Raw genomic sequence first — 72,089 nt, forward strand, 5'->3', positions numbered from 1 at the left:
GATATGTGTTTGTGGAAGCTTAGTATGAGATTATTATGCGTAACTAATGAATATAGCATCCACAAGGGTCGTGCACTTTTCGGAATTGAATTTGAGTTAGAAACGAAGAAAAACGATATTTTACAAAGTGGCAAAACTGACATTTGTCCACTCTTTTGATCATAACTTGATTTCTACAGATCGGATTGAAGTGATTCAAGTTGAATTGGAAACTAGACTTGAAGAGCTTTAAATTGATAGGTCACACGCCCCAAGAAGCCATCTAGAACAGAAGTTACGGCCGTTTCAATCCAAGCGTGTAGCTTGCGAGCATACCCCGCGCCCAATCGAGGCTCCGTAGCTACTGCCAGGGCGCGGGCTGACCTGCGGCCGCAGGTTTTGGCGAGTGAACAGCAGCCACGAGGCTTTGTCGCTGTCACGTCTTCACTCGTCCCTCTTGCATCGATCGTCTTCGTGCCACGTCATCGTCTATGGTCCAATAGTAATGCAACTTATGTATTTATTATTTTCTTATTTCTTTTCTATAATTATTTTTAGATTAGTTTTAGGATATTATAAATACTCAAGGGATATTATTTTTTCCGGAGGGCCTTTTATATCTTTTTATTATTTTTACGTTCTTTTGAGTTTTCTCTTGAACCCTAGTTTCTCATGGCATCTCCATGGATTCTTCCATGGATGATTCTTGGGTTTATAATTTCAATTTATTGAGGTATTTTATTTCTATTTTCTTGCTTTTAATTATGCTTTCTTCATTAGATTTAGTTTTTATCATTTATTTCATGCTAGAGTAGTTTATTTCTAGGGTTTGGGAATCCATGTTTATACAATGAATCTTGATTGATGTTTTTAATATTTTGATTATTAATTTCTCTAATTGATAGTGTTTTATTGTTAATCTTGCAACCTGATCAATTGTTTGATTAATTTATGTTAATAAGAGTTTGAATCGAAAGATCTTACTTTTAGAGGCTTCCTTACAATTAGCAATTCTAATTATGTTAGCGACCGAACTACATATGTTGAATTGAGAGCGTTAAGACCCGACCGTAGGCTTAGCAATTGCTCTAGATTATTGATTGATTGAATTGTTATTGATATTTGATAGATTAAGAACTATAAACATGGTGAACCATAACCCTAGGTCTTTTTATTAATTATTTTATCCCTCTTTTAATTTAGACTATTTTTCTATCCCAATTTCGTGACATAGTTTAGTTTCTCCATACCTTAGAAGTTAGATTGAATAACCATCTCTCTGTGGATTCGACCCTACTTACCCTACTACATTGTTAGTTGGTTTTGTTAGGAATTTATTTTTGACAGGTGTACGACAACCTATCAAATTTTGGCGCCGTTGCCGGGGAGACGGCTTAATTTGATTCGACTTTTATTTTTGGTTGAACTAAACTTGTATATATTTTTATTATTTATTTTGTATATACTTCTTTTTTTGTTTTACTCTGATTTTGTCATCATGGCGTGGTATGATTATAATTCGTATGGGATGAATGATTTTAATTACCAGGGGCAATATGATTATAATTTCGGAAATTGTAATGCTAATGTTTCTATGTTTGATGCATCATATGATTATCAGAATTCACAAAATATGTGCATGAATTCCTGTGAAATTTCTTATTGCCCTAGTGAGTCTTATATGCCTAATTTTAATTCCTCTTACCAACCCCAAGTGGATAATTATACTCAATCCAATTCATCGGAGTGTAGGGAACTTTTCAATACGATGAATGAGTTTATTGTTAATCAACATGAAGAACTTAATGAATTGATGCATGATTGTCAACGTATTTCAAAATCTATTGAATTACTTGCTGTGCAACAATATACTAACCAACAGGCGATACATGATGATAATGATATTGGTTTTGAGAATTGTATTTCAGTGGAGGAAAGCATTAATTTGACTCATGATATTTACTCCCCGTCAAATGAAAGTATAATAGAGGAGAATAATCTTTCATCTCTTTATGATTCTGATGGTGAAAATTATTGGAATGAAGATATAGAGGTAGTGGAAAAGAAAGAACAACCAATTATTGTTAAGTCTTTGGTTGAGAAACCATTGGTTTTGGATCTTTTGGTAGTTGAAGATTTTACTGACAAGTTTACTCATGAGGGTGAAGTTGAAGGTAAATGCATTGATGTTGAGCTTAACCGACTAACCCTTTATATCCCGTTTTCCCAGAGGTTTAATCTAGTTCCTTCATTCACTATGTTGAATCATCCTTACTTTCTTAAAATGTCCCCATGCCATGATACATTTGGCCATGTAGACCTTGATGTTTATTATAAAAGGTATACATTGCTTAAGGAGCAAGCAAAGGTAAGTTGTATATACTCTCCTTTTTCTTATTACTTTAACTTTTCTTCTTTCGATTATTTTTCTTTTATTTTTTCTAACCCCCTGTATTTCAAGTTTTGTGTGCTTGTAGTCAAGCCATATGTGGTGCTCAATGATATGTTTGCAGGGGCGTATGATAAGTTACTCAAGGCATTGGATTCTTCCGATTGACGAATTGAGTAAGGTCGTGCGGGATCTTAAAAACCAGCGCTAATTGGGAGGCAACCCAATTTTCTTTGTTTTTTTTTATTTCAAATTTTTTTTCGTTTTTTAAATAATAATGCTAATGTGTGTTCTAGTGATGACGTCTTTTGCTAGGTACAAACATAGCTAAGTTCCTTGGCTACGTCGGCTACCCAACTACAACTACCAATTGTGGTGGAGGTTTCTATACCTTTTGACGCTCCCTTTGCTTACCCACCCCTTTGTGAGTTGTGTCTCTCCGTTATTTATGCTTTAGTTCCTCTTTGTTCACATTGAGGACAATGTGATGTTTAGCTTGGGGGAGGATGATTATAATCATCACTTTGTACATGTTAGTTGTGTTTAGTTTATTATTTTTTTTTATAACTTTTTAGGTGTTGTATGGTTTGTACCATTCATTAGGAGTGGGAGTTTACATACAACGAAAAACAATGTATTGCTTTCTTAGTTTTTTTTAGTTGTTTTGATAGTGCATACTTGTGTCTATTTTTCATATTTTTGACTTCGAACCGTGTGCGGATTTGATTTGACTCTCTTGAGCTTCTTTTGATCTTAGTTATAATTCTAAAATTCATTCGGTTTGCGCTATACATTGCTAACTGCTTGACATTGTGTGAATCAATTGAATGGTTTGTGGAAAGATTAGTTGTCCCATATCAAGTATAGCTAGCCAATTCTCTTGTTAGGTCACCTTACTTTGTGTTTGTGTGATTGATGCAATTTGTTATTTCAATGACTTTGGCTTGAGATTTATTAGTAATTTGATTATGATTCACGCATGCTGCACATGATAAAGGCCATGTTCTTTAGGTAACCTTCAAATGATATTTAGATACATTTGTTCCCTTTGCTCACCCATGTTGTTGCCTTGTCCATTCATTGATATATAGCTACATTACAAGCCTCTTTAGCCCCATTGGTTACTATTCCCAAGTCTAGCTAGCTTGGGGAGCTTATTGATGCGGTGTCGTTTGTGTGTCAAGATTCAATTTATGCAAAACATGGTGGAATAAAGATTGAAAAAAAAATATATATGACTCAACCCCAAGCAACACTAGACTCAAGACGGAGAAACAAGACAAATATGACTTCAGGGAACCAGAATAAGACCCGACTGACTCTCGAGCAAACAATCAAACCAAAGTTATTAAGACCAAAATTTAGCTCGGATACAAATTAAATAGAACCACTTAACATCACGATCCACAATTGAAACCAAACTTGGCCACAAACGATTTCCCAATCAAGCTAGTCGTCGCCGCACACCTTGTAGTATATGAATATTTGATGCAATAAAGGGTAACTTGACGATAGCAAGAAATAACGTTCACTCAATCACAAAACACACATGCCGATCAAAAGGACTTTATAAGCTTGTAATGGGGCAAAGGTGAAGGGGTAGGATAATATTTAGGAAAAATGTGAGCGAAAAAGCCAACTTGGGAAGCAAAAACATAAACGCGATCAAATAATGATCTAACTTCAATTGACATCACCAACTTTCTCCAAACATAATAAAGAACCAAGATTGAAATCAACTATACATCGTCATGAATAATTTTTTTCTTTCTTTTTCCTTTCTCTTTGCCTTTTTTTTTTTTTTTTTTTAATTCTTTGGCTTTTTCAATGAAGTACATATAAACAAGCTTTTTATTCTTTTTTTTTTCTTCACATCTTCAAGTAACACTTCTCAACTTTTTTTTTTCAATCTTTATTCCACCATGTTTTGCATAAATTGAATCTTGACACACAAACGACACCGCATCAATAAGCTCCCCAAGCTAGCTAGACTTGGGAATAGTAACCAATGGGGCTAAAGAGGCTTGTAATGTAGCTATATATCAATGAATGGACAAGGCAACAACATGGGTGAGCAAAGGGAACAAATGTATCTAAATATCATCTGAAGGTTACCTAAAGAACATGGCCTTTATCATGTGCAGCATGCGTGAATCATAATCAAATTACTAATAAATCTCAAGCCAAAGTCATTGAAATAACAAATTGCATCAATCACACAAACACAAAGTAAGGTGACCTAACAAGAGAATTGGCTAGCTATACTTGATATGGGACAACTAATCTTTCCACAAACCATTCAATTGATTCACACAATGTCAAGCAGTTAGCAATGTATAGCGCAAACCGAATGAATTTTAGAATTATAACTAAGATCAAAAGAAGCTCAAGAGAGTCAAATCAAATCCGCACACGGTTCGAAGTCAAAAATATGAAAAATAGACACAATAGTATGCACTATCAAAACAACTAAAAAAAACTAAGAAAGCAATACATTGTTTTTCGTTGTATGTAAACTCTCACTCCTAATGAATGGTACAAACCATACAACACCTAAAAAGTTATAAAAAAAAATAAACTAAACACAACTAACATGCACAAAGTGATGATTATAATCAGGCTTCCATCTATCAATCAATATTCAATACTATATATTAAAGTAAGAAATATTCTAAAATTACATGTGTCACGTTTACATTTAAAAAATTCTCGCCAAAAACATTTTTTATTATTATTTTCTTAGTAAATAAAAAGATAATTGATGAAAATAAAAGATATATAGCCTTATTTCAAATATATATATATATATATATATATATATATATATATATATATATATATATATATATATATATATATATATATATATATATATATATATATATATATATAGCCTAAATAATAGAACAATAACAACATATTTAAATAAATAAAATATTAAAAATATGCACAATCTATAAACAAATACAAACGTATAATACTATATAAATATTGTATAATTTTTTTCCTGTGAATATCCGAGCGTTGCTCGGGCAAAGAACTAGTATTATACTAAAGTAATCACCAGGAATATTATTAGATTACACATGCCAACACCACATAAAAAATTTTCCCGCCAAAAACATTGGTTTTTTTTGCATTTAAAAAATAAATAATTTCAAGTTAGTTAAAGCTTGAAATTTAGAAGCAATCTATAACTTATAGTTAATTTTATTGGGGTAAAAGATAAGCTAGAAAATTTCAATTTTGACATACATAATCCTATGTTCAATTTGACCGAATAAAAAAAAAAAAAAAAAAAAAAAAAAAAAAAAAAAAAAAAAGAACTAAGTAAATCAACATACAAAATGTATTTACCATGTTATGCATAAAAATAATCCAACTATGTATTTTGAAAAATCCTAGAAAGGCTCGAGCATTAACTAGTTCATAATAAACTAGATGTAAGCCCGTGCGATGCACGTTTCTAGTAAATTATTTTATTTAATATAAGATTTTGTACATTTATGAAGATCATTCATGAAATATTTGGATAAAATTCCTAATATCATAAGATATTTTTTGTTAATTTAACACTAAAGATATATATTTCGTTATTTTATTTATTTTACGTGGTGCTTGAATTTAAAATCCCAAATATGTAATTAAATATACATTAAATAATAAATTTATTGTACATGCCATTAATATTGCTTTAGGTGACAATTTAAATTTTTCATTAAAAAATAAGGGTCTGTTCATATTTACTGAACTGAACTTAGTAGAGCTGAAATGAATAATGTATGAGAGATGGAAATTAAGAGCTGAACTGAATTGAACTGATTGAAGACGAACTAAACTGAACTGAAATTAAGCTGAAGTGAACAGGCCCTAAATGACATCTTTTTTTATTGATTAAAATAAGCCCTTTGCTTATGCGTTTTTTTTATATACTCGTTTTGTTTCAAAATGTTAGTCTCGTTTAGAATCTTTTAATTATTAAAAATTAGAGAGAATTTTCTAAATTTCTCCCTCTAAATAAGGACAAACATAGTCCTATGAGATTTAGTTTTATTCGTCTCGATGACTACATTATTAATATCTAATTTTTGTAATATTTGCTAGGGAGCGATTAAATATATTTGCGATCAAAGATTTGCATTGATATATGTAAAAAAAGATAATTATTAGTTTTTTTTAATAGTTTAAATTTTAATTATTTACTATTCGTTGTTTTTGCATATGTAGCAAAATTTTAAAATCTTATTCGTCACTTTTTCTTAGATGGCAAGTGAATTTTTTAATTCTAAAATAAATTATTAATCTAATTTTTCATTGGTCAAAATAATACCCTTTCTTATGTGGCGTGCCGAATTCTCTCCAAAAATGCCTACTTTATTTATATATATTAGATTTATGTTGTTACCATACCTTTTAATAACGTTTAAAATTTGAATTCAGAACAATTTCAATGCACAATAGTCAATGATTTAGAGATTGGATAAATGAGAATTGTTTAATATAATACATTCCCGTGTTTAAATAAAAGAGTGTAAACTGTTATATCTATATTAAATGTCTCAGATAATACAAAAGAGATAAAGAAAAGAAAAGAAACCGAATCACCATCTTTCACAAACGGAAATTCATTCTCATGGAATTTAACATCACAGGAAACAAAAATATCAGCGGTTTCCAAATCACACAACTTCCAACCCTTCTTGCCATGAGGATAACCCACAAACACACACTTCCTACTCCTAGGTGCAAATTTGTCACCCTTAGCTTTTTGGTTATGAGCAAAACAAAGACAACCAAACACCCTCAAAGCATCAAAATCGGGTTCTTTGTCAAAGAGAATTTCATATGGGGTTTTATTGGCTAGCAAAGTAGAAGGAGTACGATTAATCAAATAAACCGCCCCAAGGACACACTCACCCCAAAAAGTAATTGGAAAATTACCTTGAAACATCAAAGCACGACTCACATTCAATATATGTTGGTGTTTACGCTCTACCCGACCATTTTGTTGAGGTGTGCCAACACAAGAGGTTTGGAAAAGAATGCCATTTTCAGTAAAATATGGGATCATGGGTTTAAATTCTGTGTCATTGTCACTCCGAACACACTTAACATTGACATCAAATTGACACTTAACCATAGCAAAGAAAGAGCAAAAAGAAGAATAAACTTCGGTTTTGTCATTCAATAAATAAACCCAAACACCACGTGAAAAATCATCAACAATCGTCAAGAAATAATGAGCACCACAAGTAGAAGTCGTGTTATATGGTCCCCACAAATCACAATGTATCATTTCAAGAATACGACTAGCACGACTATCACTATCAGGAAAACTGGCTCAGGTCTGTTTAGCAAGAGGACAAATTTCACAAGCTTTGTGTAAACACTTAGGACCAGTAGTACCTCGAATAGCAGGAAGCAATTTGACAATTTTTTCTGATGGGTGCCCCAAACATCGATGCCACAACTCAAATGTAGAAATCTCCGGATCCGGGAGTGCACATACTTTTGGGAGACGCCGGAAATAATATAGTCCATCTATCCGTTCATCGCCTCCAATTAAGCTCCCCGAGGATTGATCCTGTATAGCACAAAGAGAATTAGTGAATCGGACAAAGCTATTAGAATCATCAATCAACTTAGACACCGAAATCAAATTGCAATTTAATTTAGGGACAAATAAGACGTGTTCAAGAATGATTCCATCCGCCAAGAAAACACGGCCCTCCTTTGTTGCAAAAGCTTGAGCCCCATCGGGAAGACCAACGGGGCATGGTAAATTTGATTGAGTATCAAATAAAGAAGACTCGTCATCCGTTGCATGATGTGAGGCTCCCGTGTCAATAATCCATGAGAATGAAAAAGGAATATCACTGGTAATACGATCGGTAGGAACATCAAACACCCCACCTAAAATAGGAGTATTGGTGGGAAAGTGAGTAGTAGAAGTAGGAGAAGTAGAATCAGTAACCGTAGATGAAGAACGACCATATTTGTTAAGCCACCATTCGGGTAGCCCATGAACAAGAAAACAAGTCTCATAATCGTGACCCTTACGATTACAATGAGAACAATGTAGCGTCGACTTATGACGAGGCTTAGATAGAGAAGTACTATTGATCATAGTACCATGTTGATTGAAAACAATAGAGGAAGATACAATAGAGTCGTTCGTCATTGATAATCAAGCAGCAAGAGTAATAGAAAGGCAAAAATAATGCACCAACCAAAGAGCTCACAACACACCAAATAGAAACAGAATACGCAACAGTAGACAAAGCACCACACAGCACCCAACCAAGGCAGTACACGCACAATCAATAACAGAAGAATTAGAATTAGGAATTAACCCTAAAAAAATTGTAATCGGTGTCAGGGAGTATAGAAGAAATAAAATTAGAATTAGGAATTAGGGATCTAGAAATGCAGAATTTAGTAATTGATTTCAAGGATTAGGGAAAAAAAAATTTAAAGGTTTAGAGAGTAGAATTTTAGAAGCTCCGATACCATGTCACGAAAATATTTTCCGTAGTTTCATTAGAGTGTAGAGTAGAGTATTTATACAAGTGATTAGGGCTCAAGAAATAGGCCCGTTAACTATACAATATAAACACTAATTATAGGCCCTAACAATATGAAAGGTATAGAAATAGTGGTTTCAATTATCTTAAGGGAAGGATAAAAGTCACCAGTTACAAAATTTAAACACAAATGAGCAACAATAATTTAGTGTACATTTGCACCATTGCATTGGGTATAGTTAATGGATATCATGAATGATCATGTGATAGTGTATCTTTAATAGATATCATGGTTTTCTCCTAAACGCATGGAATGTAATTAATGATGTTTGTAAGACCTTTTAAATTGAGATTTTTCTTGTTCAGGAATCCATGATAGATTAAAGACCAAAAAGTCATTTATAAAATAACTACACAATAAAAACTATTAATGGTACACGTGCGCATGGTACACCCGGATTAAAGAGGAAATAATATAGCAAATAATTATAAATTACATCATGAATTTATAAAAGAGCATATCACTGGAATATAAAGAACATAGTATATTATGAGATACTCATTATCAAAAAGGTAAAACATAATTATGAATTGAGTTTTACCAATAATAATGTCAAATCATTTCAAAATATTACATTTGAATCAGAAAATATTCTCTGTCTAAAATTAATTTTACACAAATATAATTCAAATTTTCTTTCTTAAATTTCAAAAATTTGAAATTCAAAACATAAGATTATATTATATAAGTAAAAAGAACATAATTTGTATTATAATACCCAAAGAACATAATTTGTATTATTATAACCAAAGAACATAATTAATATATATTACCTTAATGAACGTTGTTTGTATTGTAAAGAACATATAGTTTAGACTCAAAGAACACATTGATTAGACTTTAAAACCGCATTTTATTGCAATTATAAAATGATAAAATAACATTCATTAAAATAGGAAGAACAACATCTTCAACTAACCTTAGAAAATAAAACCAAAACATAAAAATTGATAACAAAAAAATATTTGAAAATACCTTTTTTGTCGACAACGAATTTGTCAATTACATCGATCTTTCAATTATATGATTCATCAAAACGATAAATCAACTTCGAAATAACATTAAATCACTTTGAAATTCAAAATTTACCATAGTTTCTCTCTCTATAAAACCAATTTCTTTATCTTAACAAAAAAAAAATGAATTTTTGTTTATCAAAAGTAATATGGAATGTAAATAATGAATCAAGGAATAAAAATAACAAATCAATATCTTTTTAATCAAGAGGAGAATCGCTTTTGATTTTTTTTTTGCTCGTGTACTTTGTAGTAGTATACAATGTTTTTTTGTCGCTTTTATAACTCATGTATATTGACCGGGTGTACCATGCTTATGGTACATGGTACACCCCGATGGTACACTCGGGTGTATGATGAAATTTTCAATGTTGGTATGTAGAACCAAATCATAATGAGGAAAAGACGTGACACATAGGATGTCACATCACACTCATGTTGTCGACTAGACGTACACCCGGGTGTCGTCTAGTCAAGTTGAGAGAAGGATGACACATGGCGATATCATCTTGTCCTCTTGAATTTTAACAACACTAGATGTAAACCCGTGCAATGCACAAATTTTTATCAAATATTTTTCTATATTTCAGTTGATTTATTAAAATTTTCCTTTTCTATATCTTATAAATAGCTACCTTTAATTTAAAAATTATGATAAAAAATCATATCTTTTTAAGATAAATTTTATCATTCTTTTTTAATTTAATCTCATTTTCTTAAACAAAAAAAACATTATATATAATGATTATGTTTTTCTAATTGTGACTTAGGGCCTGTTCTCATACGATTATTTTCAGTTCAGTTCAGTTCAGTTTAGCTCTAATAAGTTCAGTTCAGTTCAGTTCAGTTTAGCTCTAATAAGTTCAGTTCAGTTCAGTTCAGTTCAGCTCTTAATTTTCTTCTCTTATAAAATATTTATTTTAGTTCAGTTAAGTTCAGTTCAATTTAGCTTAGTTCAGTCAATGAGAACAGGTCCTTAATGAACTTTAGATATTATAAATGATAACAATTACAATAGATAATCTAAAAGGACTATTTTTTTAATTGTGATTTTCTTTTAAATCATTATAATTTGATTATGATTATTTTTTCAATTTAAATTTGTATTCAATAATACATTTTTAAATTTTCGAAAGGATAACATGTTTTAATAATATTTTATTTACTTAAGATACAATATATTCATAAGATTAATTAATGATTTGAATTCTCAACTACTATTTTTTAATTTCATAAATCTCATTATTCAATCAATTCTGGACGAAAGTGTTGAACATAGTTGGATATAATTGAGGCATAAATGTAATCACCCTGTAATTAAAAATAAGAAATAAAGTTAATTATATATATTCATAAAATTAATTAATTAAAAACCAAAGAGGCTTATAAAAAAAATTAATAAATGTAAACAATTTATAAAAATAACTCCTTGTTAAATAACTTTTTAAATTATCTTATTTGCGGAAGTTTAGTATGACAAGCAGGTAAGAAATCCGTACTTTAATTTTCCAATCATTTTTGTTTAGATCTACATGTAAAAACAAGATTCAGTAAACAAAACATAAGCATATAATTGTTAAGTATCCCCAAAAAATAAAATTTAAAGAATGACGATTACAGACATAAATTTCAAAGGATTTTTAAAATTTAAAAAATAATCACCGAGCCATTGATTATCTAAAACGACACAAAATTACTTATACAAAATTCTCTTGTGGTTTTGAATTGATATGAAATTTTGTTGGTGTCGTATGATGCGTCAATTTATAATGGTAGGCATGACTAATTTTAATTTAATTATGATTAATGAACAATTTTTAGTTCTTATCATAAATTCTATCAAAATTTATCTTTAATGGTAATTTATCATTTAAATTTAATACTATTATTTATGATATAATAATATATTTTTTTATATAAATTATCATATAAGCTATTTTTCCTAAATTATCATGTTTTAAATTTATAATATTTTTTAAAAATTATCATATACGTTTTTTAAGTTGTCATATAGTTTTTATTTATTTATTTATTTATTTTCGTAAATTTTAATATTCAAATTTGAATATATATCTAAAGATAATATTTAATTCTTAAAAAAAGATAATTTTTATTTTTTAAAAATAATTTAGATCCTAATAATCACTATTTGATGTTTTTATCTACATGTCAAAATTATTAAATCCCATTCGCCACTTTTTCTTAGATGGCGTATGAATTTTTTAATTCTAAAATAAAATACAAATCTAATTTTTAATTGGTACAAATCTGTTATATATATATATATATATATATATATATATATATATATATTGGGGAGTTTTTTTTTTCCGAGTTTTTAGAGAGCCACGTAGGATTTGATTTTTTCAGCGCGCCATGCAGGATAATCAATTTTAGTGATATATATATATATATACATATATATATATATATATGTATATATATATGTATATATATAAACATATATATATATATATATATATATATATATATATATATATATATGTTTATATATATATATATATATATATATATATATATATATATATGTTTATATATATGTATATATATATATAAATTAAAAAAATTATTTTAAAAAATTCAAACAAACCGTGCATCGCACTGGCTTCATCAGTTCATCTAGTAATACCTATACTTATGTGGCGCTCCAAAATATTCCTAAAAAATGGCTACTCTATTTATATATATTAGATTAGATTATAGATATTGGGGTTTGTGTTTTTTTGTAAACAAGATTTTTTTTTTGTTAGATAGGATGATAAGAATTGTGGAGTAAAGTCTTGTGCACTTTATTATTAGTTTTTTATTTGAAATGTCTGTTCACTTTATTTTATTTTTACTGAACTTAAATTATTTTTATTGAATTGAAATTTATTTTACTATAATAGAAATAATTTTACTGAACTGATTTTATTTTTAATAAAATGAAATTATTTTTTATTGAGCTGTAATTATTTTTAAAACTGTAATTATATTGTCTAAACTGAAATTTATTTTACTTAATAAGTTAATATTTTTTAAAACAAGTTAATACAGAGTATTATTTTTATAAGGTGAATTAAACATGAACTAATTCAAAGTTGGTTTTATACAAAATATTGGTTTAATTACTACTCCATTTCTACTTAAATTACTTTTTTTTAATAGACCATTTATATTTACTTGGCCTATAGTATTTGGAAAAATGTTTAAATAGGAGAGATACAAAGTATTTGGAGATACTTTTGAGTGGCCACAATTAAAATTGTGGCCATTGTACCGAAACAAATCACAATCGTCAATAGTTCATTTTTATTTACCATTGTGAATCGTTGATATGGTTTACCTTTTATTTTATTTTTAAAACAATCTAACAAAAAATAGCATCCATCTACATCATACAATCAATTATATCATAGATCGTTTATGGGATTATATAAGACAAAAATCAATCGAATCAGATTAAATACAATCTAATTAGATTCAAATTAATGAGCTTCAGTTTATTTAGGTTCGGTTAGATTATTATCAACTCTAAAAAATTGGCATCTCTGTGATCTAAACCAACTAGCCACCATTAAGTCCTTTGAATAAGACTATCTACAAATCGACCTAGGCTTTTTTTTTAGTACTTTTTTTTTACAAGCATATCATTTACCTTATTTATACTTACTATAATCACCAGAGGGACACTTGACATGATTTTATGAAAAATTTTCCTTCAAAATGCTTTTTTTTTTTCTAAAAAAATCTATTAAAAAAATTTTAAAGGATAGACATTATTAAATTCAAATTGAAAAATCGAAAAAAAAAAGTGTTACATAAGTCATTTAATTTCAATTAACTTTTTTTCAATTGACTATTATTATATCATACTTCATAAATCCGTGCATTGCACGGGGACAAATCTAGTAACCCTTAAAAGTAGTGCCTACATGCACTTATAAGTTTTTTTTTAGAGAATTTATCTGACAAAAGTTTATTACTAAATATAATATGGGTCACGTAATTCTTCAAAAAAAAAAAAAAAAAAGGTTCACATAATAGTTTTATGACATTTATATTTTAGAAGTGTTAGTCAAGTAAATATAAATGGAGGAAGTATAAAGTATTTTTCTTTGGAAAAATTGATAGGAATATTATGACCTTTGCTCCGTCCGCTCAAAATAAAACGACCTTTTGAAATTCCCCCAATAAAACAACCTTTTACCCTTATCTTCTTAAAATAGAACATTTTACTGGTTACCGGCTACAACTTGTTATACTGGTCCACGCTAAGGGTTGACCCTTCTTTTCCCTCGTAATTTAGCCTACGTGGCATTAATTACCCAACTACCCTTTTTTTCCCTGTCTTTAATTCAATTTATCTCCCTGTCCTTCTTTCGTCCTCTCTGCAAACTCCATTAAAGACGCGAAAAAGGATTGAAGTGGGTTGTTTGCGAGAAGGAGCAAGGCTCGAATTGTGTGATTGGAAAATTTGGAATTGGTTCGAAGGTATGTAATTGAGCTTACATTTTGCCTTATTTTGTCTGATTTGTGAATGTGTTATTTAGATAATTGTAGTTATTTGCGTCCAATTTTGCTGTGTTATGGTGTGATTATGCTAATTAGATGCTAAATTTAGTAGCTTTAGTTGAATTGGATGACTTGTTAATTGTGCAATTATGCGATTTGATGTTAGGGTTGGTTTTTGCGATTGTTTTAGGGGTTGATTATTTCGAATATCTGATTTGTTTTTGTTGATTAGATTGATAAATGTAATAGTTGTGGTTGATATGTAGGTAAAATGTCTACCTTTTGTGATAAACTTACCATTCGATTCTGGCATGGTGGAAAATTCAAAAATGTTGGAAATGGAGAGTTGATTTACTCTTGTGGTATGGGTAGGGATTTTGTTGTGGACCCTGATATATTGTGTTATTGGGAGTTACTTGAATTAATAGAGAAGTGTGGGTATGCTTGTGTGGCTGGGATGTTGTATCTCATCCTAGGAATGAGTCTGCAAGATGGTCTAAGGAGAATTGAGGGTGATAATGAAGTGTTGGAGTTGATACAGTTAAGTAAAAAATACAGGGAACTTGAAATTTACTTAATGCATCATGAGGAGGGCCCTATTTTGGCTTGTGAATATGTTGATGATGATAGTGTAGGGAGGGAAGAAGTAGTGGGTGATAAAGGAGTTGAAAATCCACCTCAGACTGACCTTGAACCTGTTGACAACACATCACAAATTGAAGATCTCACACTTTCAGAAACTGAACCAGTCATTAAAGCAAAAAGCAATGTAAGAAAAAAAAAACCCAAGAAAGGGCCCACCCACAAAAATAGTGCAACCCATTAGGACAAGTCCTAGAATAAAACAAAAAACCTCAACCTCAAGTGGAAAAGATTCTTCCACATCAGCACAACTTGCTTTATGTGCCCCAACTACCACATCTACCAAGGACCAAACAAGCTCTTATAGGATTCCCTTATCCTCTTTGACAGATTCAATTAGCACACTTAAACCCTTAAAACTAGATCAGACAGTCACACCAAGTGAGCTCCCCATTGAAACACAAACATTCCTGCAAGAGAAAACCACTTCTTCACTTAACATACAATCTGTGGTAAATGAGGAATATGACTGGGAGGATAATAGGGGAGACAGTCCTTTGAGATGGGATGAGGTTATAGGTTTTAACAGTGATTGTAGTGATGATAGTGATCCTGAATATGTGCCAGAGATTGAAGGAGATGAGGGGGTGAAACAAAGGGGGAGAATGATGGCAGAATAAGTGATTTAGATGTTGAAACTGAAGCAAATGAGTTGAGTGAACAAGCTGAATGGACTGATTTCATTGTTGATGAGTCTGATGATAGTGATGAGGAGCTTAGGGAAGCTAGAGAGAGGGTGAAGACAGTGAACCACAAGTGTTTTGAGATAGCTCAGCAACTTCAAAAGGAAGCAAGTGAAGGGAGGTTAGGGAAGCAAACAAAACAAATCCCACCTGCCACTGTTGTTTCCACAGCTACAGAAGAAGGTCAGGAAACTGACTATGAGGACAGTGAGGAGGAGGCTCACTCACCAATTCAGAGTGAAGATAAAACAGAAGGAGGTCATAGAGTGTAGAAGGGTGTGTTAATCAGAGGTGATACTGACTTTTCTTCATTTGTTTGGAAAGTAGGGCAGAGGTTTGCCAACAAATCTGAGTTTAAGGAAGCTGTTAGCAAATATGCAGTGATGCAAGGTAGAGATGTGAGGTATGTGATAAGCAACAAGAAGAAAGATCAGTTGGGTGTGAAGTGTGTTGCAGAGTGCCCTTTCTATCTTTATTGCTCAATGCACACAAGAGACAAAACTTGGTTGGTGAAGACAGGGGTGGACTCTCACACATGCCATAGAAGTATGAATAGAAATAGGCAATTGAAAAGCACATGACTTGCTAAGGAGCTGCTGAAGGTCTTCAAAGCAAGGCCACATTGGCCGGCAAAGGAAATCATAGAAACAGTAAGAAGAGCATATAGAGTAATCATCAAGAGAGACTTTGCATATAAGGTTAAATATCATGCACATAGGTTGTTGCATGGAAGTATGAAGGACCATTACATGAAGATTGAGAGATATGTACAAGCTCTGAAGATTGCAAGTCCTAACACAACATTGGAGTTGGTGGTTGATACAAGTCCAAAGTACTCAGTTCCTGTTTTCAAGAGAATGTTTGTGTGCTTTGATGGAGTGAAAGAGGGATGGATGGAAGGTTGTAGAAAAGTAATTTGTGTTGATGCAACCTTCTTGAAGACATTTCTTGGGGGGAAAATAATGACAGCAGTGGGTAGAGATCCTAATGATCAAATGTACCCTATATCATGGGCTGCAGTTGAAGGAGAGAACAACCTATCCTGGGTTTGGTTCTTCACCCATCTGCAATCTTGTTTGGCATTAGAAGATGGAACTGATGTAGTTATACTTTTTGATGAACATCAGGTGAATAATTCTTCCAAAATCTGTTGTCATATTATTGTTGTGCCCATAAATTCAACTTATTTAAAAATGTGTTACTGTTTGTTTATGATTCTCAGGCAATACTTCATGCAGTGGCTGCTGTGCTCCCAAAAGCAGAGCATAGACACTGTGCAAGGCATATCTTTGCCCTTTGGAACAGAACATACAAGGGTGATGAGATGAAGCTTCAGTTCTGGAAGATTGCCAAGGCCTACAATGAGGCTGCCTATAATGAAGCTTTGGAAGAATTGACTGAATTAAACCCTGAGGCAGCACTTGCTTTCAAGAGGTATAACCCTAACTGCTTTTGTAGAGCTTTCATGTCCACCTCTGTGAAAACTGATGCCATAACTAATAACATGGCTGAAACCTTCAATGCATAGATAATTAATGCTAGAACAAAGCACTTAATTTATATGCTAGAAGATATTAGGGTTTCCCTTATGCAGAGATTGGTGAACAAAAAAAAAAATGGAAAAGTGTAAGTCTGTTCTATGCCCTAGAATCTAAGCAAAGTTAGAGAAAGAAAAAGCAAAGGTTGCATATTGTGATGTCCTCCCTTCTTCTGAAATTCTATTCAATGTTAGACATAACTTAGACCAACTGATTGTTAACTTAGAAACTAGGTCTTGTTCCTGTAGGAAATGGATTATGGTAGGGGTGCCTTGTTGTCATGCCATAGCCTGTATATTTTATCTGAACAGAGTGCCAGAAGCTTATGTTGATCAGTGCTACAAAGTTGAGACCTATTTCCTAGCATATGGTGGTTCTATTCCACCTTGTGAAGGTGAAAGGTACTGGCCAAAGGTACCCTGTAACCTAGATCCACCCCCAATCAAGATTGGTCCTGGGAGACCAAGAAAGAACAGGATAAAACACCCTGAGGAAAACCCAAAAAAACCTGGTTCTTTACAGAGAAGTGGGATTGAAATGACATGCTCAGTTTGTCATGTGAAAGGACATAACAAAAGGAGTTGTCCAGATAAAGGGTCTTATGTGCCTCCAGAACCTGTTCCAAAAAGGGGGAGGGGAAGGCCAAGAAATGATGCAACTACTTCTCAGACCATGGCAGGATCATAGATGGCTTCCTCATCCACTCCTGGCCACCCAGTTACAAGTGCACAACCATCAACACACCATCACACAACCACAGCACAGCCTTCTCAGCTTGGAAGAGGTGGGAGGATCATTTTAGGTGGCCAGGGTGCAAGAGTTGTTAGCCAGGTTAATGTCAGAGCATCTATCTCAACTACTACTACAGCAAGTAGTGGAAGAGGGAGGGGTGCAATTGCCTTAGGGACAGGTTAATGTTCAGGGAGGGGTAGATCAGCTGCAGGGAGAGGGGCAGGGGCAAGCAGGGGTGCAACTTCTGCTGCTAGAGCCTAGAGGAAGAGGGAGGGGCAGAGGCAGGACTAAGGTATATCTCCCATGCTCATTGTCTATTTTTGTTTGGATGTGTTTTATTTGAAAGATATAACCATTTACTTTTATGTACAGGTTCCTGTTGGAGTTGGAGTGGTTTTCAGCTCAGATGGAACTCCAGTGCTGCAGGGTCCTACAAGCCTCTGCATTGGAACTCAGTCAAGCCAAACTTCTACTATTGATATTCATCAGGCCTGATTTGTTATGCCGTGACCTGTTTTAATTTAATTCCACGCCCCCCCCCCCCTTTTTTTTTGAATGCTTGCAGCATCTGTCTGTATTTAATAACTTTTGTTTAGGCAATGCTTGTGTTTATGTGTTGGGTAAGACAATTTATGGGTGGACATGTCTTTTGAATCACTATCTAATCATGTCTAATCATGTGTACCTAGTCCAAACAATTGGAACTCACTGAACAATGTTTATATATGACATGTACTTGCACTTGCTATAATTGCTTAATTATCTTGTTTGATATTTAGCTAATAAAATAACACATGTCATTATTTAGACAATGTATTCTTCAAATACTGCCCATAATTACTACATTAATGACAAGTTAAAGCTTGTTAATTACACCAAGTACTTGACAGACAAGATTGTTGCAACAAAGGAGATCCATGAAAATACAAGCACTATAACCAAATTTTTTTTTCACTTCTACAAGCCTTCATTAGCTCAACTCGGATACATGATATTTCACTCTTCATCTCTTGTACATCTTCCTCCAAATTCTCCTTTTTCAATTGTAGTTTCTTAATTTTATCATCTCTTAATTTTTGCTCATACTCCAATTTCAATATAATTGTGTCTTTTTCCAACATCTTCATTTGGAAATCTTCAACCTCATTGTTGTCATTGACCCACTTGAACGTATCGCAATGGGTGTCCTACAAACAACAACAAATTCATTAGATAAATACAATACGTACAAATTAGATTCAAATACAAAATACAAACACACTTACTGGCCACAAGGGACATCCATAGAATTTGCACCCCAAATTAGGCCCTTGTCTCACTGTTCTAACCACAACATCTCTCCCGCAATTGCACCGAATTTTTGGACGAGTATCCCTTCTTGAGTTAGAAGATGACATAGATGCATTAGATGATTGCCTTCTTAAAGACATGACACCATTTATACAATGGGAGACCACAAAATTAAAATTAAAAAAAAAAAGAGGGAGGAAAATGAAAGAAAAGAGTGGAACAGGGGAGAAGAAAAGAGTGGAACAGGGGAGCTGGGTTAAATAAAAGGAGGAGTATTTAAAAACCCCAACGGTCATTGCCACGTAGCCATTCTACCTACAAAATCCGGTTACCACTTGAAGATGTTTTATTTTAAGAAGATAAGGGTAAAAGGTCGTTTTATTGGGGGAATTTTAAAAGGTCGTTTTATTTTGAGCGGACGGAGCAAAGGTCATAATATTCCTGTCAATTTTTCCTTTTTCTTTTTATGACTTCCAATCTTCCATAAAATTAATTCCCTAAGAGCATAAATATCAAAGAGGATATATATCCTTTTGTATGGGGGTGTTTGTTGAGTTGAACCCATCCTCTTTGATGTTGGGATATATTGAGGATTAAGGGGAAGAGGATGCTCAACAATCCTCATCTGGTAAATGATTGAGCTCCTCGTCTTTTGTGACAATAGGATATAACTAAACAACAAAGACTCAACGTTTCCAGTAATTAACAAGAAAAAATGACAACATTTTGTTAAAAAAAAAAACACAAAACAAAACAAAAAACACCTAACAACACAATCACAAACATTAGGATGACAACACAGTCACAAGCATCAAAATGAAGAGGATGGAAGAGAAGAAAGAGATGGTGGGAAATGAGGGGGGAAAAGGAGAGTATAAGGTGTCAAAATGGGTAAGGAGAAAGAATTATGAGAGGACTATGCCATCCTCCACAATTTATTAAAATTCTAGACAATATTGTCCACGCCAGCATATATATATATATATATATATATATATATATATATATATATATATATATATATATATATATATATATATATATATATATATATTCAATTTCCATTATTTTTTTTTGGTATTTAGAGAGTCACAAGGGCGGGGTGAGAATCGATCCCATGATCTCGTGGAACCGGGGGGGGGGGAAGCTCTAACCATAGATAAATGCAGTAAAAGAGAACAAAATTCCCTAAATACGTCAGAAATTTTAATTAATCGTAGCGTATTTAGGGAATTTTAGTCTCTTCTAACATTAACTATGGAATATCACAAAATTAATTAATGGCAAAAGCTACCCCGAGAGCGTTGAATAAGGTCGCTAAAAGTAGAAAGATTAAATTAAAATGAACATTAATTTCATCAATCGACGCGTGATTTCGTCAGATAATATTTTAAAGGATCTTGCTAACCTAACGAACGCCCCCGGGGCGTTGGATAAGCATTAAAATTCTTACCTAAAGTAGTATTAATTTGGAAAAGTATGACAAAATCACGTGTCGATAAGTGTAATTATTGTTAGTTTTAACGAAAATTTCACCAAATGTCCCTGAGTTATTTTTTTATTCACCAAATACCCATCAAAACTTTTAAATTCACCAAATACTCCTGAGTTTTAAAAAAATGTCACCAAGTACCCATCAAAACTTTTAAATTCACCAAATACTCCCGAGTTTAAAAAAAATGTCACCAAATGCCCTTAATGACTAATATGTCACGTGGCAACCTCTAATTTGTTGTTGTAATATTACTTAATTAATTATTAAAAAAAACTTTAAAAAATAAAAAAAATAAAAAAAAAAACCCACCACCCAAGACCCACCCACCCCAACGCCCCACCACCAGCCCCTGTCAGACCGCGGTGGCGGCTGCTAGATCCCACCCCCCCTACGCCGGTGGTCCCTATTCGCCGGCGAGGCCCAGCCCCCCCACCCTCGACACCCCTACCCCTTCTCCCTCCGTTTCCCCTCCTTTTAAACCCCCTCCCCATCCCTCGAAAACCCCCGCTCCTTTGCGGCCGGCGTCCAAACCCTCTCCTTGGCGCCGACGAACCTTTTTCGCCCCACCCCCCAACATCCCCACCCCTTTCCCCCCTAAACCACCACAAAAAAAAAAAAGCCGAAAAACCCCCAAATCGAAACCCTAGATTTCGATTTGGGGTTTTTTCGATTAAGGGGTTTTTCGGTTTTTTGAGTGGTCGTTTAGGGGGGAAAGGGGGTGGGGATGGCGGGGAGTGGGGCAAAAAAGGTTCGCTGGCGCTGGGGAGGGGGTTTGGACGCTGGTCGCGAAGGAGGGCGTGTTTTTGGAGGGTTGGGGAGGGGGTTTAAGGGGAGGGGGAAACGGAGGGAGAGGGGGCTGGGGGTAGGGGAGGGGGTGTCGAGGGTGGGGGGGGCTTGCCTCGCCGGCGAATAGGGACCACCAGCGTCGATTTCGACTAGGGGCAGGGGAACCACCGACGCCAGCGGCCGCTGGCAGGGGGTTGCTTTGGTAGGGGAGGGGGTGGTTGGGGGTGGGTTTAATTTAATTTATTTTATTTTTTATATTAATTAAATAATTAATTAAATTAATTGATTAATTATTTAAAAGAAAACCAATTGCAGCATGCCACGTGGCATAATTAACCTTAATGACTAACGGAATTAACCGCCGTTAGTCATTAAGGGCATTTGGTGACATTTTTGTGAAACTCAAGTGTTTACGGTGAATTTGAAAATTTGCATGGGTATATGGTGAAAAAAAAATAACTCAGGGGGCATTTGGTGAAATTTCCGTAGTTTTAATTTAATCATTTTACTTTTAACTAGCTTATCCAACACCCCCGATGTGTTTGTTAACATTTTTGTATTCCTAAATGGTTATTTAACGCCTGGAAGCTTTCATTTAGGAAAAAAAAAAAAAAAAAAAAAGTAAATTGTAACGGAATTGTGCTCACTTATCGTCACCGTTCACTGAGCCAAGCTATTCCCCGGTGACATACACATACTACGCCGCTTCTCTATATCAACGGTAGTTTTCTCTCTCTCTTCTCCATTATACTCTTTTGTATTTCTTGATAAATTTAGCATCTTTAGTTTTTTTTTTTTTTTTGATCATCTTGACTGAGATTAGAAACTACTGTTACATTTTTTGAATTTCCTCTCCTCTTTTCTTGCAATTGGGTTTTTGAAATTGTTATACATTGAATTTTTTGTGCAATTACTTAAATTTGACATGGGTTTTGTTTGTAAAGTAAAGTTATATATGTTTTTTTTTTTCCTTTTTTTTTCCTACTCTTGTTGTCTCCTTGATTTTCTATATGTATATGATATTATGATGAGTTATTGATGATGGGTTTTAGCTATTAGTCAGAATTATGTAATGAGGGAATGTAACTAATATGTAATTTATTGCTACGAATTTCCTTGAATTGGATAATAAATATAGTGGCTTTCTTATCTTACTAGATTCCAAACCACATTTGAGCATTGTTGTTTGTCTGGATTTTGTGTTTACAAGGCGAATCGTTTGTGTAAATGAAGATGATTATCTCAGCCTTTTCTTTGTTTGCTCATGATTTTTGTTTGAGGCTGAACTTTAGACTTTGCATTATTGTTGTTTGAAGATCTGGTTTGGTACAAAAATTCAGATTTTAACTCTATGAATTTAGTACTTCATATAGCACTGGTACTCCTTAAAGCTACTGCTATTTTTGGACCCGTGTGATGAAAAGTGAGTTTAATGACGTGTTTTGGTTTCCCAAAGATCATTGGTGAGTTGAGATAATAGTCTTTGTAATTTGATGGTGTTTATATCTTTTTTTTGAAATTGATAGATGGACAATCTTGTTCAATTATTGGACTTACTAACCCAAGAAGCACGACATTATTCACTTGTGAGAGACAAAGGCTCATACTTGAAGATAGATATTTGTCCATAACACAAGCTATATATGATGATGCTCTTGATTGTTAATACATGCACAATCAAGCCTATTTTTCGATTCAATAGAAGCCTAAAGAGATCAATAGGGTCCAAAATAATGAGAGATGGAAAAAGCAGGTCCGATTTCGCCTATTCCCAATCTTATATGGAATGGAACGACGCGGGGATCCATATGGAAACATAGTATCTATTTAGATACGCTCGAATGACCCCTTCTCATAATGAGCATGTATATAACCCTATTCTGGTCCGGTATGGAATGAACTTATATAATGTATACTATCTCCAATCCTTTAAGTTGTTAGGGGCTACTGTAACAACAGGAACCAGGGAGTATTTTAGCAGCTGGGGCATGTTTCAGAAAAAATGGAAGTAATGGTATTAGGAAAGAGATTGCTGTAAGTGGAGTTTGTGTAAGAAGAAATAGGATAGATATTGTTGTAAGTTGGGTGTGTACAAAAAAAAAAAACATTGCCGTGAATGGGCAAGAGAGGAGGTCTATCTGTGGACCGGATTGGAATTGAAAGTTTAACCAACTTAATAGAACAATAATAGACTGGTATAACACCCCCCCCCCCCCCCCCTTCCCTTTTTTTCTCCCCCTGAAGCAAGTTATTATATGAAATTTGAAGAGGGGAGCCCTGGCTAACTCATTGATTCTCCAATCTTCAATATGTGCTATTTATTTGAAGTTTCATACTTTCATTCAGTGTTTGATATATGAAGTACTATAGTGGACTGACTCTTCAGCGGCTCTTGTCTAATCAAAAGGCTGAAGCTGCCATAGTCTCTATTAAATTTCTTTTGTATGTTCCAAGACATTTAACGTTCTTCTCTTTAATTTTCTTTTGTGGCTAACTGTCAATTACATTGCTCTAGGGATCCATATGTTCGCTGTTTATTATCATTATTATTATTTTTTTCTGAACTGATTGATGAATTTTACAGTTTGAAGAATAATTTGAGGGAATAAGTTTGGCCTATCAAAAGGCACCATGAACTTTATCTATCTTCTTTCATGCTTCCAAAAATTAGAAGCATTCTTTGTTTTGGTGAGATTTTTTTATTACACATTTATCTATCATGTAATAACAGTGGCTTGAATGTCGAGTGCCTTTAACTACTGATGTGCAATGTTTTAGGTGTGCTGTTTAGGTAGAAAGGGAGGTTTCCAGAAGATTTTGGACGGGAGATTGCCTGACTGTTGCTTCTTTACTTGTCCAGAAGTTAAATTGACAATGGCTGCACATTTTCAATCATTGGAATGGTATTTACTTACTCTGTTCTTGCTGCTTTTTTTTTTTTTTTCTCTAAATCATCATATATCATTATGTGATGCCTCTATACCTAACCAATCGTTTATTATAGTTAATTGTTAATTCGGGTGCTAAGGTCCACTCTCAATCTATAGGGAAACCCTGTGATAGGTTTACACCAGTTAGGTAGCCACCATCTTACAAGCCAAAATATAGATGGCATGGTTTATAATGCATGCCATTATTGCCACACTGTCTAGTACGAATGATAATTTTCTGTTAGGGAGAGGATGGGATTGTACTATCCGTGTTTTTATTCTAACCATTTGGAATGTACATTTTTTTTATAGCTCATAGCAAGATTTACCCCAATTCATTCTATTTGCTTTTTATAACATCTTCCTTATAGTAGTTTATGTATAGCAAGACTTGCTGTCTTGCCCATATTCATTCTAACAGTTACCTGAGTATTGTGTCGACGTGTCATCATTTCGGCATGACATGTTCTGACACAGAGTAAACAAGAGAATTACTTTTCCTTACGTGGTGAACAGAATGACAAAGATAATACAATCAGAAATTCAATATTTGTGGATAATTATTTCCTGTCAAGTGTCAAACTGATAAAATGGGAGAATCTATACAAAAATACAATTTAGACTATAGACAGAAACCCTATCTGAGAAATTCTCCAATGATAACTGTCTGAAATGTTAGCCTTCTAGGTGGAACAGATTTAAATTTTATCTTATTCTCTACCCTCTTCATTATTCATTTCCTTTTTAATTTGAGCATGGAAAACAGTTTATAACTCCACTTTAGGACTCGAAAGTAAGTGATCCAATGAAGCTTTTGTGTCTAAATAATAAAAATATAATACTTTCTCCGTTCTTCTTTTATTGCACCATAGGAGTTTAGCGCAAGATTTTTGGTAGTGGAAAAAAGGATGAGAGAGAAATGTAAAAATACAAGATTGTCCATGTGATGGTATACATAAACTAAAAAATTAAGTGTGAAAAAGTAAGGGTATATTTGGTATTTGTAGTGTGAACACAAATATTTCTTTTCCTAAAATAGAAATGGTGCAATATTTGTGATATTTTCTAAAAAGGTAAGTGGTGCAATATTAAAAAAACGGAGGAAGTATATCGATATTCATCTAATTCATTTACTTTAGTGATTACTCCCTTCGTTCCACAATGATGTTTTTGTTTGGAATCTTTGATTTAAAAAAAAAAAAAGAATCTTCTAAATTTCTCATTATCTATAAGAACAAATATAGTCACGTGGGATCTAGTTTGATTCGTCTTGGTGAGTAGATTATTAATATCTAACTTTTATAATTTTTGCTAGTGTGAGATTAAAGTATTTACGGTAAAAAATGGATAAAAATTTGCATCGATTTACGAAACAGGAACATCATTCTGAAACGGAGGGAGTATTTATTTAGCTTTTTTTTTTGGGTGGGGAATGCTTAAGGCACATGTATCTTGGAAAATCTTTTAAAAAGGAAATGAGATTATTTCCTCATGAAGGTATGATTATTTTCCAAATGTGATTATTTTGTATAATTTTATTATGTGGACACGATTTCATTAAAACATCTCTTATAATGTCTATTGATTAGCCTATAAATTTTCATCTCTCTCTAGCATAGTTCTTGACACAAATTAGCCTCTAAACTTTCATCCTTCTCTGGCATAATTATCGACACAAATTAGCCTATAAACTTTCATCTCTGTCAAGCGTACTTCTTATTGAAGAATAACCTTTTTAACATTCATCTCTCTCGGGCGTACTTGACGCAGTTTTTGGTGGTGGTAGTACTGACAAATACGTCACTTGGTATATCTCTGTCATGATATAATTCCCTTACTTTTGTTGAATCTTTTTTCTTAACGTATTTGATTGCGGATTCTTGTATGATTTGTTATTTATGTATGTGTTGGTGCATTTTTTTTATTAACACCTAATAAAATGTAAAATAATGATACTCAGAAAGTCATATATATTTTTTTCTTCTTCTGATAGTACCTGTTTTTAGTCTATAATCTTTCTTTCACTAGTTAAAATGTTCAAAATAATCTTTTTTCTGTGTTATAGTTTTGAATTGGGGTTTGGTCTGATTTAAACATTTTGTTACATGAACACAAAGGTTGCGAATCTGACTAATAGTCTAATATTGTCCTTTTTTTTTTTTTTTTTTAAAGATTTCCCCTTTTTTCTTTGTGACTTGGATTCTGATTATTTAATTTGCTGAATGTATTTTTTTTTCTCTGGTTATGATTATGAGATACGAACATGTGAGTTATTTTGGACTCGGATCTTATACTAAAGAAATATTTTTTGTAATAATCTACCTTGTTATGCTTCTTATTTGCAAATACTGTAGGCATACGTAATGTGTATCACAGATATGAATGTTCGGATTTCTAAGTTAGATTTTGCTTCTTTTTTACATCTGGTTATGTTTTGGGTTTTCATTTGTCGTGTTAGTCTCTTAAGTAATTAAGCAATCACTATTGACCATCAACAGATGCTCTTCTTTTACAATTTAGACTTCCAGGCTGAGCTCTTCAAATAGGGTTAAAATATGATATTAGCTCTAATTAAGTTTTCCTCGAGATCTAGATTGCTGTTAAGGAGAATTTCTGTCCCATTTCTTCTGGGTGCAGGAATGTGGAGCCAGGGGTTTAGGAGTAGCCGAGTAGGAAGGTCAAAGGGAATATTTGTGGTCAAAAGAACACTCATGGGTTTATTTTGTGGGGACATGAGTGTCACTGCATGCGTCAAGGCCCAAAAGCAAAGGAAAGTAGTTTGGAACTTGACACCTCTGTGTCAATTGGTGCCAAGTGCCATGCTTCTCTATGCTACTTGTACACCGAGTAGTCGAGTACCATGTGGGCTGTTCTTAGGGGCCATGCAGGTTGCGTCTTTGATCTCACTTCCTTGTCAGTCAGGGTTTCTCCCATTAAGTGTGCTAACCAACCTAGTAGTCGTTACCTCTTACAGTCTTACCTGATTAAAGTCTGGTAGATCTAAGCTTTATAGGATGTTATTCCGATTCTAGTTTGAGAGAAGAGGAGAAATTCATAGACCATTGATAATCACTCTTGAGAGATAATAAAAGTTCTGTGAGCTTTGTAATCACCAGCTACTCATCATCAAAGTCCTAGTGTAACATTGTTGTAATTTTCTCCTTGTTCTTGGTTTCTATGTAAATCTGTTGCCTCTTTTGTTATTTCTATGTTATTATTGCTTGTTAGTTTGCATAATCAGTGTAGCACTGACATCCTGGTCCTGGTAACCTTCCTCTTTAGATTGACAGAAGTCATATTAAAGCTCTCTGGTCCCAAAGGTTCTGCATCATTGAATATCTCGGAATGAATTCAATAGGTTCCTAAAGATTGTCCTTTCCCTTTTTTGTTTACTTGGAAACTATTTTTTAACAGCTTACTCTGAGTATTTCTTTGTGATCAAACTATTTCCTTTTCTATGATTAACCTTCTCATTTAGAGTTTACTAAAATTCAATTTGTTGCATTGATTCATCTTTTCGGTTTACTTATTCATTACCCTTTGATTATTGGAACAGTATTATGATTATATATTGCTGACTAATATAGAAGATTGACATTTTTTTTGTTGCCTGAATTAATGAATACAGTGAGCAAGAACATGGAAGACGTGAGTTATCAATCAGGTTTAGGGGAGCAGAATATGTCTGAGGTGACTGTGGATAGGATAAGTACTCTTCCGTGGAATGTCCTAGACATAATTCTTGGGAAATTGTCACTAAAGGATGCTATTAGAACTAGTGTTTTGGCTACGGATTGGCGATACAAATGGCTTTCCTTATCCAAATTTTCCCTTGATTCTAGTTATATTGCTGGTATGTTTAGTTTTAAAATTCTTCAATGGGATGCTGTTTCGAATATCATCAACAGATATTTGCTTCACCATCGCTTTCACCATGATGGTGAAATTAGGACATTTGTCTTGAGAACATACTGTAGTGCACATTATCCTGAGTTATATCAGTGGATACAATATCTTTCCAAACTAGATGTCGAGATTCTGTCACTTGAAGAGGTTGGCTATCAAATCTTTGTGGTGCCTTCGTATCTTTTTCTGTTCGAGAAGCTACAGAGTTTGAATCTCCAAATGTGTTCCATAAAGATTCCATCTTCTTTTAGAAGATTTAGCTTTCTTCGTGAACTCTCTTTCACAAATGTTTCAATTAGTGATGATGATCTTCACCACTTGATTCTTGCCTGCCCTCTCCTCGAGAAATTAGCTTTGTTCCGTATAAATGAGTTAAAGCATTTGAACATCGATTCTCCAAGACTGTTTGAGTTACAAATAGACTTGGGAATGGAGGATATTGTTATTGGCAATCCAACACGTTTGGATTCAGTTCATATAATTGAGTATTCTGTGCCTCATATTATTTATTACAACTGGCGGAGTGTTATTAGTTGCTTTTCTAGTATGGTTGTCCTGCGAAAATTGGAGTTATGTGGAGCTTTTATCGAGGTAATTTCATGTTGATGTATTGAATTTTTTTGCACTTACTGAATTTTGTTGATGTATAAAAGGTGTTCACTTTTTATAGTATGTGTAGTGTAAGTGACTAGCTGTCTTTTCTCTCTCTACTCTAACAGATCATTTCTAAGCTCTTGGCTGCTGATTACGCATTTAATTATTATTTTTTTCTTAGATATTGGCTGCTGATTGTGCATTTGAAAATTTCCCATGGAGGAACAATACTCTATCGCGTCTATACCTTACCTGTCTAAACTGTAAGATTCTTGGAACGTTCAGGGTTTGTCTATCTCTGCTAAGATCCTGCCCAAACATTAAAAAGTTAAAATTTTTAGTAAGTAACTTTCCTTTTCACTTTCCATCCTTTTACTAGTGTCTTTGGAGGTATATCTGGTGTAACTTTTTATCTTCAATGCTACAGTTTGGTCCAGCCGAAGGTCCGGGGCTGATCACAAAATTCTTGAAGGAAAATGAAGGACGAGTCTCCTTTCCTGCACTTGATTCTATTGTAGTTATGTGTCCTACTTCTGCTGGCATGGGATGTAATGTGAACTTCATTGAATTTCTTTGCGCTCACTCCCCAAACCTCAGGTCTTTAAGGATTCTAGGATGGCCTGTGATGAAAAAGGCCCAGATTCCCAAATTGCTCAAGCGGTTCAAGAAAGTTTGTCCTAGTGCACAGATTCTCTTTTCATGTGCCCGATTCTAGTGCAGTGACATTTCCTTCTGACTGTGGTGTATTGTACAATTGTGAACTTCATTGTGCACTCACTCCCCATCCTCTGGTCTTTAAGCATTAAAGGAGCCTTTCGGGAAGTCTGTTCTCGCACTTTATTTCTATTCACCTGTGATAGGGATTTGCCCTTTATGGGACCTCCATCTTATCAGTATCAAAAAGGAGATTAGTTCATGTTTATGAGCTGTTTCTTTTGTTGCTGCTTGGTAGTAAGAAAAAGTTTTATTTTCAATAACTTCCTTTTGGGTGAACTTTTATTAGTTATTTCTTTTTGTATTTTTAGTGAAAACGAGACTGAATTAAGTGTTTTATATTTCAGTAATTTAATTATTTGTGATTTCTTCTCATATATTCATTTTTTTTTCCCATTTTATGGTTGTTGGCAAGGGTCTGAGTTTTTGAGTGGAGAGTATTCCTAATTCTTTTTTGTTCTACTCACTAGCTTTTTCATAGTCTCGTAGTTAATATTAATGAAAATTATGAAAAGTTGATAGTATAACCTAAGCCATTGAGATAAATCATATGTATTTTTATTTTTTTTTACAAAACTCTCAAACATGGTCAAAATTCTGTTATTTGTCTGACTGCCTCACAGGTGACTTAATTTTTTTTAAGGAGTATCTTTTGTTCTTCAAAAGACATGATTCCCCCCCCCCCCCTTTTCTTTTTTTTTTAAAAAAAATAAATTTATCTGATGAATTGCTGTGAATTTGTTTCATTAGTGAAAATTCATTTTGATTGGAAAAAAAAATAATAATTTGTTGAATACAGTCAGATGGATCAGACAATCCTTACAGCTACAATAAATTGTTAAATTGTCTTTCCAATGCGATGTAGAGTAAAGATGTTTCACTTGATAAAATAACGTAAAACTTCTACAAATCTCACAAAATACGTTGAGTTGTGAGCCTTTCATTTTTTATTTGCATCACTTTCCTTTTAAATAACAATTTTTTCTTTCTCTTTTATCACATGAGCCCTTGTTTTTTCTCTCTACCTCTCTTTACTCTAAAAATTGCTTAGGAGTTTGTGAAAACTAAAGTGATGCAACTAAAAAACGGAGAAAGTAACAAATAACAACACAGGACATTAGTGTTGCCATGGAAAGGTGGGGTGCTGTTCTGGTGTTGTACTTGTGTTCACCTTCACTTATTGTCACCACTCACCGAGGCAAGCTATTCTCCGGTTACATACTACGCCAGTTTTCAATTTAAACGGTAGCATTTCTGTCTCTGTTCTTCATTATAATTATTTATATACTTGATATAATCAGCAACTTTAGGTTATTTTTGTTTATCCCCACTGAAATTAGAAATCACTGTTGTAATTATTCTATGATTGTATTCCCTTTTATTGCAATTGGGTTTTTAAATTATTATAGATTTAATTTTTTGTATTATTACTTAACTTTGACATGGGTTTTGTTTGTAGATTAGAGTTTTTTTGTTTGTTTTTTTTTTTCTCTCTTTTCTTTTCTTCTTGTTTTTTTGAATCTCTATTTATATATGATGAATAATTATTTCAGCTAGTAATAAGAATTGTGTAATGAGTGTGATTAGAATGTGATTATTGCTACTGTACTAATTTCATTGAATTGGAGAATAAATGTAGTGGCTTTTCTTATCTTACTAGATTCTAGACCACATTTGAGATTTCGAGCATTATTGTTTGTTTGGATTTTATGCGATTCTTTGGTGTAAATGAGGAATGATTAAATAAGCCTTTTCTTTAATTTGTTTGCTCATGTTATTGTTTGAGGCAGAACTTAGACTTTGCATTATTGTACTTGCGAATAGATATCATAACATAAGCTATATATGATGATGGTCTTGATTGCGAATACTGGAATACATGCTAGTATTTTTCTTATAATGTACACTGCCTCCAATCTTAAAGTTGTTAGGGGTAACTGTAACAACCAAAACCGAGGAATGTAGGAGAGATAGTGTAGCAAGTGGGGCTTGTAATTTAAATCAGTGTTTGATATATACTACAGAAAACTGATACTTAAGTGGCTCTTCTCTAATAAAGGGACTGAAGCGGCTATAATTTCTATTAATTATCTTTTGATTTGACTTTGTTCTCTTTAATTTCCTTTTGTTGCTAATTGTCAATTGTGTTGTCCTAAGAATCCATATGTTTGTTGTTTATTTTTGTACCAAATAATGCTGTAGCTGATTATTGAATTTTACAGTTTTGAAGAATTATTTACAGGGATAAATTTGGCATTTCAAAGGCACCATGAGTTTTTTCTATCTTCTTTTAAGCTTCCAAAAATTAGAAGCATTCTTTGTGCTGGTAAGTTTTTCTTATTACACATTTATTATGTAATAATATTGGCTTGACTGTCCAATGCCTCTAACTATTGATGTGCAATATTTTAGGTTTGCTGTTTTAGGTAGAAGTGGACGTTTCCAGGAGATTTTGGACGGAAGATTGCCTGACTGTTGCTTCTTTGCTTGTTCAGAAGTTAAATTGACGATAATGGTACATTTTCAATCACTGGAATGGTATTTACTTACCCTGTTCTTGCTGCTTTTTTGTTATTATTATTATTATTATTATTATTATTTTTTTATGATCATACACGATCTAGTCTTAATCTACTAGTAACCCTGTGATAGATTTACACCAGTCAGGTAGCCACCATGGCATTATTCCTATCAACTAAAACAAAATGTTAATAAAAACTTGATATTTCAAGTTTATACACTTAAATAAATCTAACGACTTAGTTATTAACATTTTGTTTTATATAATATGGTAATAAAAAGATGGTCAAAGTTAAAGTCAAATGTGTTGATTATTTAGAAACAAAAGGAGCAAGTATCTTAAGTTGTGTTGTAGTAAAAATAAAAATAAATATTTTTTTTTTTTGATATTATGAAAGTATATTTCTAGGCGAATCTAATAAAATCGTACATGACTATTAAATTTAAGGGGAGTCCTGACTTGGATACTAATTGGTGTTGTCGAATAGTGGAATGCATGCCAGTGAATTAAGTCAGCATATGATAAAATTAAGAATGATTGTATGAGTAAAAAAATATGTAAAAAAAAAGGTAATATTATGAAACTTTATAATAATTCCTATTTAGACATATTATGTTAAATGCTAATATTTAAATTTATTTTTTAAATACGTTATTAATAAACTATGGTCAAAGTTAATACTTACCTCCGTTTTTTATTTTTATTTTTATTTTTTACACGTATTTTTTTTTAGGAAGTTTATATTTAGTTGACATGTTTCCTTTTAGATAAGTTTTATGCTTTTATCATTCTCTCTCCTCTCTTTAATATGTGTGCCTAAATTGAACCATCAACTAAATAGAAACGGAGGAAGTATATGAATTGTGAAGAAGTCCAACGTGACATTGTTCTAGGACAGAGGGAATATTTTTTACACTCTTCATTCTTCATTTCCCTCCCAATAGAGTGTGAAGTACAGTTTATAGCTCCAGTTTAGAACTCAAAAGTGAGTGGTCCAATAAAGCATTTGTGTCAAATACAAACAAGATTATATACCGTTTTTCATCTAATTATTTTACTTTGGTGATTACATTATTGGGCAGAATGCTTAATGGCATGTGTTATCCTAGAAAATCTTTTGAAAAGGAAATGAGATGATATTTTCCTTCATATGAAGATGCTACTCTGATTATTTCCCAAGTTTGGTTATTTTATTATGATATTATTATGTGGGCACAGTCTCATGAAAACATCTCTAATCATTAGTCTACAAATTTTCATCTCTCTAGCATACTTTTTGACACAAATTAGCCTGTAAACTTTCATCCTTCTCTGGCATAACTATTAAATTAGCTTATAATTTTTCATCTCTCTTTAGCATACTTCTTAATGAAGATTTACCTGTAAACATTCATCCCTCTCGGGCATAGGCATACTTGACGCTGGTGGTGATAGTATTAACAAAGATTGTTACTTGGTACTCTTTCATGATATAATTTTCTTTCTCTTGTTGAATTTACATATTTACTGTGGATTCTTGTATGATTTGTTATATATGTATGTGTTGATGCATTTTTATTTTCCACCACCTAATAACACGTATAAATGATGCTTAAGAAGTCATCGATTTTTATTATTATTATTTTTTAAAAAATTTATATAATGCCTGTTTTTAACTAGTTAAAATATTTCCCTTTGTTTGTTTTTTTGTTGTTTTTGGTGGTGTTGTTATTGTTGTTGTTGTTGGTGGTGGTGTTAGTGTGTGTGTTATAGTTTTGAATTGGTATTTGGCCTGAATATAACAATTTGTTACAGCAACACAAAGGTTGGTATCAGACTAATACTGTCCTATTTTCAAAGCTTCCTCCTTTTTGAGTATTTCCCTGTGACTTGAATTCTGATTATTAAATTTGCTGAATCTATTTTTATTTCTCTGGTTATGATTATGAGATATGAACACTTGAAGTTATTTTGACCTCAGATCTTATTCTGAACAAAGGTTCTTTGTAATAATCTACCGCGTTATGCTTCTTATTTGCAAATGTGTAGGTGTATGTAATGTGTATTACAGATATGCATGTTCTGATTTCTAAGTTAGATTTTGCGTCTTTTTTACATATGGATTCTATAATTTTGTGAAAGATAGGATAAGTGCTGTGTTTTCTTGCACCATGTTAATCTCTTTAGTATTTAGACGATTACTGTTGACTGTCAACAGCTGCTCTTGTTTTACAAATTAAAATTCCAGTATGAGCTCTTCAAATAGGGTTAAATATGATATTAGCTTTAAATAAGTATTAAAAATACTCCTCAAGATCTAGATTGCTGTTAAGGAGAATATAGGTGCCATTTCTGTTGGCTCCTGGACTATGGAGCCAGTGGTTCAGGATCTAGGAAGGTCAAAGGGAATGTTTGTGGCCAAAAGATGGCTCATGGGTGTATTTTGTGGGGAACATGAGTCACATGGCACTGTCATGCGTCAAGGCCAGAAAGCAAAGAAAAGTATGGAGCTTGACACCTCAGTGCTAAATGGTGGCATGTATTCCCATGCTGCTTGTCCGCCGAGTCCCATGTGGGCTGCTCTGAGGATGCAGGTTGCGTCTTTATGATCTCATTTCCTTGTCAGCTAGGGTTTCTCCCATTAAGTGTGCTAACCAATCTAGCAGCCATTACTTGATTATAGTCCTGTAGACCTAGGCTTTATATGATGTTATTTCTGATTCTAGTTTAAGTGAGAGAAGAGGAGAAAGTCATAGACCATTGATAATCACTCTTGAGAGATTTAAAAGTTCTGTGAGCTATGTAATCACCATCTACTCATCATCAATGTCCTAGTGCACATTGTAGTGATTTTCTCCTGGTTCTTGGTTTCCATGTAAATATGTTGGCCTTTGTGTTTATTACTATGTTATAATTACTTCTTGGTTTGCATAACCTGTGCAGCTCTGTCATCCTGGTAACTTGCCTCTTTAAATTGACACAAGTCATATTAGAGTTTAATAGGTTCCTAAAAATTGTCCTTTTACTTTCTGCATCATTAATGTAAATAAATCTCGGAATGAATTTAATAGGTTCCTAAAAATTGTCTTTTACTTTTTTTTTTTTTTTTTTTATCTAAATAGGAACTACTGTGTAACATCATAATCGCCTTTATGATCAGACTTTTTTCTTTTCTATGCTTCACCTTCACATTTAGAGTCTTTACAAAAAATCATTCTGTAGTATTGAATCATCTTTTCAGTTTAGTAATTCATTTTCCTGTGATTATAGAAAGAGAATTATGATTATATATTGCTGACTAATATAGAAGATTGACTAATTTTTGTTGCCTGAATTAATGAATACAGTGAGCAAGAACATGGAAGACACGAATCATCTATTGGGTTTAGGGGAACAGAATATGTCTGAGGAGAATGTGGATAGGATAAGTAGTCTTCCGTGGGAAGTCCTAGACATTATTCTTGGGAAATTGTCACTAAAGGATGCTGCCAGAACATGTGTTCTGGCTAGTGAATGGCGATACAAATGGCTTTCCTTATCCAAATTTGTCCTTGATGCTGATTATCTTCCTACTGTGTTTAGTATGACATATCTTCGATGGGATAAGGTTGCGAATATTGTCAACAGATATTTGCTTAACCACGATGGTGCAATTAAGACATTTGTCTTGAAAACAAACTGTCGTGCACATTATCCTGATTTATATCAGTGGATACTATATCTTTCTAGACAAGATGTTGAGATAATGTCACTTGAAGAGCGTGACTATAATATGTTTGTGGTACCTTCATATCTTTTTTTGTTTGACAAGCTTCAGAGTTTGAACCTGCAAATGTGTGCATTAAAGATTCCATCTTCTTTTAGAAGATTTAGCTTTCTTCATGAACTCTCTCTCAGAAACGTTTCAATTAGTGATGATGATCTGCACCACTTAATTCTTGCTTGCCCTCTCCTGGAGAAATTGGTGGTGTTGGAAATAAGTGTGTCAATGCATTTGAAAATTTATTCTCCAAGACTGTTGGAGTTACAAATAGATATAGGAATGGAGGACATTGTTATTGGAGATCCTGCACATTTGGATTCAGTTTGTATATTGGATAATCCTGTACGTCGAGGTATGAATTACAACTGGCGGAGTGTTATTCGTTGCTTTTCTAGACTGGTTGTCCTGCAAAATTTGGTTTTATGTGGAGCTTTTATCGAGGTACTTCTATGTTTGTTCTCTTATTGAATTGTTTTGAAGTATAAAAGGTGTTCACTTTTTATAGTATGTGTTGGTTCTTTAGCTGTCTTTTCTCTCTACTTTAACGGATCCTTTATTAGCTCTTGGCTGCTGATTATTTTTATTTTTTTCCCGCTAGATCTTGGCTGCTGATAGTGCATTTGAAAATTTCCCGTTGAGGAACAATACTCTATCGTTTTTGTCCCTTTCTGATGTAAACTGTGAGAACATTGGAGTGTTCAGGGTTTGTCTTTCTCTGCTAAGATCCTGCCCAAACATCAAAAAGTTCGAATTTGTCGTAAGTCACTTTCCTTTTCAATTTCCATCCTATTACAGTACTAGTTTCTTTTAATAGTATATCTGATGTAACTTTTCATCTTCTATGCTCCAGATTGATGAAGCCAAAGGTCTAAGGCAAATCACGCAATTCTTAAAGCAAAATAAAGGAGTAGTCTCCTTTCCTGCACTGGATTCTATTGCAGTGACATGTCCGTATGAAACTGGCATGGGATGTACTGTGAACTTCATTGAATTTCTTTGCGCTCACTCCCCAAACCTCAGGTCTTTAAGCATTGCCGGATGGCCTGATATGAAAAAGAGCCAGGTTTCCAGGATGCTCAAGCGGTTCAAGAATGTTTGTCCTCGTGCTGAAGTAATATATACTTGCAAGTAATTGTGGTCATTATATGATGTAAAGGGTGATTCTCCTTTCATGTGCCTAATTCAATTGCAGTGAGATTTCCTTCTGAATCTGGCGTGGGATGTACTGTGAACTTCGTTGTGCGCTCACTCCCCAACCTCAGATCTTTAAGCATTTGAATGAGCCTTTCAGGAAAGTCTGTTCTCGTGCTTTAGATCTCCATCGTATCAGTGTCAGAAAGGAAATCAGCTCATGTTTATGAGCTGTTGCTTTTGCTGCTATTTGGTAGTAAGAAAAACTCTTTGTTCCAATAATTTCATGAGTGTTTGGTGAACTTCATTTAGTTATTATTTCTTTAGTCATCTCTTTTTGGATTTTTTTATTTTTAGTAAAAACAAGACTTAAGAAAGTGTGTTTAATTTTAGTAATTTCAGTATTTCTTGATTTCTATAGCCATTTCTTTTCAATTTTAGTTATTTCAGTATTTCTTGATTTCTATAGCTATTTCTTTCAATTTTAGGGCTGCTGGCAAGCGTCCGAGTTCTTGGGTGGAGAGTATTCCTAATTCTTTTTTTGTTCTACTCTTGCTTTTTCTTCGTTTATATGAAGTTAATTTATGAATAGTTGGTAATTTTAATAAAGCACGTTGAAATAAATTGAGCAAGGATTTAACGAAATACGGAGTAATGTATTTTCTTTTATAGAAATTATAAAATATGGTTAAAATTTCTTAGTCTGTCTCCTATGAGATCGTCACATGGATTGTATTAGTGAATGCGGATGTCATTTTACTATTTAAGTTTCCCAGTTGTTGCAGCTCAGCTCATTCATTGTAGAATACAACTCAAAATTCCCCTAAATTTCATCTAGCAATGTAGAGTATTCTTTGCTTTCTATATAATGAGAAAATCAAATTATCTTACAGATTTTTATTTGGTCCAGCAAAAGATCGCTTTTATAATAATGTTTGGACATGACCAATTTTTAAGATAGTGCTTCGTATATGGTATTTTCATGTAAGTGTTGCAATTAGAAAAATGGCCATTGGTAAGAATCTGTAAACCATGTCACATTTCTCAATCTTTTCTGTCTCTCAAAACATGTCGTGAAACTAACCTCTTAAAATTCATGAAATGAAATATTGAAGGAAATTAGGATTCAATTCTTTCGAATACCAACATGAGATAACGACCTATACATTTTGATGCACCAAGCCACTGATGACTGATCATGTTAGCTCTTTCTTATGTCTTTCTATATGTGAGTTCCATGTTCTGCTCAACTTTTCTTGAACATATAATGAAATCCAATCTTTAGCTGTAGGACTGTGAATTTTGATGAGCCATCCTCTGCGTCACTTTTCTGTCTTGTGATGACAATGCTCTGGAGCGTCGTGGCTTCATCTTTGCTCTATCAACAACTATCATCCAGCCATTAATAATCTACAATGTATCAGAAAGAGTGAGGATATAATTTGTGATGCTTGAAATATTAAAAAGATGAAAATATAATTTCAACACATCCATGATGTTGCCCTTGAGCTTACTTTGCCATTCATTTCTTGGAGGGCTGTTGTAGCAACCACTTCAGTGGTGTACTCAACAAATGCATACCCTTTTGACCTTTTCGAGATCTTATCCATGATTACCTTAACTGTACAGAATGTTTGCAGGCATTTAGGAGTTAGCACAGCAGCTCAACATAGAAATTATAGATAAATAAAAGAAATTGTAAGAAAGCTGTCTAATTATATAAAAGACCAACCTACCTTCTACGAGTTCACCAAAGGGTTCAAAGGCCTCACGTAATGTCTTTTCAGATGTGTAGAAAGACAAACCTGCAAGGGAAAGATAAAAACCTAATACAGTTGATATATGATAACAAGCGCTTTGAGCTAGGTATATCAATGCAGACAGTATAAACATCATTTCTTGAACCAGACAAATACAAGATACTTTCTGGTTAAGGTAAGAAGGCGTAAGGTTTCTTTCAGAATGGTAGTTAGAGCATAGTTAAGTTTTGAGCACCCCTTGCCAAACCATCTTCACCTTAACTTTTTCAAAACTACTCTTTGTAGTCATATTAGTCCAACCTCGCATAATTAAGGATATGACATAGTTTTATGTAGTTAAGGTGACAAATTTTTCTTAATATCCAATAATAACATAGCATATGATGTAAATATTGATTCCAGACAGAGGGAGAGAGAGAAAGGGAAAAGGAAAGAATTATCATCAAATTAGACCTCTTTATGCTCCACCTGCAAAATAAAACCTACCTCCAAATGCTTGATTTAATATAACGGGAAAGGAAAAAAGAGATAAAGCACAAACATTTTGAACATTAGAGCTAAACTCAGTAAGTTCACTACATCAGAGATGAAGCTACATCACTCTTAGCCTCCAAGACTCTGTATATATTAGTATACCACAATTTTTTATTTTTTATTTTTTATTTTTTATTTTTTATTTTTTTTTAAAGCTGAGTAACGAAATAGTCTTTTAGAGGAATCTCTACGCAAATATGTTGACTCAAGTCTGTAACCAACTATAAGCAGACTAACATTGAAAATTGACAGAATCTTCCTACTGTTTCTGGGCCTTGGCTTATGCTTTTACAGATGAAAGTTTTGGCGCATACAACACATGAAGAGGGTTTAACACTTTAACCAATAAATTAGAAATTTGGAGATATACTTTGAAGTTAAAGGACTTCAAATACAGCCAAACAGAAGAATTTGTAATGTGTATTCAAAGAAAGTAGGGATTTTTCTCTAGCTTCCAATTTAAGATAAAGATAGATCATAGATGCTGGATCTCAGATTCTCAAATACCGCATCCATTAAGAATTGCTATTAACAAGGTACTCAACAGTTTTCTACAATTATATATACACTTAAAAGGGCAAATCCTGTTAAATATATACCATGTGGATGACTCTATGTAGCAAATAGTAGTGGCTAGCTAAGTAAACTCAAGTCTAGACTCACAAGCCGAATGGTAATGGAGATGGGGATGAAACTTTAGATGATCAATAATACTTAAAGTGATGGGAGTTAGACTGACAAAACAATATTATAAGGTGAGTGTAACTACTCTCATTGATGTGAGATAGAGAAATTAGGAGAAAGCACCTCAGCTATAATATGTTTATATCTGAAGTTCTTTCATTCTGCTAGATGGCTGGTTCCCTAATTTAAGATGTGGCTTACTGCCAGCAGAAAATAAGGAAGAATATACAACTCTTAAGGATCTGTAACATAACATGTATTTTCACTATTGTTCTTATGTAACTTGTATTTTCCCAAAGCTTAAAGGATTCCTAATTGGCAAAACTACAGCTTGGCATCATATTATCAAACTGTCAGTGATGTATTTTCAATCAACAAATTGACAGTTTAACTTCTGCGTGATTGCAAATGAATAACTTTTTATCCTATAACCTTTCTCCAAATCCCAGCATAATTGGATTTGGACAAACATGATTCTGTTATTTAATCGGCAGGTGTTTGTTGAGCATATTTCAAGGTGCGTTAAGCTCCTGATTATCCTTTCTTAATATAATAGTGTGATATGTAAAAGTAACACCGTTGTCAATCTAAGAGTCAATGGAAAAGCAATAACTCCGAGGAATAACCGGTCCAACAGCCAAGCAAACATCAGTATGCAGTACCAAAGATCATAAATATTGCATTTACAAATAAGAAAGGAAAATAACTACCTGTTATGAAAAGCTTGGTTTTGCTCATCTCTGTTTCTTTTGTAGAATCAGAAGCATTGGATGCCAATCGGTCACCTGCAATCCATGTCTTCACAGTCATCCAGCTAGAGGGAAGATTTATATTCTTATAAACAATGACTAGGCTAGGTTGCAGAAAGTGGCTATATACCAAACTTTGAAGAGCACATATAAGAATGAAGACACCACATACTCCGATACTCGTATATATCACATGTAAATTTTTTTACTTTGACAGTAACACAAATTCACTGATAGAAAAGATGAATTGTTTGTGATTTAATCAACTGGATATTCAAAATGAGAACACGGATGAAGAGAACACTGTATGTCTGTATCCATACTGTTATGAGCACAGATTAGGAGATACCATATACTGCTATTTGCATTGTTAGTAATTTTAAAAGCATTTTATTATACTGCAAGTGGATAAGTGAATATAGTGGTCAGCCCAGGTCAGTGCAAATGGAAAAGGATTATCAGACATAAGTAACATACCAGCGCTATTATTTACAAATTCACATTTTTTCAAATGGACGTGTCTCTTCAGTAAACATATATTCTGACTTTTGTTTTGAATACTTATGTTCTGAATTCAATAAACAGTGTTTTTCCATTCTCCATGACATACTTTCTTCAGGCATCAAAAACTATGCCTCTGAGAAGCCCTAAATGGTTTTCCACTTTCTTAATACCCATTTACTTCTACTAATTAATCCGTAACAATTATCTCAAACCATCTATGTCACAGATTTGCTCTTTATAGACTATATAGTCTACAGAAAGAGCTGTGTGCCAATGAACATATAATCCATGCTGTCAACTGACAAGCAAAACAAATTTACACCCACAACGTACATAATACATCCATCTAGCTAATCTAGTAGCCTATAAATTTTAAATAAATAGGAACAATTTGAATTATCAGTGCATTGTGAAACAATTATTTATATTCTCCGCTTAGAGAACAAATGAAAATGTGGAAATTTGCTGAGTACAGTAAATAGTAGATTACCTCCAATACACTGCTGACTGCTCATAACAAATTATGAAAAAAATGATTGCTATAAAAATGAGACCTCTTAAAACAGGAAATCTATTGAATTGGTAGATAACGAAAATGAAATTTGGTTCATAATTTGTACTCCGTACCAAACAATACATAGCTGGAAAGCAATCAAATAAAGATAATTGACAAACCTCCATAGTCTTTATTTTCGGACTCAAAATGCTCATCTGGCCGAACAGAAATAACTCCAGCCACAGCTGCACCAAAAAAAGGGGTCTACTGTAAGGAACCCAATGCCAAATGATGAATCAATGGCCAAAGACCAGAAATTTTACATACTAGCTAGCTCTTGTGCAGACTCATCATCGAGTTTACAGCAAAACCCAAAATTAGACTGCCATGATACATGATATAGACACATTTGCGCATCCTTCTCGCTGTCATTGAACAAATTGGTTACTCAACTAACCATTTCAAAAACTCACAAAGAAGCATGTGAATTCAACAGGCCAACACTTACTTTCCCAAGACTCTGGTTAGTATGTTTACATAAGAATCAACTGCCTGTGCCTTGGATAAGACTCTACTAGACGGTTTTTCGACACGTACAAGCCAGTTTTTCGAACCCTTGGGGAACAACAATGAGGTCTGATTGTGTAAATTCGACACAGAAACATCTCGAAAATTTCGAGCACTATAATCCTTCTTAACAGAATTTATATCAGGGTCAGGAATAACAGATAGCACTCCAGGCAAACCTTTACAATACATTGCAAATATAAAAATAGAAGCTGTAAAATCCCATTAAAGATTACAACTTTATAGCAATCACTACTATAACAAACAAAATTAAAGGGTATCAAAGAAAATTGAACGCTTACCAGCAATAAAACGAGAAGTTTCTTCATCTACAATACAGCAAAAACCAAAATTTGTATCACAGGAAGCATCATATATGCAACTTTGTGCATCCCTCTCACTGTAAAATTCACCAACCCCTAATCATTAAGCATTAAATAAATAAACATCAATAACATAAACATTAATAGTACCAATTGAGCGCGTGATTTTGTCATGAATTCCGAAACTAATATTAGGAAATGCATTTAAAACCAGAAAACCTACCTTCCTAGAGCTTTTTCCAAAATACTGACATAATAGTTGATGATTTCAGCTTTTGATTGAAACCCATTTGGAGGTTTATCCATTTTTACCATCCAATGAACATTTTCACTAGAATTTGGGACAGTTGAATTTAAGGGTGGTGGTGTTGATGTTGAAGCAGCAGTTGTAATTCTTGAAAATGGTAACTTGGGAAATGAAAAATTAGGAAGAAGTAACAGAGAATTATTGAATAAATCATTGGAATTTTGTTGGGTAAATGATAATGAAACTTGAAAGGAGTTTTCTTTTTTGAGTTTGAATGAATTTGAAGAGATGAAAGAATGCAAAGGGTATGAGATTTTTGAGGATGAAAATGGTGATTTTTGATGGTAATGGAGTTTTTGAGGTGAGAATGAAATGCTGCTTAAATTGATGGTTGTAAGGAGTGAATGAAGAGGTACCATGGCTCTCTTTAATAATCTGGGCAGTAGCCTGTTTAGCTCTTCATTGATAAATGATAATTGAACCTTTATCTCTTTTAAATAAGTGTATAACCAATGCTTACCAAGTTACCGGCAAAGGTAGGACTCGGAGGAGATCTGGGCATGTTCAGCGCTAGCTTTTGAGTAGCTTTGGTCAAATCACTACTTAACAAAAAATGTAAGTGTTTGGCAAAGTAATGGTTCAAGTAGCTTTTAGTGATAGAGGTAGCTTTTATGAAAAGTTAAGATTATTAGTTTTTCAAGTTAGAGATAGATTTTGATGTACTTGTTGAAAATTTAATGTATAGTTTTAAAAATAAAATATTGATTCTTATATGTACTAACTACTCAACCACTACTTTATCAAACACTCATATCTAAATTATCTATTTTCATAGCTAACAGCTTGTTGGCAGCTAACAGCTATTTACACAACTAACCTCAACATTCACAGCTAACAACTACCTACACAGTACACAGCTATATTTTGCCGAACAAGAGGTGTAAGCGTTTAGCCTCGTAGGCTACTCTCTTCATTCCAGAATAATCAAAAATATGTACGTTGTTTTCATTTTTTATATACTTCATGCATGGTAAATTTTTCTTTTATTTTGTACCTCAAAAATTTTACATTGTTCCATGCATTTTAAAGCATATTTTATGATTTATTCGTTATGAAAAATATAGTCATGTGAGATCCAGTTTGATTCATCTCGAAATCTACCTTTTAAATATCAACTTTTTATAATTTTTACAAAACTATAATCAAATGTATTAATAACCAAAGTATTGCATTGACAAGCATGAAATCACTCATGAAGTCATGATGCGATAAAAAAAGAGTGTATATATTAACTATGACGGTAGTGTTTCATAATATAAATTTTTTATATATATATAATTTTCATATATTTTTAATTATGAAAATAAGGTTAACCTAATGTATGAACACGTGTACAAAATATGACCGTGTCAGTTATTCTAGAACAGAGATAATATGTTACAGCGAAAGTCGATAAATCACTCATTAAGATTTTGCTCATAATTTATTTATTTGTAACAAATTTTCTCACTTTATTTCTTTCTATAAATTAGGTTAAATTTTGCAATGTTAGAGAAATGTACTTATTTTAATGTATCTTTCCTAAAAGAAGGACATTAGATAACCAAAAAATAATTTTGACATATTGCACAATGTTCAAAGCTCTTTTCACATGTAGGTGTGCCAAAATCGTTTCCCGCACAAACTTATGCAAGAGGTGATTAGAACATATCGTATTGGAAAAACATATTTAGGAATACTATAACATTTTGTGTAGCATATTATAGGCCTTGTATGGTAAATAACTTTTAGTTAGCTTTTTAATTGGTTTTTGGCTTTTTCTTTTGGTCAAACAGCCAAAATACATGTTTGGCAGAGGTAATCAACCTCAATCCGGCCTGCTAGTCTGACCTGATTCGGCCCGAAAATAGGGCGGTTTTGGACGAGTCTAAAAACACATTTTTAGTTTAAAGCCCGAACCCGGCCTGAAACAAGCCCGAAAAGCACGCTACTTTTTTCGGGTTTGGGCACGAGGTATCATGTTGAGGCCTAGCCCGACCCGTTTTTTGATCTTAATGAAAAGCCGACTTTTTCGCCAAAAACAAAAAGTTAGTCTTACTAGCTTTTTGGTTTTGGTTTTGGCTTTTCATTAAACAAATTTCTTCTTTATCCTTAATTAGTACTCCTTTCTTCCTTTTATTAGAGTTTCATTTCTCATTTTTCATGGGAATTAAGGTTTTTGTAGATTCCTTAAACCATGTATTGAAGTATCAAAGTACATTAAATGCATTTGAATAACAAGTGAAAGAAAAAAAAAAGAAAAATAGAGCTTAATAAATGCCAAAAAGAAGAAAAAGTACCTAGAAAGAACAAGAAGAATGAGGAAAGAGAACATATTTTGGTGGATTAATAAATGTCAAAAATATTTGGCACAAAAAAATCAGTAAAAATTGAGGATAATTTGGGGAACAAATTAAGAGAATAAGGTTAAAATTGGCAAAAAAAAAAAAAAAAAACCACTTACTCCCTCCATCCTCAAAAGTTCGACCATTTTGGCCTAATTTTAGTCTCAAAATGATAGACTCATTCGCATTAAAATACCAACTAATTTACTACAATATTTGTGCAAATTAGCTTCCCCATATTAAATTTTATTTTTCTCATGTACTTTTAATACTCTCTCTCTCTGTGCTTTTTTTACAAACCCAATGTAAATTTATTTTTCCAATATACTTTTACTTCTTTTATTTAACTTTCTTAATACCCGCGAAATCAACCCAAAAAGGTCGTTCTTTCTGGGACGGAGGGAGTACTAAAAAGGAAAAGATTCTAACACTGGTAATTTTAATATGACAAAAAAGAAATAGTGGACTCTAATAAAAGAATGGAGAGAGTAATAATTATTGTATAATAATTATTAATTACTCCCTCCGTCCCAAAAAGAACGACCCATTTGGGTTGATTACGCGGGTGTTAAGGAAGTTAAGTAAAAAGAAGTAAAAGTATATTGGAAAAATAAATTTACATGAGGTTTGTAAAAAAATAGAGAGAGAAAGTAATAAAATAACATGGAAAATCAAATTTTTATATGGGGAAGCTAATTTTGCACAAATATTGTAGCAAATTGGTGGGCGTTTTAATGCAAATGGGTCATTCTTTTTGGGACAAAGTTTTGGCCAAATGGGTCGTTCTTTTTGGGACGGAGGGAGTATTAATTATCATATACTCCGTAATAATTAATAAGCAATAATTAGTAATTACGGAGTAGTAATTAATAATCAATTAATACTGTAATAAATAGTTAATAATAAATAATTTGTAATTAAAAGTTAGTAATTAATAATTAGTAATTAATATTTAGTAATTATAATAAGTAATTAATAATTAGTAGTTAATAATTAATAATGAATAATTAGTAATTAATCATTACTCACTTCTTTTGTCCTCAAAACTTCGACCCTTTTAGGTTGATTTTGTGGTTATTAAGAAACTTAAATAAAAAGAAATAAAAACATATTGAAAGATAAATTTACATGGGGCTTATAAAATAAGTAGAGAGACAAAGTATTAAAAATACATGAAAAAACAAAATTTTCTATGTGAAAGCTAATTTTGCACAAATATTGTTGTAAATTGGTTAGTATTTTAATGCAAATGGGTTGATCATTTTGGGACTAAAATTAGGTCACAAGGGTCCAAGTTTGGGGACGGAGGGAGTAAGTATTAGTACTTATTAATTAATAGTTAGTAATTACGGAGTAGTAATTATTAGTACTTAATAGTTAACAGTTACTCCGTAGTAATTAACAATCAGTAATTAGTAATATAAAGTAAGTAATAGTTAGTATTTGCATTAGTAATTAATAATTAAAAATTAGTAACTAGTACGGAGTAATTAATAATTAATAATGAATGAATAAGATGTCCTTTAAGGTCATTTTGCATAGTTACATCCAACAATTGTTTTAACCAAAAATATATACATTCAACAAATGGTCAAACAGCCAATACTATAACCAGTCAAACAAGCTAAATTAAACAGCCAGCAGCCAACGACCAATTGCCAATTGTCAAACAAGACCATGATGTTTGTCATACAATATTTCATAGTATGCCCAACACCACCCTCAAAATCTCATAAACCATTGTAGTGATACATAATACAATACAATTGTACAAGGCAATGGTATATGTATATATGTGTATATGTGATTCCTCTATGAAGAGAGTGAATGTGGAGTTAGAAAAATGTCTAAAAAGTAGACTAAGTTAGGTTAACACTAATGTAGTATGGAATAAAGTACAACTAGGAAGAATTTCATAAAAACAACCTAAAATGAAAATTGGGAAGACATTCATGAAATAGAGAGATACTTGGTAAAAGAGACAAGCAAAAATGAAAGATTGTACAAGAAAATCTTATGGAATATATTCTTGCCAAAGTTATTCCTCGATTAGAATTCTTCCATGGAATACTTTAGCTTATTTGTTCTCTGATAACTACAATTTTGCTTACAATAAAAATTAAACTAAAATGTGACCTAAAACAACTCCTAAATGACATTGCATGCAATTTTGCAACTCAATGCATATATCTACAGATTCTACATTGTCATAAAAACAACCTCAAACTTGTACAATAATTATATATGCATAATAGGGATTCCTAAAACTAAGAATAAGAAAGCCTCAAGATAGAAGCGGCGATTCAATGTTAGCTAAGTCATCCTTTTGCTCGAGCTCAGACTGTGATTCAAATCTTGATCCCAAGGCGATCACCAGAGCAACCATCTGTAATATACAAGTAAATGTTAGCAAAATAACAGAGTTTCGGGTGACAGTTGCCAGTTAGGAGGATCGAGGAAAGAAAATCAACAAGGAGAAAATAAGCAAGAAGGGTGTGTACCAAGGATACTGATGAACATATAATACTAAAACCTTTGCAGTTAAACGGAGCATCTTCGGACAAGAACCATGCTGCAAGGAGAATGGTGGAGAAGTCAGAAACATTTCTATTTAAAGTGAATTGAAGTTCATATGTTTGACATTTAATGATAACGACTTACAGGTTAATGGGCTCATAACAAGTGGTGATAATAAACTTGCAATGGATTGAACACCGGCAACAAAACCTTGAGCTTTACCCTGCAATCACAAAAACAACATTTTGAATACACAACAGAAAAATAGATCCAAGACTTCAAGGAAAAAATAAATAAAATTATGACTATCAGTGTGATCAGAAGCATATGACATGAATGTTGTCTTGTTGGCCTGAAAAGGCGGTGATCTGGCCTCTCAGTGCACCTGAGGACTTAACCTCTGTCTAATCTGATCTAAAACTGAACTGATATTATCTGTAATTCTGTACTGTGAGATTGTAAGTTTTAGTTGATTTAAAAAAAAAAAAAAATTAAGCTAACCAGATCCGAATTTATCTTTTTTGAACTAGGTAAAAAGGGTGAACAAGTGTAGCCTCTAATATGACCGGTTTGAAAGCATCCTCCTTCACCAGTTTGCATAAAACATGAATTAGAAATCGGTGGGACAACTTGGAGAAGAGAAGCATATGCAAACCTGATTATTAGAACTTGATCCTTTTGAAATAATAGCATAAGTCTGCAAAATTAGTAGGCCAAGTAATAATATTAGACAAATGTAAACAGTATGCAGTGCTGGACCAGTAAAGGCGTTGGTTTCAAGTACTCACAGAAGGTTTCACAAGCACATATATAACTCCGAATGAAGCACTCAAGTATGGTACCTGCAATGCATCCAAAGAATATTAGTGCAGGAAGAAGGTTATGAATATCCTCAGGGTAAATCTAATGTTGCCAGCTATAATCAGTCAATCACTTGTATACTAATGATCTCGCAACAGAATGAAAGCACATGTTCATTGATGCGGCTTTGGTAAATTAGATTCTAGAGTATAATATAATCATCCCTACATCCAGGGTGCTAACAAAAAGTTTTAGATGTGCTTACCCAAGCTGCCCAAGCAAAACCATAGAACAATGCCTGCAAAAGGTATTTCAATACGGAGGTAAAGTTAATTGAGTGTATTCAGTTTTACAATTAGTTAGACAAATAGAACTTGATCATCACTTACATAAGCTGTTGATGCAAGTAATGCTGCGCATAATATCACTCTTTCTCCAACCAATGGATTGATAAGAGGAAGCACCAATATCTAAGACAGACCACAAATTAGAAGATAATCAAGAAAGAAAGTGGAGAAGCTGTTCAGCGTCTTATTAACTGGCATTAGCAGATCATATAAGCTTGTTGATAAGTATTTGTTCAGTGTGACTGCTATATATAATCATAATTACCAATATCTTAATCTGTTGTACAAGACATACCTGAGAAACAATTGAACCAGCTCCAACAACCATCAATATCTCAGAAAATTGATTTTTATTAAAACCAAAAGCTGCCTTCAGGTAGTACTGCAAGGAAATCATAGTTTTATCAAACTTCATAGCCCATTAACTAGGTCCTTAACTTCTTATCACGTACACAAGCTGTCTTTTACTAATGTTTGAAAGATTGAAATCAGATATAACACAATAGGTCAAGCATGATTGACTTAGACAGCCACGTGAATTATATAATTCCATGAGTCTTTAGGTTGAACCATCCAAATTTACACCAAATAGAAAGAAAAGAGAGAGAGAGAGAGAGAGAGAGAGTTACATGTAGGAAGAAATGCCTTGCTGATATGTCAACTCCGAAGAGAGAGTCACAACATATCAAGACGGATGACATTTTGTTATTTATACACCGACCATTTTTATATGACAAGTGAAAGCTTCAATTTTAGGTAAATCAATTGTAACAAACAGCTATGGAGGTTTTGACAAATGAGATAGATTATCATTTACAAAACCAAAGTTATTAAATATCTCAGACGTGCCAAAAAAAAATCAAGGCAAAGTAGAGCAGTCTGAGCAATTCCTAATACTTGATATCAGAATTAGATGCTAAGCAATATTATTGCCATGAACCTTACCAATAAAACACTGCTAATGCCAGACATTCCCAGTTCGTAAAAGAAAGAGACTAGAGAAATTCCCCTAAGTGTTGGACTGCAGCAAAGGAAATATCATTGATTAAGTTAGCACGGCACTGATATAAACAAGTTAATCAGTAATCACTAAGAAACTGTGAAACAAGCAAATGGTTGTACAATGACTCAACCTGCTAACAACTACACTTGCAGCATATTTCATAGAATTGAATCGCTGCTTTGGGAATGTCAGGAACTTGCATAATAATGATGACTGTGGATCCTGCCTTTGTCTTTGTTTAACAGTTTCCGGTAAAAAGAACCCCATATAAACAGGGCAAAAGATCAAGAGAGCAATTGAAACCTGGGAAAATCAAGAAAACATCTACACTGGTGATCCATATTATATTAATTTTTTTAAAATCCTATAATAACAGTTGACAAAGCTAAAATGAACAGCTTAAAGTAGGAACCTGCCTCAAAAATGTATTTTTCTGGGAGAAATCGAGCCAGCACATTTCCTAGAACATGTGATGCTGAAAATAAACCTGTGATCCAACTAAATGCCACAGCTCTTTTGGAATCCTCAATCACATCTGCCTATGAAATGACATAATTTTATTGTTTTAGTAATTAATACTTTTTATATATAGTTTCCAAATTCCAAAAGATAAGTTGAAAGGTTAGTTCTTACAGCATAGGCAACAGCAATGCAGAAGATACTCCCCTGGCTTATAATATAGGAGATTGTTCGAAGAATATAATAAGCATATACAAATTCTCTAGATTGGTTAATGGCAAGTAACGCTGCAAGAAATTAGAAGAATGAATATTAAAATTATTTGGTTTGATAACCTCTGGAAATAGAGAACAAAGAGCCATAAGTAGAACAATTTATTACAAAAAAGGGTTTAGCAACTCCATATTTTGATCCACTTTGAGTCATTTTGACACAAATAGCTTAATTTAAGTTACCAAAACACGACAAGGTTCCCTATCTTAATGAGCAGAAAAATTTCCTCAAGTATTACTAGAAAAAGTGTTTATAACATACTGAAGGGAATAATTGTGGTTGAAAGAGTAATAAGAAGCAACGGCTTCCGCCCATACTCATCAGCAAGCTGCCCCAATAGTGGAAGCAACACCATCTTAAATATTCCAACAACCTACATGTTTTAGATACTTGCATTAGAAACTTATAAACAAGGCAAAATTATGTCTGCTTATGATGAACAAAACATACACTAGTGTCCAACAAACACTACTAACAAGAAAGGCATTTAAAAAGTATTACATCAAAATTTATAATCCATTTCATTGTCATCAACTATTAAGTATATAAAACATTGTTACCAACTTTTTGTAAACTTTTTTTTTTTTTTCTTTTTTTATTAAACAACCAGATATAACAAATTTTTATTCTAATGTTTTCTTTGCAATCCATAACCAAATGAAAACCAATCTATTATCACACCATCCATGTCATTTATTTGTTATCAGAAGAGCCAAGCATCAAATCTTTTTTGTTACAGTGTATATTCCTAGAGGAAAGAGTTCTTCAACATTTTTTTCCAAATTACTGAAAATGTAGTTTAGTGCAAGTTTTTGCATCATAAGGAATACAAAATTGCACTTGTAGAAATTTTAATTACCAAAATATATATATATATATATAGGGGAGGGATCCGGTGAGAATAGGTTCATATGTGAGAATTCATACTTATATGAGAATTGATTTTAAATTTAGAACATGTGAGTAAAAGTTTAGAACATACGAATAAAAATTTAGAACATCTGAGTAATAATTTAGAACATCTATGTGAGTAATATGTTTAGAACATTTGATTTAAGAATTAGAACAAGTGATTAAAAATTTATAAAATATGCTTTATGAAATTTTAAACATATGAGTAAAATTTAGAACATCTAATTTAAGATTATGAACATGTGAATAAAAATTTAGAACAAACTGATATAGAATATAGAAAGTGAGTAAAAAATTTAGAACATATGAGTAAAAAAATAGAACATACGCTTTAAAATCTGGAACATATAATTAAAAATCTTAGAACACACATTTTAAAATTTAGAACATATAAGTTAAAATTTTGGAACAAGTTATTTAAAATTTATGATATTAAACTTAACTAATTTATGGTTTAGAACATGTGAGTACTAAATTAGAACATTTGATTTAATTTAGAACACCTAAGGAAAAGTTTAGAACATTAGATTTAAAATTTAGAACATACGAGTAAAAATTTAGAACATAAAGAGTGTTCTCACATAAGAAAAATTCTCACGAGAGCCTCCCCATATATATATATATTGTATTTTTTTTTATCTTGATCTTATTAGTGTATGGAAATATCTGCATTTTTGTGGTGAGATAATGACTATTTTTGTAGTTTTATTGCATAAATTTGTTTATTACCCATTGGCTGTTGCTTTTCCTTTATTTTCTACAGAGAGTATGTTTTTGATTTTCTCTATCATTGGGGAGCCCATAACGTTACCATGATGGTTCAAGATAACATGTCACAATCGACTTTATCTCCTATGATAAAGACAAGTTGAAGAAATACTTGCACCAATACAAACAAAACCACCAATAAAAAAAAAAAATAAAAAAAAAATTAAAAAAAAAAACCCTTACTTTATAAATGAAGATACATAAAAACAAATTTAAATTGTTTCATTGTGAGAGTTTTATTTTAGTTAAAGCGCAAGTGTAACAAAATTAACCAATATTTAACGGATTTTTCTTTTGCAAAAAGGCAAATGATGTAGATGAGATCAATCACATATATTAAAATTTAAAACTCTTCTATTGTATAACCAAATAAGCTAATTGGTGTCACATACATTTTATTTTTTTTGAAAAACATTGGTGTCACATACATTAATATTGAATACTTAAAAGTTAAATTAGAATAGACTACTTAAATTGAGAAAATGCGAGAGAAAAGGACAAACAATAATTTGTCAATTATCAAATAAATTTGCAAAGAAGAGTCCATCCTCAAAGTGTACCGTGTCCCTCTCTAACAGCCAACTGCCCGTCTTTTTCTTTTTCTTATAATTTAGGGACGGAGGGAATAATTTTCATTTTCCTACATTTATTTACGTACAAGCAACTTTTTTTTTCAGACATAAAAGCCAATACGGAGTAATAAATAATACTAAACATTGTTTAAATAAAATTCTTTTTTAAAAAATAAAGTACAGTATAATACAGTATGTACCAATTAATTCCCAAAGAAAAACCAACTTAACGAATTAATTAAACCAATAAGATTAGTGACTAAAAGCCAAAAAAAAAAATATTTCATGAACCTTCACAATTGCCTTTACAAAGTTTTTTCTTTCTATATTTAAAATATTATGGCAACAAAATTCAATTATTAGTTAGCCCAACTTGTACAAAACTTATACAGTAATGTACACTAAACAATAATTTTCTTGTACTAGTATTAATTAATCATTAAAGATACTTTTTTCACGAGGATAGTTTTAGACTTTTCTTCACTAACGTCAGCTTATCTGGAAAAAAAATTTAAAAATAATCATTACAGTAAAACAAATTATTCTACAGTCCTTAATTATAAAAGCAAAAAGATATATACAGCCTAACGAGTTAAAAAGTGAAAAGCACTGGCAGAAAATTAACATTAATTAAACCGCCCGGTGAATTATTAATAAGTTTTCCACTAAAAAAAGAAAATATATTAAATGCTTATATGAAAGGCTGCATATATCAAATGACTTTCAACATTTATTATACACCCGTTTTATTTAAATGTTTGTTTGTTAAACTAATTTTACTTTTTCATTAATAAAAAAAACCAAAAAGCGAAATTAAAATTAAAAAATTAAAAAAAAAAAAAAAAAAAAAAGGAAAGGAAAGAAGAGAAATTACAGTTTGTTGAACGCCGTTAAGATAAATAGCTTCAGAACAAGTAGTTTGTTGAGGACAAAGAGCACGAGTAGTAACATCTACCAAAACAGACACCGTCATTTCCTCCGCAATCCAATGTACACATAACGGTAATAGTAAGTTCATCAGTGGCCTTATTTCTCTCATTCCTTTCCCAAACTCCGTCGTCATCGTCGTCGTTGAGATTGTCTTTGACATCGAAATCAATCTTCAACTCAACTCTATATATATATATATATATATACCAATTTATATAAGATAGATGATAGAGATGATAAAAATGATGGTGAGATTGATTAATCAGCTTTGAAGTGAGGAGTATAAAAGGACAAAAACAATAATCTAGGAAGGTGCAATTAATTGAATTGAATGAATAAATAGCTGAGAAAGATCTTGATTTTTTTTTGGTGGGCGATTAATTTGGGATAGCGTGAAGGAAAAAAAGATGTGGCAATATATTAGTCGTAGAAAGGAATTAAAAAATGGGAGCGTGAAGGAAGGGGGTGTGTTACTGTGTAACATACGCTGGCGCGTGTTCGTCGTGTGATTAGGACTGTACTTCTTGTGCCCCCACTTTGCTCGCTTGTTAACCATATTTTTCAAATTGAGTCAAATCCTCACCTTCTACGTTCTACCTAAAGATGGCTACGGCCGACGGGGCGTGCTTCGTGCCAGGCCCATGGCTTGACTCACGAGTTTTGTGTTGTGTCGAGCTGGAGTTTTCAAGAGGTTCATTCGTGCACGGCCCAGGCTCACGTGTCATCGTGCTGGCTGAACAGGGCTTGCGTATCTAAACAAAATTTGATTTTAGTATGTTTTGTCGTGTCGAACTCGGACGTGCCGTGCCTTATCATGCTTCTTTCAAAGTAAGGCGGCTTACAGCCCACGCGCACGGTACCATGCCGTGCTTTTTCTTGTCAGATTTCGAGTCGGTCCGGTCCAGTACCATCTTTACTTCTACCTAATTCTCAAATCTCATCATCCTAGTTTCGGCTTTGTTCGATTCATTATTTTCACTTATTTTAGGTCTAATAAGTTCACTTCAGAAAAAATAAGTTGTGATGAGAGCAAGTTTAGCCCCCAAGTCTTATGATTTAGATGTGACATCATTTTTTTGTGATCCCCATTGAAAATGATGTTATCAAATTCTTGTTAGGACTCACTAAGACTTGCCCAAATTTATCTCTTTAGTCCTAAGACTCAAATATATGACATATTTATAAGTAGAAAAGTGAAAAAAAAAATAAATAAATAAGTAAAAGATAATAAAAATAAAATTGAGATGGGTCCCGATCTCAAGTCTTAAATCGAGTCTTGGAATTTCAAGACTTAACTAAATTTCAAGACTCAACTTGAGACTTGCTTGAGATTTAAGAAGAAAAATAAGGAAAATATTAAACATAAGTCTTAAGACTTAAGATGATGATGTCACATTGCCACCCCTAGTCTTACTTGGGGCTAAACTTGCTCTAAGGGTTATCTTAGTACAAATTACAACTAAAATAAGCTTTAATAAGCTCAAATAAGTTTAAATAAATTCAGATAAGATAAATTCAAATAGGTTTAGATAAGTAAAAATCATGTGAATCGGACACACCCTTAAAGGCGCATGCGCATAGTACATATGTTTCATTGAAAAAACGGAAAGGAACATATTATAAAAATGTAATGAATACTCCCTCCGTTTTTAAATATTTGCTCAACTTTCCTTTTTTGGCCGTTTTTAAATACTTAATTCATTTCCTTATTTGGAAAGTTTTTACAATATTTAACTAATTTCTCTCACCTAGTGGACCTAACACATATTTGCTCTCCTCCAATCCTCTCCACTACTTTTACTTTTTACAATTTTATATTCTTCCACTTACCCCACTACCTCTATATATTATTATTTTCTCCTAAAACTTCGCGCATGGAGAAATGGAGCAAGCATTTAAAAATGGAGGAGTATATAGTTATAGTGAAAAAAAAAACACTATTTAAATGTAATGAAATATATACCTAGATTGAAAAGGACGTACTATTAAATAATAATCTTTATAAGAAAACATGATGTACTTTATATATATGTGTGTTTATAATGTATTTTTAATTATTAATACTATGTTCTTTTCATATGTTCATTATTATATATCAAATAATAATCTTTATTAAATATATTGATAACCTATTATAAATTTCCATTTTCTTTGATTGTCGGTGTAATGTACTTTTATTTGTGACAAAATGTTCATTACTTATTGTGATTTTTTTTTAAAAAGAAAAATTTGTGTTTAGATTATGGTGGGTAAATATCAATAATGTTGATTACATAATATTATCATGTTCTTTATTAATATTACGGATGTTCTTTAGATATACAAAAGAACATAAGGTTGGATGCTCTTTACAAAACAATTATATGTTCTTTACAAAGACTTGATACATATACCTCTACCATAAAAATTTCACAAGTCTCATCACGTTTTTTTAAGAGTTTTTTTTTTTTATTATTTTTTTTTATTATTTTTATGTGATACTCTCTTTGGTACGAAGTATATGAGTGTTTATACAATTTCTTGAGATGTGATTTTAACATGGGTATATATTTGAAATTTTTTATATCGACATGGGTACATTGTGCGCCCAACTAATCTAAAGCTAGTTTTTGTTTTTTATTTAATGATTAAATGAAAAGCAATCATCATAATAAGAACAAATTATTCCTGGGTATACAGTGTATCCAAATAAATGTATATAACAATTTCTCATTTATATTGGTTTACTCCTGTGCACTACCCATGACACAACGTTTCAACAAATTCATCGTTCATTACTATGTACATCAAGCGTACACATATGAAACTACATTTATAAACACTTAAATGAATTGTTCGTATATGTACATCAAGGGTGCTCATATGAAACTACATCCAAATGGGTGTATATCACAATCTCTCATTTATATTGGTTTACTCCCTTTTTTTTTTTTTTTTTTGGTAAAGATAGTGGATCATCCATGACACAATATTTCAACGAATTCATCATTACTAATTTACTATGTACATCAAGCGTACACGTATAAAATTATATTTAAACACTTAAATGAATTTTTCATGTATGTACATCAAGCGTGCACATATGAAAATACATCCAAATGGATGTATATAACAATCTCTCGTTTTTATTGGCTTACTCTATTTTTTTTTTTTTTTTTTTTTTTAATTTTTTATTTATGAGAGTCAATGGACCACCCATGATACAACGTTTCAACAAATTCATTGTTATTATGTACTTCAAGCGTACACATATGAAACTATATTTATAAACACTTAAATGAATTGTTTGTGAGGGATTATAACTAATGAGCCACTTAAGTTCGATATTACCCAAAAATGAGGTATGCACATTCCAAAATAAATTTCACTAAACTTTGCTAATTTATTTATTTTTTAATTTTTTTTATCAAATAAGTAAATGGAATATATATATGAGAAGGATTACATGTTTATATTTTTTGCACTGAATGTGCATATATGTTAAACTAAATGTGCAAAAATCTACAAAATAAAAAAAAAAATAAAAAAAAAAATCAACTCCTTAAAAAATAAGAAGTATTTATCATCCATTTTCAACATCTTAGAGCAACTCCAACGGTAAGCTAATTGTCAAATTAGCTTGCCATGCCACCTAGGAGTGCAAAATATTCTTCATTCTATCTAATTTATGCCACAATGGTTAAGCTAATTAGCATTTAGATTTTTCAGCTTTATTTCTTAAATAATTAGTCTTTTAATAGAGACAATTAATTTCTAAGCTAATTAGCTTAGCTAAGCTAATTTGCTTGGCATTAGCTTGGCCAAGCTAATTATTAAACTACTCTCCAATGGTTTGGCTATTAGCTTGAAAATTATTAAAATTGCAAGCTAGTCTCTAAAAGCAACCATTGGAGTTGCTCTATCTACCTCTTCTCCAATCAAATTGTTCATTCTCATCACTTTCTCTCTCCTCCAAGCTCCAACAATGGTGGGCAATAATTTACTGTAACTTTCACTTTCTCTCTCCACTGTTTTCCCTGTCGTAACCACCGCTCAATGCCACTACAATCTTCGATATGATCTGACTCTCGAACTCTTTCTCCTCTTCTTCATAATCCTTCTTACCACGGTCGCCAGAATCATAATTGAATAGCAGCAAAGGTTGTTAAGATAAATATTTTAATTTTGACATCAAATTAAATGTTATGTTCGAATTCTTATACAATAAACCCCCTCGCTCTAGGATTAACATGGTTGTGTTCTGAGAGGTGGTTGTGGTTAAGAGACACCTTGTCATTCCACCACGAACGATGATGTAGAGTCCTAATAGAAGATTTGTGATACTTTTATTGCATAATGAATTTAACAGGAGGTTGATTTTTCAAATAGTGAAAAATAAATGTGCCTAATAGGAAAATTTGTAATTATTAATCCCAACTTTCGGTGATTTACTTTCATTAATCCCAACTATAGATTATTCTTAAATAATCCCAACTTTGGGGGGCGTCTTCTTTTACCAGGTCAAAAAACCGGTGACCTGTTTAAAAGGTTTTTTTTCCCTTAAATGCCACATGTCGCAATTTCATTGGTAAAAATAATTAGAAAAAAAAAAACAAAAAAAAAAACCCAACCAAAACCCCTCCCAATTTTGGCCACCAGCGAAATCCCAAACAACCACCCAAAACCACCAGCCGCACCAACCGCGACCCCTAAAACCACCCAAAACCACCGGCCGCACCAACCGTGACCCTTAAAACCACCCAAAACCACCAACCGCGACCCATAAAACCACCCGCCGTGACCTCGACCCCCAGTACCTCTAGCACCGCGAATCCCCCTCCCTCTTTCGCCGCTGATTCCCCATCCCCTTTGCGCCGGTGATTCCCCCTCCCCTTTCGCCGCTGATTCCCCCTCCCTCTGTTTCTCGCGATTTGGGGTTTCGGAGGCTGCGATTTTGGGGTTTCGGTGGCTGGGTTTTGGGGTTTCGGTGGTTTTCGGTGGGGTTCGGTGGTTTTCGGCTGGGGTTCGGTGGTTTTCGGTTGGGTTCAATGGTTTTCGGTGGGGAGTTGGCGGTTTTCAGGTGGCTGCTAGGGAGGAGGTGGTGGGGCTGCATGGGATGAAGGGAGGATTTTTTTTTTTTAAACTTTGTTTTTTTTTTTTGACAAATTAAGTGTTGACACGTGTCCAATAACCTGGTATAACAGGTGATTGACTTTCGTTGACCGGTTTTGGCCTGATAAAAGAAGACGCCCCCCAAAGTTGGGATTATTTATGAATAATCGATAGTTGAGATTAATGAAAGTAAATCGCCCAAAGTTGGGATTAATAATTACAAATTTTCCTTTTTAGAATAATATTTGTACTAAGGGCTTGTTCACATTTACTGAACTGAACTGATTGGAGCTGAACTGAACTGATTGGAGCTGAACTGAACTCAACTGAACTGAGTTGAAATGAATATTTTATGAGAGAAGGAAATTAGGAGTTAAACTGAACTGAACTGAACTGATTGGAGTTGAACTGAATTGAACTGATTGGAGCTGAACTGAACTAAAAATAAGCTGAAGTGAACAGGCCCTAAATGTGCATTACTGTGGTTGCATAATGAATTTAATACAGAGTAGAAAGTTGTTTTTTCAAATAGTGAAAAATGAATGTGGCATTAATTTTGTATTAAATGTGCATAATATTTGTACTAAATATGAATAATATTTGTACTAAATATGCATTTTGCAATGGTGAAATGTGAATCATTGGATTTAATTGATCGTTAAAGATTGCTTCTCATTCTTCTCATTATAAGATCTTTTTTATTAGATCATAACCCTAACTTAATTTGAAAAGGAAAAAGTAATCGACAGAAAATTTTTTAGCCAATATGACAAAACTTTAATATTAATAAAATTTACATTTTAAGGTCCCGTTTAATTAATTGTAGTATGTTATTTCTAATGTATAAAACTACAAATCATTAAGAGAAGGTTTTGTGTGAGACCGTTTCACGTGAGTCCGGATTATAATGCACACACCCATCCCCTCCCATTTCATAGTCGTCTCTGCCGATCTCCGGCGTCTCGACCACCACCACCACCTTCGCCCCCATCGTTTCATGCCCTTTTCCGTCATCAAGAAAACCCAGCAACCCGAATTCAAACCCGAACAACCCATCAATGAAAGACCCGAATTCCTACCTCTAAGGCTCAGTTCTTTGAGGGAAATAACCAAGGATATTCTCAGTGTTGTTGCGTCGCTTCTCAGTGTTTCATTCCCTTCTCTTTTGTTGCTGGGCTAAAAATTTGTTCATTTCAAGTCTCGAGGCTTGTTGTTGGAGTACTAATTTGTCTTTTGAAATTACAGTTTTTTTATATTTGCATCATGTTTGAGGGCTACTGTATGTATAATGCTATACAAGTACTTAGTTTACTGGGATGATTTTAATTTGTGTGGTGATTATGTATATTGTCATTGAAATTGGTGTGGTAATGGGTTCCATTACCTGTTTTTTTCCTTCCTGCAAATTTGATCTCGGGTTCCGTGCTCCGTGTTCATTTCTAGTTTTGTTCTCCAGCTATTGTTTTCATCTTTTTAGTATGATCAATATTGTCTAATATCTGATACTTATATATCAATACCTGACTATTATAATCTAATTTCTAATACATTTAATCTAATACCTGATAAATATAATCTAATTTCTGACCATTACAATCTAAAATCTGATAATTATAATCTAATATCTGACTATTATAATCTAATTTCTGACAATTAAAACCCGAAAAAAACAATTTTTTTTTATAATCAGAAATAAGATTTTGTTAGTCAGGAATAAGTTAATTTTTGTCAGGAATTAGATATTTTTAGTCATGAATAAAAATTATTTTAGTCAGGAATAAGTTAACTTTCGTCAGGAATTAGATATTTTTCTGTTTCATAATCGGACTCACGTGAGTCCGTTCTACACAATACTTTTACAATCATTAAAGTCTGTAAAAGCATACTATGCGGATAGTGTCCAAAAAGAAGAAACTATTAGTTTTTAGACATTTGAACAAAACATAACACATTCATTTTTTTAACAGACGATATATTAATTAATTATAATGTTTTACAACCCAAGAAGCTAAGAGCTTAGAGCAAGTTTAGCCCCAAGAGACTTAGATGTGACATAATTTTTTGTGGTCCCCATTGAAAATGATGTCATCTAATTCTTGTTAAGACTCACTAAGACTTACACAAATTTATCACTTTAAATATTTGACATATTATATGTAAAAGAAAAAAAAAAGGATAGTAAAAATAAAAGTGAAGTGGGTCCCAATCTCGATCAAGTCTTAAGTTGAGTCTTGAAATTTCAAGAGTCAACTTGAGACTTGCTTGAGATTTTTGAAGAAAAATGGAAAAAGTCTTAAGTATAAATCTTAAGACTCAAAATGATGATGTCACCCCAAGTCTTAAGACTTGAGACTAAATTTGCTCTATTAGCAACACAAAGCCTCAAACCGTTAACAAAATCTGAGGCTGATACATAGCATGAAGAGAATGATCCCCTATATAACAGAAAAACAGTGATCAAATCTTCAGCACAACAACAAGTACCCCTCCACAAAGCATTAAAAGACTGAAAACTAATAAAACATAACAGTCATGTATGAGAGGAGTGATGTAACTGATTTAAAAGTGTGCCCTATTTGTTCATTTAATATTTTGGAAAAATCGAAAATAAAGATATCAAAAATTGGAGAAATAAAAAAGTTTTGGACTTAACAACTTTGTCAATCTTCTTAAAAAACTAATCCATGGAAGTTAACTAAATAAATGGATCCTCAATTGTTAAATTTTTCACCGTTTGAGTACACTATTACTCCCGAAAGAACGACCCATTTGGGTTGATTACGCGGGTATTAAGAAAGTTAAATAAAAAGAAGTAAAAGTATATTGAAAAGATAAATTTACATGGGGTTTGTAAAAAAATAGAGATAGAAAGTGATAAAATTACATGGAAAATCATATTTTTTTTATGGGGAAGCTAATTTTGCACAAATATTGTTGCAAATTGGTTGGTGTTTTAATGCAAATGGGTCATTCTTTTTGGGACTAAAATTAGGCTAAATGGGTCGTTCTTTCAGGGACGGAGGTAGCATTTTCTTTCACCTTTTGGGTACTCAAATACATTTTCCGGCCAAAAAATAAATTCCCAAAAAGAATTGAATATCTTGGGTTAACAATAGAGTACCTTGGGTCAAAATTTTCTCAGCCTATGGTTCAGATTGAAGCATGTTTGTATTAAGATGTTCCTTAATAATTTTCTCATAAATTGCATCTGACTCCTTAAAGGTCTCAAGCTTAGAAGATTGTCCACTTACTCTTTCACTCAAACCCCCCAAAAGGAAGAAGATCACTAAAGAAAAAGCCACCGTAACCTAGTCTTTTTCTTCCGGCCGATAATGGTCTCTTACATTATTTATTTATTTTTATTTTTATTTATTTTTTATTTTTTTTAATGCAAATGAGGGTCACACCCATTTATTAAAGAGAGAAAAATAGATCAAGCTACAAATCGTAGCCAAGCCACACCCACAACATCCGAAGATTAATTATTTCGATTAGAGGCGAATCTAAATAATTAACCCTCCGTTCAAAGATGACTCCCATGTTGGCGAGTCGATATGCTACTCTATTCCCCTCCCTAAAACAATGAAAAAAGCTACAACGATTATTAAAGGTTTTAATTACACTACGGCAAGAAGCAAGAATATGAACACATTCTCCTCCTTGAATTGCCTCGTTGCTAATAGCCTCCAAGCATGCATTATTGTCCATCTGAAGAATCAGCTTTGGGATGCCCAAAGTTTTTGCCATCTGCAGTCCTAATTCAGCAGCCAGTAACTCAGCCTTATATGCATTGCAGACCCCAAAGTTAGCAGTAAAGCTTCTAATGTACTCCCCCCCTGCAATTGCGTATGATGCCTCCTCCTCCTGCATAACCTGGAGATCCTTTTGCTGCCCCGTCAGTATTAAGGCAGTACCAGTCTAGAGGAGGTGCAATCCAACGCACCAGCATTTCCTTCTTAGGAGAATTGCTGTTACATGATGAGCTTGGACTATTGCTTCTTGTAAGAGCATTCCAAGTTGCATCTGTTTGAGCTCTAATAAACGTGCCTATATCTGTAGTAATATTGGCAGCTTCACCAAACTCATTGTTGTTTCTCCATCTCCAGCTCCACCATACAGTAATGGGCAAACAGGTTGGCCACTTCTCTGAGTGAATAAGTTCCTTCCCTTTTAAGTTCCCGACAAGCCAATTTTGTAAGTTACCTCTGAATAGAAGGGTAACTAGCAGCACTTCCTACACTTGCCCAAATGGTCTTTGCAGCTGGACAATCTCTAAGCAAGTGTAACAAAGTTTCATCAGAGTTTTGAGTACAACGTTTGCAACTTGGATCTTCTGTAAGATGTCTCAGCTTCTTGTTAGCATTACATAACACTCTATCATGGAATAAGAGCCACAAAAAAACTCTGATCCTTTGTTGGACAGGTGCTGTCCAAGCAAGACTCCATTTCGGATCAGTTGGGATTGAGTCTTCATCCTTCATGATGTGCATAGCATATTTGATAGAGAAGCCACTTGCCCTTGAACCTTTCCAGTATCTTATATCACCCATACTAGAGTCTTCAACAACCTTGTGGGCAGCAATTTGTTTCAGAGCATAATCAGGAAGGATATTTGCAAAAAGTTCCCATTTCCATCCCAACAAAACATCCCACAAATCTGCAATTATGGCTCCATCAATAGTACTAGGAATAGGAGCAATAGCCAAATCCCTAAGAGGTGCATCAGTTGCCCAACAATGATCCCAAAATAGCGTTGCTTGACCATTGCCAATTGCTACTGCTGACTCTTTCTTCAACCAAGTGGCATTATCAGTTATTCCTCTCCACACATTGGACATATTATGAGTGGGGAGAAACATATCTATGTCACATCTACCCTTACAATATTTATGCCGGAGAACACGTGACCAAAGAGCTGTTGGTTCCGTGATAATCCTCCAACCAAGCTTGGTCAAAAAATCCGAGTTTGATTGCCTAGCTGAGCGAACCCCCTTCCTCTCTAGGTAATTGAATAGTATCCCATGAGAGTAAGTGGATACAGCTTTTTTCTTCATCACCACCCCAAATGAATCTGCGAGTCTTTTTGTCAATGTTGTCACAGACTGTTCTCGGGATTTTTGCAGATTGCATCGAGTAATTGGCTATAGTTGAGATTGTTGACTTAGCCAATGTAATGTGACCTGCAAGAGATAGATATTTGGTCTTCCAACCAGACAATCATCAATCTATTTTTTCGCACAAGTGTGCATATGTTTGCTTGGTAACTCTACTGGTCAGAGTTGGCATACCCAAATAAAGCCCAAGATCCCGAGATTTTTGCAGACTCACAAAATCTGTCCAAACAATCTTTAACTACCCTTGCTTGTTCTGTTGTAGCTTCAGCAAACAAAATGGTCTCTTACATAAGTTCTTATAATGTGTGTGCCAACCTTGCCGATTGAATCACAACCATAGGCTTACTCATCAACGACTACTGTAAAATGATCCGATTGGAATGTAGATCTTGCCTAACTTGGAATAGTAGAAGTGAGGATTTTGGGATTCAAACTGGTGAAGGTTTCCAATCAAGGGAAGCCCTTTAGGTCCAAGAGGAGGGCAAAATCATCATTTTATTTTTTTAATATTTTTGGGAAGAATTGCAAGAAAGATGACAGACAAAACTGCTAGATGAAGGAACAAGATTACTATTTATAGTGAAATGTAACATGCTTTTAATATATATTGTCGATCATATATGCAATTTTCATCTATGTGATATAGTTTGATTGGTTATATATGATGTAATTGATTACAACAAAAAAAAAAAAACTTCAAACTTGTAGTATAGTTACTCGATTAACAAAACTCTAGTTTGGACAAATCAAACTGGGAGAATATTGATCTCCATGAATATAATGTTATTGTAGTTTGTCTATACAAATTAATTTTTATTTTTGTTTTAAAAAATATATATATATATATAAATTAATTTTTAATTGCCTTCAGTTAATGGTGGGTTAAAGGGTAGTTAGTTGGCCTAAAAATTGACTTAGATTACTCAAAGAGTGAAAAATAAAGTGAAAATTGAGGGCCTAAACTCAATCCATGGAAAAGTCGGCACATTAATATAAATCGTCCAGAATTTGACTTTGCACAGTTTACAGGTGGAAGTTATTCAAGTAGAATTATGAACATTTAGAAACTAATTCACACATATTATATCATTGATCTGTACATTTTAGAAAAACTAACCATCACATGTTTACTTTCCTGAAGATTGATCAGCCTGCTGTTTTGAAGGATGGAAAACATTATGCATCTTATGCAACAATTTTGACCGATGGTGTGGTTTTGGAAAGCAAGAAGGTTGGCCTGATTCATCGGATGAAGATGTATCCTTCTCCTTGGCCTTAGCTTTGGCCTTCCTCCTCTTGAGTTGGAAGAATTGCTGCATTATGTCGGCACATTCTTCTTGCAGTATCCCTCTTCGAATATCCATCTTTGGGTGGAAAGGGTGTACAGGAGCAGCTGGCTTCTCTGATTCTTCTGGGTGTTGTTCTGCTTCAACGCCATCCGGAAAAAGCCTACAATGCGTCCACAAAAATTAAATTTTTGGACAAGTTTCTGTACTTAATTTTACAAGTAATGTCTGCTTTAAGGAGTTCATATAGAACAAAGCAAGATACTATGATACGGGAGTATGAGAAATTTCAAGAACTGAGTTTTTTTTAATCTCTTCTTAAAATACAAAAGTTGGCAAAAAAAAAAATGTCTATTTTTTTATGAGGCTCAGTTGCTCAGGGTTTAAGGAACATGAGATCATGTCTTTTTTTTTTTTTTTAAAGTGAAGAAATGCTTGTATGAGAACAGATTCCGTTTTGCTTAAATCAAAGACTAAGGGCATGTTCTCATTGACTGAACTCAGCTGAACTGAGCTGAGCTGAAATGAATATTTTATAAGAGAAAGAAATTAGGAGCTGAACTGAACTGAACTGAGCTGAGCTGAACTGAATTGAATTTCAACGTAAGAGAACAGGCCCTAAAACAACCACAAGTTAAGGGCACCGAAAACACAGGTGGGATGAGGATGGAAGGTGCATCTCACCTGAAAAGTCAAAACTAAAAAGATACAAGAGGCGAAGAGGGTCATCTACTTGCAATTAGCTAGTCAGCTAACACCTAATAACATATACTTCGTATTAAGTTACAATGGTCACTAACATGCCGATGGAAGCATTTTGCTGATATAAATTGAAATAATAAACCAGTCATACTTGTAATCCTCATGGCTATGTTAAGAAACACCAAAAGTCAGTTTCACATAAAGTATTCCAAGTGAATGTCTAGTTTAAATTCAACTATACCTTATCCAGCTGCCATCAGCTCCAAGAAGCTTATTTGGAGCACCCCAAACAAGGGTACTGATTCTAGCTTGAAGAATGGCTCCAGCACACATGGGACATGGTTCCAGCGTTACATAGAGAGTGGTTTCCTGAAGAAGTAAAAAGGGAGATAATTTCAGGGAATACAAAATCAAAAGAGGTCCCAACAATCGTAAATGTTACACTTCGATTTTTTCATTGTTGAAATCAATTAGAGAAGATTGATAGGGCTGATAGTTATATACACATGACAAACATCATTATTTTTATAGTGCGGAGAAAAATAAAAAATTAACTGTGAAAAATAAATCACGGCATGAGGACAAAGTGTCCTCACAGCGAAACACTATTAAAAATTAACCACTTTCCAACTACCATATTGTAGAAAGTTCCAGCCACCTTGACCCATTAATAAAGATGCTAACAAAGTTGCTTTGGTTACAGGGAACAGTAATATCATGACAAGCATAATTAATGGTCTTTTTTTTCACCTTAAAAACGTTCGAAAGGATGAGGACGGATACATTACGATGAAAAAACATGAGGGTAAATGTGATAATGACAAGAAGAATGGCAATATTATCATATTTTACTATCATAGATAGGAATTCCTCTTACTATGTATTTAGAGCCTATAAATGGCCTGAACCCCAAGATTCATACTACATCCTCAAAAAATTAAATAAAATCTTAAAGTAAGCACAAAGATACCTTATATAACAAAAATTACATCATCGGCGATCAGGCCATGAGCAATCTCAAAAAATATAAGTTTCATTATAGCGTATCAACATAATTTACCCATTGTATACTTATTTTAGAAATGTCCGAGACATTCCACTTAAATTTGGTTATTCGTGCATTACAATTTACTGCACATAGTCATTGCCTTACAAATAAACATACAATAATGAAGTCCAAATTCAGGTTACATAGTTCTAGCAGTTGAAGTAGAGAAAAAAACTCAGGAAGACTTACAAAGCAGAAGCACAAACAATCAGAAGATTCACATAAGATACCCATGTGCATCCACCCCAGACAGATATCAGATACTTATGATAGATGAAAAATGGAAAAAGGAGGAGGGTGACAAAAACATGCATTAGCTAAAAAATTGATTAAGAAATCCCTGCACCACTTCATCAACTTGTTTTAAGACATGTTACAACATTAGACTACATATGTAAGTATATGCGAAGAATCTGGCCATCTATTTTAAGGGAATATTCTAACTTCCTAAGTATCTCATATTTTGAGCTTCAATCTGGACAATGGTGAATCTAGAGCAGATTATCCATCCCGAAACTTTACAAGCTACCCAAGCCAAACATCAGCAAACTGAAGGAACTTGTACAATGAATGCCCCAAAAGCTTATCCAGCCCCAAAGTCAGCATTTTTACACAATGTCTTACCTCAATTTTCCATCATGGGTAAAAAGAAATATATGCAAAATCAAAACTTTAAACAATATGAAGATAAATAATTAAAATGGACTTGAAAGGCCCATAGGTCCTCTCTTTGGCACATGTCACACAGACAGGGTCTACTACAAAGAAATCGCCGTTGAAATTTCTGCAGTAGAAAGAAATTTACCGAAAGCCGCCATGTCCGAAGGAAGTTCGAGGCCTCTCTTATGCAAAGCATTTCAGCATGGGCAGTAGAATCCCTCAATTCCTCTACCCTGAAACATGCACATTAATTAGATAATAAAGTTTAAAACAGAAACAGAGAAAACAGTCTTGAATCCTTATTCTGGGAATCATGAATATACTTACAGGTTGTACCCACGAGCAATGATTTTTCCATTTTGCACCAGTACTGCACCAACTGGAACTTCCCAAGCATCAGCAGCTTTCATTGCTTCTGAAAGCGCTTCCCTCATAAAAATTTCATCAACTTTCCGTTGCTCACGTTCACGTCTATAAGCATCTTCCCATTCATCATACCTTTGCAAAACTACCTTGCTGCGTTGAAGCTTCTTTCTTTTTAGTTCATCAGTTCCCTCAGAAGCAATAACATCAGTCCCCTCAGTAGCAATAACATCAATCTCGCTTGAAGGACTAATGGGTGCCTCATTATTCTCAGGTTCATCAATATCTTCAAAAGCATTTGATCTTCTCAACTGGCTGACAGATGATTTAGATAGATCCATAGAAGGGCTGGATAGTGACATAAGTCGGGGAACATTCAAGTTGATATTTTCACTAACAAAGGCATCTCCTAATAGTGAACTGCTCTGTACTACACTAGAAGAGGATGAGGCACCTGCATCAACTTTGCTCAATTTGTCATCCATGTTCACTACTATATCCTTCTTACTCTGACTCCTAGAGGTCTCCATCAATAATTGATCAGAAGTAGCCTCTTGCAGCAAGCCTAGCTGCTCTGCTTTAATGTCATCGTCATCTGCCTCATTTCCAGAGAACCATGATTCGCCACCAGCAGATCCACTAGGTGAAGTCTTTCCTTCACCAGGAGACTTCTGTTTTTCTGAATGTGAACCCCATCGAAGTCTACATACATTCGCAACAGTGCTCCACAAAGACTTTCCTGTCCTAACAACAGCAACACTTCCAGAAGCTGGACTCTCTAATGATTCCATTTCTGAGGCTTCATGAACAAAGTGATCCTTCACATCCCACATCTGATCTGAGGATCCCTTGGTTTCAGAATCTGCAGATGAACGCTTTGAATCTAGCTTCTTTGCCTTTTTCTTCTTAGGATTAGGACTAGCAACCTGAGATGGACGCTCTGAACCTTGCTTCTGTAAGTCTGTCTTAATAAGATCCGATTCATTTGATCCTTTCAGCATATACTTTTTATCTTGAAGCTTTAAATCTAGTTTTTCTAATTTGTTTTCAGTGCTAGTGTCAGAACTTGATGCTCCAAGTCTCATCTTCTCAGCAAATTCCCCAACAATCTGAGTTGATGTTTCCTGCATACGTGCAGCTGAAATTAGCGCATCCCTATGATTATACTCCTCACCAGACATGCTCTTGCTACCATAGACTTCACCATAGGATGATGAAGTTCTTGATTGAGGATGTTTAAGTGAACTACCAGAACCAGCTTCCTCGGTCTTTCCCATATCATTTCTCAGAGAGCTGCTTGATGCTTCTTGAAACTGGGAGCTGCTTACAGATTGGTATGGTGGAGATGTCATCGCTAGCTTTCCACTTTTAGCTTCTTCCCCGCTAAATTGTTGAACAGCTGTCTGAGAAATTAGAGGTACTGAGGGTTGGCTTATAGTAGCTTCTCCAGAAAATTGTCCAGTGGCAGGGCCCTGCACCTCAGATCTAAGTGTAGATTGAACAATTGTTTCATCAATCCGCTTGTGTTTCTCTACTAATTCTTCTACTGAGTTCACCTTTGATTTTAAATAAGTTTGCTCATTATATACTCTCCTATCAGAGCAAGACTGACTATTGACCTCTAAATCAGAAGAATGAATTCCTGAATCCCCTCTCTCAGCATGAGGCACTATACTGGATTTAGGATTCTTAGTCACTTTACCATCTAATTCCTGACGCAACCTTTTCACTTCCTCAGCTGCAACAAGTGAGGCTGTCTTTTCCTCCAAAAGCTTCATTCGAATTTCTGATTGCTGCTGTGACTTCAAGGTATCTTGAGAATAACTAGCATCAGTATCCATGATACCACTGTAATGTTGGAGCTTTCTCCCTGCATCCACTAGACTAGTTCCCAAACAAATATCATCATGCTGCTTATTCTCCTCCTTATGGGAAGTTTGAAGTGAAATCGAACTCTTTTCCTCCTTCCTACGTCTACTCTCAGACTGGTTCTCTGTAGTAGTTTTTGACTTTTCCATCAAATTGCGTATCTGTGCTTCTGATTGTTGTGTTTCCCTTAAACTGCTTTCAGCATGTATAGCATCAGTAAAAATTATATCATGATAATGTTGGGATTTTCTCTGTGCGCTGGTTTGTCCAGTCACCACATGAATTTGGTCATGTTGCTTACTCTTTTCCTCAACTGAACTTTGGTGAGAACTTAAACTCATATCGTGCTTCCTTTGTCTGTTTTCACGCAAACTTTCTGCACTTGTGGTCAATTTAGCACTCACCCCAGTCGGCCCAGCATGCCCTTGGAAGTCTGATTGTGTCATTCTTTTGTCCATGTTTCTACCAGATGTTTTGCAATACTCACATCCTGTATCTTGAACTGAACCAACCATCTTCAAATCATCTTCCTGGCCAGATCTTCTCCATGTAGTAGAACTTGATCCAACATTTTCTCTATTTTTTTGAGTCAAATATTCATGGTGACTGCTAGATTTAGAGTGTCTACTAGATCGATTGTTGTTTTGATTATGGGAATTTGACTGCCCAAAAGATTTTACATCGGACGTAGACTGTTCTTCTTGATAATTCAAATGCTTTTTCGAACTTGAGGCAATCATAGAACTGCTTTGTTGAGCCTGGGATAGATTAGACTGCTCGAAATATCTAGAATCAGTTTCTTCGGAATCTGCAGTAAGCTTCTTCTCTGATTTCTTTCTCCAATCCCGCTGAATAGAGCCACCAACTTTGAAATCATCACGTTTACTACTTCGCAATTCCTGATCTTTCTCATCTCTATACCTCTCCCAGTCTTGCTTGGTAGCTTCACTAATTACAACGCCCCCACTTTTCCTAGAATCCTTCTTCTGGCTGGTCAACAACTCTCCGACAAACTGATCTTGCTCTATCTCAACTTCCAAATCACTCCCAAAGTCCCCTGAATCTGAAAGAGAATAATAGGATGAACTAGATTCTCTTCTCCTCAACCTTCCATCCTCATTTATAGAGCTACTCTCCCTTTCTTCATCCCTCTTATTACCCTCAAACCTAGCCTGAACCCTACCCCCCGACTCCAGTCTATAATTCTTCCAATCACCCTCCCTATACACAGAATCCACATTTGGCTTTCTATCCTTTAACCTCTCATTTACAACATTCGGCTGTCTATCCTTTAACTTCTCAATCACAACATTCGGCTTTCTATCCTTAAACCTCTCAATATTCGGCTTACTCACAGCTTTCCCTTCCCGAGGAGAGCTCCTTTTTTTCTCCCTAACAACCCCACATTCCTCAACAACCTCCTCACTCAACAAACTAAGCATAGCCTCAACATCTCCAAGTGCATTACTTCTAAAATCGCGCTTAGGCATACCTATCCTACCCCTAATCTTATCAACATCAATACCCCTCTTCTCTTTAACACAACATTCCTCATTACAACTTTTCCTACCAAGCCCAACCACTCTCTCCTGCTTAACACACCTAGATTCCAAGCAACAACATCGCCCCACATCGTAAATCGAAGACCGACAACAATACCGATCACTAGAACCCAATATAAACCTCCTAGAAGGAGGGCATTGAATCAAGGTGGACTGCCTTAACCCATATAATATGCTAGGGTTTGTGGGTACAACTAATTTACAAGAATTAACAGGAAATGAACAACAACAAGAACAACAAATTGATGGGCATTTTTCAATTGAACAAAAAGAGTAATCATTAAAAGCAGAATAAGTTCTTAGTGATATAATTGAGCTACTACTGTACGTTGTATACATCATAAAAAGCAATTCTTGAAGCTGAAATAAAAAGAGG

General features: G+C 33.5%; 5 protein-coding genes across 6 annotated transcripts in view; 2 read left to right on the forward strand and 3 right to left on the reverse strand.

The window, feature by feature from the left end:
* Positions 1–22,241: 22,241 nt before the first annotated feature.
* Positions 22,242–30,171, forward strand: LOC145609297 (F-box/FBD/LRR-repeat protein At1g13570-like). 2 transcript variants are annotated; one of them, XM_081664839.1, is made up of 6 exons: positions 22,242–22,371; positions 24,235–24,338; positions 24,429–24,553; positions 28,209–29,077; positions 29,262–29,420; positions 29,508–30,171. In XM_081664839.1, exons 4-6 carry the CDS (start codon positions 28,220–28,222, stop codon positions 29,793–29,795), a joined length of 1,305 nt encoding a protein of 434 aa, XP_081520965.1. In that variant the 5' UTR covers positions 22,242–22,371; positions 24,235–24,338; positions 24,429–24,553; positions 28,209–28,219; the 3' UTR covers positions 29,796–30,171. The 2 variants fall into 2 exon arrangements, with proteins under 2 accessions (XP_081520965.1, XP_081521024.1); XM_081664898.1 differs by lacking the exon at positions 24,235–24,338 and having other exon boundaries at positions 22,267–22,371.
* A 2,044-nt stretch (positions 30,172–32,215) lies between these two features.
* On the forward strand, positions 32,216–37,780 carry LOC145609472 (F-box/FBD/LRR-repeat protein At1g13570-like). Its single transcript, XM_081664975.1, has 4 exons — positions 32,216–32,332; positions 35,642–36,498; positions 36,656–36,814; positions 36,908–37,780. The coding sequence occupies exons 2-4, from the start codon at positions 35,653–35,655 to the stop codon at positions 37,187–37,189; spliced, it is 1,287 nt and encodes a 428-aa protein (XP_081521101.1). The 5' UTR covers positions 32,216–32,332; positions 35,642–35,652; the 3' UTR covers positions 37,190–37,780.
* A 420-nt stretch (positions 37,781–38,200) lies between these two features.
* On the reverse strand, positions 38,201–43,528 carry LOC145558267 (organelle RRM domain-containing protein 1, chloroplastic-like). The gene is made up of 9 exons (XM_081619458.1): positions 43,029–43,528; positions 42,785–42,882; positions 42,424–42,661; positions 42,243–42,340; positions 42,095–42,160; positions 40,877–40,951; positions 38,925–38,993; positions 38,703–38,809; positions 38,201–38,598 (listed from the first exon to the last, which is right to left on the reverse strand). Exons 1-9 carry the CDS (start codon positions 43,469–43,471, stop codon positions 38,470–38,472), a joined length of 1,323 nt encoding a protein of 440 aa, XP_081475584.1. The 5' UTR covers positions 43,472–43,528; the 3' UTR covers positions 38,201–38,469.
* A 3,907-nt stretch (positions 43,529–47,435) lies between these two features.
* Positions 47,436–54,405, reverse strand: LOC145558276 (uncharacterized). The gene is made up of 14 exons (XM_081619471.1): positions 53,963–54,405; positions 51,098–51,209; positions 50,738–50,850; positions 50,521–50,643; positions 50,235–50,407; positions 50,047–50,122; positions 49,397–49,483; positions 49,144–49,224; positions 49,020–49,052; positions 48,742–48,795; positions 48,609–48,650; positions 48,098–48,176; positions 47,938–48,008; positions 47,436–47,822 (listed from the first exon to the last, which is right to left on the reverse strand). The coding sequence occupies exons 1-14, from the start codon at positions 54,176–54,178 to the stop codon at positions 47,721–47,723; spliced, it is 1,362 nt and encodes a 453-aa protein (XP_081475597.1). The 5' UTR covers positions 54,179–54,405; the 3' UTR covers positions 47,436–47,720.
* Positions 54,406–65,194: 10,789 nt separating this feature from the next.
* The window catches only part of LOC145558285 (uncharacterized), a 7,198-nt gene continuing 303 nt past the window's right edge, over positions 65,195–72,089 (reverse strand). Inside the window, exons 1-4 of the mRNA XM_081619480.1 lie at positions 68,247–72,089; positions 68,065–68,152; positions 66,453–66,580; positions 65,195–65,672 (exon numbers count right to left, since the gene is read on the reverse strand). The exon at positions 68,247–72,089 is cut by the window's right edge and continues 303 nt beyond it. Coding sequence (XP_081475606.1) covers positions 65,351–65,672; positions 66,453–66,580; positions 68,065–68,152; positions 68,247–72,055 — 4,347 coding nt within the window. The 5' untranslated portion in view covers positions 72,056–72,089 and the 3' untranslated portion in view covers positions 65,195–65,350. The remainder of the gene's footprint in view (positions 65,673–66,452; positions 66,581–68,064; positions 68,153–68,246) is intronic.

Source organism: Chenopodium album, chromosome 1 (assembly GCF_948465745.1).
Source record: "Chenopodium album chromosome 1, dcCheAlbu1.1, whole genome shotgun sequence".
Classification (NCBI taxonomy): Eukaryota; Viridiplantae; Streptophyta; class Magnoliopsida; order Caryophyllales; family Amaranthaceae; genus Chenopodium; species Chenopodium album.

What these genes read in the sequence shown, in the direction of transcription:
- LOC145609297 (XM_081664839.1), top strand. Translation starts at nt 28,220, where the DNA reads ATGGAAGACGTGAGTTATCAATCAGGTTTAGGGGAGCAGAATATGTCT. An exon ending in TATGTGGAGCTTTTATCGAG is followed by an intron (nt 29,078 to 29,261) that starts GTAATTTCATGT and finishes TTTTTTTCTTAG; the next exon opens with ATATTGGCTGCTGATTGTGC. An exon ending in TTAAAAAGTTAAAATTTTTA is followed by an intron (nt 29,421 to 29,507) that starts GTAAGTAACTTT and finishes TCAATGCTACAG; the next exon opens with TTTGGTCCAGCCGAAGGTCC.
- LOC145609472 (XM_081664975.1), top strand. Translation starts at nt 35,653, where the DNA reads ATGGAAGACACGAATCATCTATTGGGTTTAGGGGAACAGAATATGTCT. An exon ending in TATGTGGAGCTTTTATCGAG is followed by an intron (nt 36,499 to 36,655) that starts GTACTTCTATGT and finishes TTTTCCCGCTAG; the next exon opens with ATCTTGGCTGCTGATAGTGC. An exon ending in TCAAAAAGTTCGAATTTGTC is followed by an intron (nt 36,815 to 36,907) that starts GTAAGTCACTTT and finishes TCTATGCTCCAG; the next exon opens with ATTGATGAAGCCAAAGGTCT.
- LOC145558267 (XM_081619458.1), bottom strand. Translation starts at nt 43,471, where the DNA reads ATGGTACCTCTTCATTCACTCCTTACAACCATCAATTTAAGCAGCATT. An exon ending in GTCTGCACAAGAGCTAGCTA is followed by an intron (nt 42,161 to 42,242) that starts GTATGTAAAATT and finishes TTTTTGGTGCAG; the next exon opens with CTGTGGCTGGAGTTATTTCT. An exon ending in CGAAAATAAAGACTATGGAG is followed by an intron (nt 40,952 to 42,094) that starts GTTTGTCAATTA and finishes CATGGATTGCAG; the next exon opens with GTGACCGATTGGCATCCAAT.
- LOC145558276 (XM_081619471.1), bottom strand. Translation starts at nt 54,178, where the DNA reads ATGTCAAAGACAATCTCAACGACGACGATGACGACGGAGTTTGGGAAA. An exon ending in GCAAGTGTAGTTGTTAGCAG is followed by an intron (nt 50,123 to 50,234) that starts GTTGAGTCATTG and finishes CCTTTGCTGCAG; the next exon opens with TCCAACACTTAGGGGAATTT. An exon ending in TGTTATGAGCCCATTAACCT is followed by an intron (nt 48,009 to 48,097) that starts GTAAGTCGTTAT and finishes TTCTCCTTGCAG; the next exon opens with CATGGTTCTTGTCCGAAGAT.